The 72089-nt window shown below is 37.7% G+C and overlaps 3 protein-coding genes across 5 annotated transcripts; 2 read left to right on the top strand and 1 right to left on the bottom strand.

Moving 5' to 3' along the window:
- Nucleotides 1-12785: 12785 nt before the first annotated feature.
- On the top strand, nt 12786-27463 carry gpcpd1 (glycerophosphocholine phosphodiesterase 1). 2 transcript variants are annotated; one of them, XM_022686715.2, is made up of 21 exons: nt 12786-12895; nt 14583-14631; nt 15040-15107; nt 15908-15998; nt 16107-16191; nt 17650-17725; nt 18556-18597; nt 18695-18818; nt 18928-19156; nt 19446-19608; nt 21029-21158; nt 21863-21917; nt 22011-22103; nt 22336-22413; nt 22543-22582; nt 22689-22747; nt 22855-22920; nt 23003-23139; nt 23346-23481; nt 23812-23972; nt 26833-27463. In XM_022686715.2, the coding sequence occupies exons 2-21, from the start codon at nt 14597-14599 to the stop codon at nt 27026-27028; spliced, it is 2064 nt and encodes a 687-aa protein (XP_022542436.2). In that variant the 5' UTR covers nt 12786-12895; nt 14583-14596; the 3' UTR covers nt 27029-27463. The 2 variants fall into 2 exon arrangements, with proteins under 2 accessions (XP_022542436.2, XP_049338681.1); XM_049482724.1 differs by lacking the exons at nt 12786-12895; nt 14583-14631 and adding an exon at nt 17498-17531 and having other exon boundaries at nt 15012-15107.
- Nucleotides 27464-30266: 2803 nt separating this feature from the next.
- napbb (N-ethylmaleimide-sensitive factor attachment protein, beta b) lies at nt 30267-36975 on the top strand. Its single transcript, XM_007229702.3, has 11 exons — nt 30267-30474; nt 33278-33357; nt 33792-33908; nt 34395-34441; nt 34667-34744; nt 34827-34882; nt 35006-35090; nt 35177-35281; nt 35381-35449; nt 35536-35586; nt 35767-36975. Exons 1-11 carry the CDS (start codon nt 30377-30379, stop codon nt 35866-35868), a joined length of 888 nt encoding a protein of 295 aa, XP_007229764.1. The 5' UTR covers nt 30267-30376; the 3' UTR covers nt 35869-36975.
- Nucleotides 36976-38399: 1424 nt separating this feature from the next.
- On the bottom strand, nt 38400-44549 carry gzf1 (GDNF-inducible zinc finger protein 1). Of its 2 annotated transcripts, XM_015605208.3 has the most exons (7): nt 44289-44549; nt 43009-43032; nt 41034-42338; nt 40425-40519; nt 40184-40351; nt 39430-39587; nt 38400-39105 (listed from the first exon to the last, which is right to left on the bottom strand). In XM_015605208.3, the coding sequence occupies exons 3-7, from the start codon at nt 42317-42319 to the stop codon at nt 38431-38433; spliced, it is 2382 nt and encodes a 793-aa protein (XP_015460694.3). In that variant the 5' UTR covers nt 42320-42338; nt 43009-43032; nt 44289-44549; the 3' UTR covers nt 38400-38430. The 2 variants fall into 2 exon arrangements, with proteins under 2 accessions (XP_015460694.3, XP_007229765.3); XM_007229703.4 differs by lacking the exon at nt 43009-43032 and having other exon boundaries at nt 44289-44540.
- Nucleotides 44550-72089: the final 27540 nt, after the last annotated feature.

Raw genomic sequence — 72089 nt, 5'->3', positions numbered from 1 at the left:
TTGTCACAGAGCTTTAACAATGGAACTACTTGTACTCTACCCAACCAGTATTACTTACCTTAGCTGTTTGAATGTCATACTTGTCAATAAATCATTAAAGATATAAAACCCAAAGTGAGTGTTAATTTTAAAAGAAATAGTAGTAATAATAGTGTAAAAAAATGCCAGATTAGATTTTACTTTTAAAACACTAACTTATAATAGGACACATTAAAGTACAATACTAAATAAATTTCTGATCTATTTTACACACTCCTTAAATACAAATTCTGTTTTTCATTTATTTTTCTAGCAATAAAATTGTCCGGTTCATTCTTTAGACACCTTTATAATTAAAGAGGTGTTAGAAGTAAGCCTACAACCGATCACACTGTCAGGGCAATTTATCACTACAATGAAGTTATGCCACTCGGAGGCTATAAAAGAATGAGATGTCATTAGAGCACTGCAGTGGAGGATAAACATTATATCACTGGGTGGCACACCTCCAATTCCTTAAAGGGTGACTGCACTTTAATTTAAAGCTCACTGACATGACAAATATGCTAACAGAACTCTTCTGGACTCTACACTGACCTAGAAGTGGAGTGAAATATGCTGTATTTTATCTATGATGCATTTAAGCTTACGACCTGATAAGATCATTAAGACACCTAGCTTTTTTCATCTTAAATTAAGAGATTGTTTAAAACGTTCATTCATTTTTACCTTGGTAGCTTTTCTATGTATTTTATATCAGAAATAGATCATGCATCTACTAGAAAGGATTCAGTAACTACTGTAAATACTTTAATTTCTACTAAACAATTTATCAACTACTATACATTATTCAGTACATAATAAATACTTCTGTATCTCCCATACTATGTATTATTTATTAACTTCTGTGAATAATTCATTGTTTACTTAAAATAATTTAGTGACTACTATATTTCATTATGTATGCACTATAATTAATTCTGTAGCAACTATAAATGATTTAGTAACTGCGATAAATAATTCAGTGTCTATTATAAATCATTCAGTAACTGCTATAAATGATTATGCAACTGCTGTAAATGACTCAGTATCTATTATAAATTATTCAGTAAATGCTATAAATAATGCAGTGTCTACTATACATGATCCTTTATCTAGTAAAGGTCTACTATTAATTACTTAGTAAGTGCTATAAATAATTTACTATCTATTATAGATCATTCTATATCTATCATAGATGATTCTGTAACTGCTATAAAAGATTCAGTATCTAAATGGTTGTGTATCTTCTAATAAATGGAACAATAGTGAATTTAATTGATTTAGTAAAAGCTATAAAATGATTCTGTGTCTACTTTAGGTGATTTACCAACTGCTATAAATAATTCACTATCTCTTATACATGATTTTATATCTACTATGAATTATTTAATAACTGCTATAAATGATTTAGTATCTAAATAATTGTGTATCCTCTATAAATGGAACAATAATGGCTTTAAATAAATGAATAACTACTACAAATGATTTAGTAACTGCTACTGTAATAATTAATTCAGCATTTACTACAATCAGCTTAATATCTGCTTTACTAAACGATTTAGTAATTGCTATTAAACTAATTTGTGACTAATGTTATTCGAGTGCGAGGAAGGGTTAAGAGATTAATAAACTCAGACAGGCCTAAAGAATGTGAAGGACTAATTTAAAGAGCACCAGAAAGAAGACATTTTCAATTAGAGTTATGTAAGTTTGAACCACTAGCCTGATTCTACATGTCTCTTATTGCATGTCTGGTTTTCTAGTCTGATCAGCTTTTAAAAGGCTGCAGACAGACAGCAGAGAGGCAATCAGGGGACTGAGATGTTCCTCAGCCTACAGCCTTTTCCAGCCTAATCTAATCCACTCGCAGCATTGCTGAGAGAAAGGACAGGCTGATGAATTGGAGGTTGTTGATGTCTGTTTTATCCCTACTGATAAAGAATTCACGTTCTCTCTGTGGGGCAAACAGGGCTCAGGTTTGTGTGTTCTGTCAGTTTGCTTACAGATGATTCTGCTGAGGCCAATAATTCAACAATATCTGTGACCTTAACTGACCTTATAAGCTTTGTCACGTTAGACTTTAATTCGGTCTATATAGTTAATTAGGCAAGCCGACGTCTATGTTGGACACATTGTCCACAGGGCTAATATAAAGATTGATGCTAACAGCATTTTAATTAAGGAATTAGCTTCAGTGGGTCTGTCTGAGCTTGCTGCCCTGAAATCGATCAATATCTGTGGTTTGAGAGGAAAACTCACAGTGACAAAAGAACTTAACAGAGGAATGTAACCTTTAAGTGCTGTGAGCTCAATTGAAATAGATGGAGGAGCTGTTAATGTTGGGGGTGCTGCTGAAGCTTTAACCATGCGAAGAGTGGATATTGGACAGAGTGTGCTGAGCACCAAGTAGCTATATCTGCATGACCTCAGGGCAGCCACTGCTACAGAAGCTGAAATGAAAAAATAAGCTTTTAGAAATTAGATTGTAACTCTCAGAAGGTTAGCCCTTGTTCAACTTCAGCGTCGCATTACAGATCAAACAACGAATATGCAGCTGTCCTAAGAATTTATTTATGTAGTATATTCATTTCCCAGTTTAAACACAACAATCTACTTTAATTATAGATATTTAAGGTTTCTTTAATGTGTATACAAATATTCCTACATTTCTACATTACGAAAATGCAGTTTATTATTTCTAACATGTGCTTGTAATATATATATATAGAAATTCTTCACCAGCTTTCTGCGGTGGGTTTTAACTGCACTCACTAAGTTGCCTCTTGCCTTCAGCATTCGTTGTTCAAGTCTGCACTGACAGATTGGGACGGACATTTGCTTCTCCCAATCAGGCATAGTGCCTGTCCTGGAGGGCTATCATGTTCAGCCATACATTACTGTCTCCGCTGACTGCTTTAGAGAAGCATTCTGGGTATTTCTGATCCAGTGGTCATCCATGATGTCCTAAAGCTCACCTGTCAGTCATTCCCTGTTAGTTAAACACACCTGGACTTTATGTCATGCATGAACCAGCCAGGCCATCTTCTCACACATGACTCGTAACTTAAGTAATAAGTGTTTTTATATAGTACTGTCAAGTCAAGAGACTTTTATTGTCATTACATCTTAGTACAGGTACACACTGTAACAAAATTATTATATTTTGTTTAACAAAATTATAGCATATTATAAGAAATAAACTGTATTAAATGTTAAAAAATCCATTGAGGCTGATGCACCACGACACAGACGATTAGCTAAATCTGTTTAAAAGTCACAGAATTACTTGTCCTGATTTTACCACACTGTGTTATCTCATACTTTGGATTTGGTGTATATTGATGTGATGCAAATACAACTAAAACATGGGCTTCCTCACACACTACCTCACAAACTGAACACTTCTTTATATACACAACCACCCAATTATATCACTGACTACAATATTTAATACACTCAGTAATAACTGCACCTTACTCACATGTGTAAATGCTTGCATTTGTTAACTGTTGTCTGCTGTACTATTGTCTATGCACCAGATATCTTGTAATACTGTACAACCCAATATCAGTATAATGACAATAAAGTTTAATTGAATATTTTAAACACTGCTAAAAATATACTAAAAGTATCCATTGTTTTTTTTTTCCTTGTCGAGGACATTTTAGTGTTTTTTAAGTTCTGTAAAATCTTTTACTGAAATTGATCCCTGTTTGTTTTAGGGCATTATTGAGTACTGTTGATCCATATCCTCTGTGATATGTCACACTTTACAGACTGCATGGGTGACATAAGTGACCATTCTGGTGTGTGTGTGTTTGTGACACTTAAAAATCTCTTTCCTGTGTTATGCTCAACTTCATTGAAAATAGATGGTCACAGATAAAGCCTGGTCATCACAAAGCAGCTCTTCATGTGCAAATTAGCTGTGCACTCTGTAAGCAAGCCATTTTCAAATGCAAATTAGATAAGAGTGCTATCAATAAGGCTAGGCCACCTTCAATGGACTTCTGTATTGCGCAACATGAATTCTATTGTAAGTATCTGGGTTCTAGCTAATTCTACCTTATAATTATTCCTGAAACACGGGAGTGTTTTGTGTCTTTTATGATAAAAGTTGGATAAAGTTACGAAACTTTCAAAACTTTCAAAACTTTCAATAAACTTGGTGGTTCCTGTTTTTGACATTTATATATTATCATCATATTATAGTTTTGCTTCACTGTAAACTGGGCATCTTTAAAAAACTATCGAATATTTTGCCACCTATACAATTGAGTGAGAAGTAATATGGGCCCTATCGTACACACTGCACAAGGTGTGTCACGATGCTCTTTGCTACCTTACACCCCATCAACAGTCTATAAAATATAATTGCTGTTACCTTAAATAAGCTGCTAGTGTACCTTCACAGCATAAACGTGCAAGTCAGTTTTCTCTGCTGAGACACACAAAGCACAGTGCTCATAAAATACGAACATGTCAAAGTCAGAGCACACCAGGCTCTTAAAAGGGAATGACAACTGGCACAATGATTGGTTTATTTCACGTGTTTTGAGTTGCACAGGGTGTATTTTTTGCACCCTTACGATACCAAAGACACACCAACACGCCCTAAATCCAGCAGTGCAATGCGCAATTGACCAGTGTGTTGTAGATCACTAAAATAGGGCCTTAAATGTCCAAAAGTATCAAGACAGCAGATAAATGCCGTGGATTTGATCACTTTGGCCATCCTATTATGTTCATCCTATCATATTATGGTTGGTTATATTTTATTAAAATCCACAAACAAATGATTACGTACTGTTGTGATAATTTTTTACTAATTTTTTTTTTTTGTAAAGATTTTTCTATGAATGGCTGATAGATCTCATTTCCATGAGCTTATTCAAATTGTTTTTGAGTAAAAAGAGCATAATTTAAAAAAAAACTATTTAGACAATAACCATAAATATACAGATAAAATATATTGTGCTATTCATCACATATTACTTTGTCTCCTGCCTTGTGTCAAATATTAGAAAGAGTATTTGTTCTGAAATAATTTTACTTTTTTTGTAGTTGAACAAAATAACATATTTACAGAACTGTGAAAAAGATATTCCTCTGGATTCACCTCCGCCCACACCACCTCCACCCACCCTGTACACACATGCATGCGAGGGTGTGAGAGACGAACAGTGTCCATCTGATGTACGATCATGTGCCTGATCCCAATTTTATACACGTATTATAGTGTAATTTCTAATGATTGTTATTTCTGTGTGGGGACAGCAAGGGTGTACAAAACTTTAATAAAACAACCAAATTTAGTGATAAGGGTCAATATGCCGTGTGTATACAAAGTCAAGAAAGCTCATGATAATAAGATACTTAAAATACTTATGTTTAGATTTAAATACTTGTTTAAATCTACAATTACTGAGTTATTTCATTTTTCTTTGTAGAATTATGCTGTATACACAGCTTGTATAATCTCAAAAACAAAATAAGCACTGCAAATAAATTAGAAAGTTCCAGAGCAGATTCACAAGTCTAAGATTACTATTCTCAGGAGTATAAAATGTCCTAGCACTGGACTGTGGAGGAGTGAGATTGCTTCAGAGCCCAGTGCTGTGAGGAGCTCATACTGGATTGATAGAACACCATTCAGTACCTGTTGGAGGAATGTTCATGATCCAGAACTAACAACAGGAGTCTTCTGACAACACTTCCTGATATATCTTACTGATTTTCTCATGACTGAATGCAATCGGATGCTTCAAACAAAGTACCAAACCCTAAAAAAATTGTTTGCCTCTCTCATAAAAGTTATATTTCTTGTAGCAAATACCCTTAATTAGGAAACAAAATATGTAGTGTGCAGCAGTTGTATATAATCATATTTTAGTCTATGGCACCACAGAGAACTGGCCTAATCTCCACAGCTGCTTTAATGGTGTAGTGTCTCAGAGCCTGTTGACATTAGGAGCAAGGGAATAAATCCAAGCCAACATAAACATATGATACGCACATTCAAAATGCAAATCAGACACAGAAATACTGTTAAAAGTGTGTTAATCCACAGAAACTGTGCATAAAAGAGCACTGCATCAACAAGAGGCAACAAGGCAATATTAGACTTGTTAGCCACACTCAGGCAGACTCTTATATCCTGTTCGAGCCTGCAGGGATTCGTTGGCTTACAATGAGAACAATGAATTTGCTCATTAGAGCTGCTGGAAGAGCAGAGCGGCCGACGCCAGTGTGAAGACCGGCACAATTCGCCTCATTCGCCTCAGACCTTATTGCCTCATCACTCTAGAAATGAGATTACACGGCTCAAACAGGGGGTCACTCTGACCAAGTGACTTTTATAGCTTTTATGAGCTTTACTAGAAGACACTTTACTGTAGTTTTCTTCATTCACAGAAAAGAAGCAGACACTGGATGTACTGTAATTGCAGTTCAAAAGCAAAAAACACAATGTAAACTCTGAGGAGCATTAAAATCATTAGTATGCAATCTGAGTATACATAAATGTACATGCAAGCAAATGTCTGCATCAGATGACAAATATCTATATTTTATTGAGAGCATTGAGAAGCTTCTATACATGGTAAAATACAAGGTGGCAAAACAGTGTTAAGTTAAAGTTCAAGTTAAAACACAGGATATGTTTAAACATGGCATTAAAATGCCGTTTCTGAGTAGTTTCTGAAAAAATTTTGACCAGATCATTGAAATATGTCGCCAGTTTGACAAAATAAGATCCTATTTTACTTTCTGTGAACAATGATTTCCCTTCAAAAATGTCCTGCTCCTGAAACCTGTGAATAGTATAAAGCAACAGCAGGTGTTCTACAATATCGTGGAACAATAAATAGTTCTCACATTCTCGTAACAGATCTGTATTAGAAAATGTGATGGACTAGCAAGAAAACAGACTCTACCAAACATTTACCAGTAAGCACGTGTAGCAACAAGCATACAGACACAAACATACAATTATTCAGTGATGTATAGTATGGAAGTAGAACTATTTTGTTTTTGTACTTAAATACTAAAATGATGTATTTGTATCTACTGAAGTATTTTTTCTCCTACTTCCTCTTTTAATTCATTACATATTTTCAGTGCTAACATTTTTGTGTGCTGCATCTTTACTCATTACCTTCAACATTTTTGAGTGATGGTGGCGGTGAGAGAGATCTGTTTTTTTTTTTTACAAAGAGTAAAGCTCATTGTGATCTTTTATGCCAAATTGGACAAGATATCCTAAAGAATTCCTGTCAATCCTCTTTAGCCTCTCTTTCGGGCCAGTTTGTTTAGAGAGTTAATTGCTGATACAGCCAAAGGAATTGTGAGTGTCTTTTAGCCTCAACATTTGAAATAGTATATATAATATGATCTCCTACCTTTCCACTGCTTTCTGTAATATCTACATAATACAGTACTGTACTTTTACCTTTAATACTTGAGTAGAACATTTAAGAATAAACTACCTGTAGTACTTAGTGTGGAGCTTTAAGATCACTCCAAATTATACTCAAGTCACTTTTTTGATAGAGCACTTGTACTTTTGTACTTTTGTAGCTGTACACACCCACAAAACAAGAGAGAGTGATAGAGATAAGGAGAGCAGGATCGAGAAACTGAAATCTGCAGTAATAGTTACTCATATTAACATTTTTGGCATATGTATTTGTACACATTTTGTATTTTATTTGCTAAATGTGTTTAAAATGTGTTTAAATGATAATGTAATCCATCTCTGGCCACCTCTGAATGTGATCTGTGTGATCCAATCATTATCAGTTCATTTTTTATAGCAGATATAACAGGTTCACAAGTCTAGTCGAGATATTCTCTTTTTTGTTCTTTATTAAGATTCCAAAAATGAAACTTAAATATATTTCGGTAGGTGTCTCTTTTTAAACAAACAGGATCTGAAATTGCAAAGTTGCTAGTCCAGTGAAAAGATACCACCAAGTGAAAGTGAGGGATTTGAAATGAAATTTTAATGAAGTACTTTGATAGGCTTGTAAACGTGCAGGAGTGATTGCCTGGTAGTTAGCTGGGTGATAAAGTGCTATGCGACAGAGCATGTGTTGAATAAGAAAGGTCAGGTTAGGCAAGGCAACCAGCATACTTGTGCTGGAGCCACAGAGTTTAACTCATCCATGCAGTGAGCACACACATTTAGTGACAAACAGTGAGCACACTTCAGGGCAGTGGTGGGCAACCATTACTGTATAGACTGTTTGGGGAGCAATGAGGGTTAAGGGCCTTGCTTAGTGACGCAAAGGTGAAGGTGCTTATTGGCCAAATATTAAACCCACAATGTTATGGATGGCCCGGTGCTCTAAGCACTGAGCCACCACTGCCTTCCTGCATGGCTCTGTGTTTTTCCTGCTTAAGCACATCTGATTTAACTAACCTGTAAACTGCCTGGTTTAAAATATGTGTTTGCTTATGGACATCTAGAAAACTACACTCTGTGCTAGAGTTCCTTACCCCTGCTTTAAAGAATTAATATTTGTTCCTTACAAAATGTTTCCTTTTTCCCAAGTCCAAACTATTCATATAGTCTAGGTGGCAAAACAGCCCATTTAGAACCCACAGAAATCCAAGGACATTTACATGTGTATACCCACCTATTGAGCTTTTAGTAGGTGTGTCCTGCCTATTCATATTGAAGTAGGAGTATTTCAGCCCAGACTGCTTTCTGAATGTGGCACAACACAATATACAGCAGCTAATTAGAGGTCATTTGCATATATTAGTCTTAAAGACACAGTAAAATGCCCGTATTTTAATGTAGGGGAGATAAAATAATGAGTTTATCAGACAGTATTTTAATCTCTTACAAACTCCTTCTGTGTGAGATAAATCATCTCTTATAAAAGGTTCAGCAGCACTGCGGCAGAGGCAGACATCATCTCTGATAGTAGACTCTCGTTTTTTTTTTTTTTTTTTTGCTTCAAAAGAACCTAAGCAGGTCTCTGCATTAAATTAATAATGAACTTGTCACACTTTCCAAAAGTTATACAGAAAAAGCCCCACAGAAGTGGATTTCAATCGAATATTTCAAACTGAGAATGCACCGTGCCAGTTCTCATCATTAGAGCACTGCTGATGCTGAGCTTGTTCCGGCCTACTGAGTCCTCAAGTGCTTCTTGGCTCTCTGCAGCTGTAAGTTGCCACAGGATGGAGCTGTTGGATATGATGCAAAAAAGAACTGTATGGGAACACACTAGAACTGTATCTCTGATCAATGTGTTTACTGTAGATCTATACACAGAATGCCACAGATTCACCCCCTAACCACTAAAACAACAGAGATGAGCAGAGATCATAGGCATTCACTGTTAATGCCAGTCTTCACGACTAAGGTTATGCTCAGTAGGAGGCTTATATAACAGTTGATGCATTTATTGATTTCTTTCTTCACATTGAACCACACTTGCCAACTCGAAGCCCTGTCAGAATATAATAACCCAGCTGGTAAGGTCAACCTGTTCTTACGTAATACAAACTTTCATTAACCAGGTGTTTTAGAGCATATGCTCACTGTGACATCATTTCATTAGGTTGGCTATAAGTTAAATCATGTAAACGTGGAGTATTGAGAGGAATATTAATTATTAACACCAGTCTGAACTGCAGACAGCACTAGTAATAACTAAATCATAATTTATCCAGCATCATTTTAAATGGATTGTGGCTTTTATCTCTTCTTGTGGTATGGAGAGGCATGAGTCTGGGAGGCAGAGACAGAACCAAAAAAAGAGAGAGAGTGAGTATTAAATATTTATAGTACTGCAGTATAAGCAGCTCTACTGTAGCTTATCTACTGACAGATCAGCTCTCAACATTTAAACATGATATTTTTCTTGCTTTCCTAAGCGCTGTAGTATAATTTGATATTTGGGATATGTGCATGTTTATCATGATACATTCTGACAGAAAAGACTGATTTCATTTCCAGAATAATACATTTACTCAGACCAGTCCAATGTCTATTATGGCCACAAGAGAGAGCTATAAAGCTATGTGAGAGTCAACCTGTGGCTTCATTTTACTTTCAAATAGCTCTGAAGGATGAACACAGGGCTGTTTAGTTCTCTTTAAAAAATCATATTAATAAATCTGTTTTAACCCCAAATAAAAAAATATATATAAAAAACATCTATACTGTAGGCTCTGACATTATTTGTAAATATTAATTAAGTTATAAATAGTTTCTTACAGTTAGTTGTTACCTAGTCAAGAATAGAAATGGCACGTGTATTTATTTTTTAGCAGTGAAATGGGTGGGATTTTTTAAAATATTTAATATTGCACTTTATATGTTTTAAATATTTGTGATGTGTTAAACTAGTAATAAACTAGTTAATCATCGCATGAATATATCACTAAAATCACATAAATTATTGTACAGCATAAGGCCTATGTTACACATTCTCTCTTGCATATTTTACACTTTACACAACTACTCATTCCTTATTTGCATCCTGTTTTACTCTTTCAATATTGTACAAATGTAGTGTTTATCACACAAGTATACATATATGCAGCTTTGGAAAAATTAAGCGACCACTCAATCAGTTTCTCTGACTTTGCTATTTATAGGTATATGTTTGAGTAAAATGAACATTGTTGTCTTATTTAATAACCTACTCTCCCAAAACTCTCCCAAATTCCAAATAAAAATATCGATGTCATTTAGAGAAAACAAGTTCATATGCATAAGTTTTAAGAGTTCAGATTTTTTTTTATTTATAGCTCTGTGTTTACACTGTATTACTTTTTCATGTTTTGTTTTTTACATTTTTGTATCCTATGTATTAAATCTTTAAATTTGATCTTATTGTTTAATGTGTTCAGGCAGTCATCTAAGCAATTGGTAGTTGGACGATCTATGGATATATATATGTCACAAATAAAACCTTGACTTAGTTTACATTATCAGTGGTCTATGCTGTAACTCATTACTTCTTAAACTTTTTTATTGAAATATATGTTTTTGTTTTGACTTGGAATAAATACAATTTTAAAGCATCATTGTATATAATATATATATTAAAGTGTCTTAATGTTAAAGGTTCTGTAACAGTACAGTTTCAGTAAAGAGTTAATAGCTGCTACACAGAGAACCTGAGAACCTGTGCTGAACTGACTGACCCCTGGTGACGCAGCTGCAGGGCGGGAACAGGCGCTTGTTTACTAGTGAAACATGGGCATATGTAGGTCAGCCTGTGGCATGTATTAATGCTTAGGATTAAGTATTTTTAAAATAAACATATTTCAGAGTGTTTATGAATGTATGACCTGACACAAGTCTGTGCTAATTAATAGTTTTGTGGGTTTATAAAAGTGTTATACTAGAATAAGGTAAACTTTATTAGAATAGAATACAATCAACTTTCTCAAGTGTCCAGAGAATTATCACACTATCCCATATATCTACTGTAATACATAATTAGCTGTGAAAGGTTAAAAGATTATTTGTCTCCTTATTTAGTAACTTTTGTGTTGTTTACCCTGTTATTTTTTACTGCGTTTATTTAATTTGTTTAATTTGTGTTTAACCATATTGTGTTTAACCATATTGTCACTGCTACTGATGATATGATGATAAGGTAGGTACAGATAGGTACAATCCACATAGCAAAAGGATATTGATTCAACATTCATTTTTCCATTGCTAATGTATTGAAACAGTGTTGCTCCAGCATCAGAATTTACTTATTTGTGAACATGGATTTTACGTTGATTCAACACTAAGGTTTTACATGTACTAGTGCATCTCAAAATTCAAAATTAGAAAATGAAATCCACATCTCCATAAAAGTTGTCAGCAGAGGAAAGCATGAAGTGCTGTGAGATTTTCTGGGAAAACACTACACACTGTGTTATATCAAGTCAGTGCATTGTTTTTCTGGAAAATCTTACAGCACTTCATGCTTCTTTCTGCTGACAACTTTTATGGAGATGCAGATTTCATTTTCCAGCAGGACTTAGCACACTGCCCACATTGCCAAAAGTATCAATTGGTCTTATATAATATTCTAATTTTCTGAGACACTGAGTTTTGGGTTTTCATTGGCTGTAAGCCATAATCATCAACAATAAAGAAATAAACGCTTAAAATAGACCACTCTGAGTGTAATACATCTATATAATATATGAGTTTCACATTTTGAACTGAATTACTAAAATAAACTTTTCAATGGTATCTATTTTTTAAGATGCACAAGTATGGTTTATATTAAAGTTTACTAACATTAAATATTTATATCTTGCTTGTATTATATTATTGTATCATGTACTGTGGTCTTGCAGTGTAGAAAGGGACGTTTAATTAATAATTATTAATAGTATAATAAAAACATTAATCTGAGTGTAGAAGAGTTCAGAAATGAACTTTGATTCAATGTCAGCGTTTAGCTCATCCCTATTATGCAATGCTGAATAAATAAAAACAGATCATAAGATCAGAAGGTTGTTTTAAGGTTGTTTTTCCATCATCGACTATAAAGATATAGGTAATGCAACCAAAACTCTAAAGTTTATTTGACGGTCTTTGCGATGAGGGGATACATTTGTGTAGTTCAGGCTTCCACAGCTGCTGTTGGTAGTGTTTATATGAATGGTGTGATGTTATCTAGTAAACTAAATGAACATGTAGCTTCAGTTTTCAGTACACGCTGTGTTGTTGTGAGTGTTTGGGGCGGGGTGAGCGGGGAGTTAGTCTACTGCGCAGGCGCAGCTGCAGCGCTCGTTATTATTTCAGATGAAAACATGGATATGTCAGCAGCACTCAGCTAGCGCTCGACACCAGCCGACCCTTTGCAGTCCGGCGATGAGGCCTTCAGTCTGACCCGAGGTACCGAACCGAACCCGTCTCTCTGCTCTGGCGCTGTTTTAACGGGACTGTAGGTAGTTACGGGGGTAAATAGCCGGGTACTGGTATGTGGCGCTGGCGGCTGCACTGCCTCAGTAACAGATACCGAGCGGAACCGCCGCCTGTAGGTCTTTGGGGCTGCGGTGAACCGGCTGAGACCGGTTTCTGAGGCTAGTTGTGAGAGTGGAGCGTAGTTTAATGTGATTGTTGTCACTGTTGAAGTGTAGAAGTTCAGGGAGAGCTGGCTGGTGTCTCTGGGTGTGTTTTGAGCTGGATACTCATAGATAGCGTGGTCTCAGTGCAGCTGTGTTGTCTCTCTTTCCTTAGGGCAGCTCTGCTCTGCTCTCTCTCTGGGCTGGACGGTGTTGTAGGACAGTCAGCTCGCTGCGAGCCGGGTTAAAACCGGTATAGATAGCTAGCGTTAGCTAACAACTAACTCAGGACACGCCAGTGGTTGCTATAGCTACATAGCTAACGCTAGCTAGCGTTGTGTGTTTAGTTATGTGCTAGCACGTGTTATTCATGGGGTATCCTAGTTAACACAATAGTTAAACACTCTGAATATGAGTGAGGTCAGTGCAAACACTGTAAGTACAGTGTAACGTTATATGCCAGTGTCACAATTCCAGTTAAACTAGCTAAGCTAACTAGCTAGCTAAGTACGTTAAGGGGAAGGAGTCACAGATACTAAATTTTGTTAATCCTTGCCATGTAACGTTAGCTAGATTAGTTAAGTCTTCAATACTACTTAATTATCTCATTCCCACACTTTAATAAATCGTGACCACTTGTTGTTGTTATTATTATTATTATTATTATTATTATATACAGCTCTGGAAAAAAATAGAGACCACTTCAGTTTCTGAATCAGTTTCTCTGATTTTACTATTTATCGGTTTATGTTTGAGTAAAATGAACATTGTTGTTTTATTCTATAAACTACAGACAACATTTCTCCAATATTCCAATTGATAGTATTGTCATGTAGAGCATTTATTAGCAGAAAATGAGAAATGGCTGAAATAATAATAAAAAAAAAAGATGCAGAGCTTTTAAACCTCAGATAATGCAAAGAAAACTAGTTCATATTCATAAAGCTTTAAGAGTTCAGAAATCAATATTTGGTAGAATAATCCAGTTTTTTGTTCACAGTTTTCATGTAGCCTGGCATGTACTCCTCCACCAGTCTCACACACTGCTTTTGAATAACATTATGCCACTCCTGGTGCAAAACTCCAAGCAGTTTAGCTTGGTTTGATGGCTTGTGATCATCCATCTTCCTCTTGATTATACCCCAGAGTTTTTCAATGTGGTAAAATCAAAGAAACTCGTCATTTTTAAGTGGTCTCTTTGTTTTTTTTTTTCCAGAGCTTTATTTTAAGTTCTCTCAGGCCTCTAAAGTGATATCAAGAAAAAAAAGGGAACAAGATAAGTTATGGAAATGTTTTATTAACGCTTGTGAAAGAGGTAATTAATCTTGGCTATGTAGGTTAGTTAAGTCTTCAATACTACTTAATTGCCTCATTCCTGGCCTCTTAAAAATACAAATAATATTATATTATTATTATATTATAGTATTATTATTATTATTATTATTATTATTATTTTACATAATATCACCTTACAGGCTCCTTAGTTATTGCTCATAGTTTCCATTTTATCTCACCAGGGGTAACACTATACATGGAAGAATCAGAAGCAGGACAAAAAACAAGCTGGTTAGTATGTTTTTCTGTAATTTTTTGGGTTTTGCATAAGCTATACATACCTTTTAACCAATGAATTTTCTTGAGCAGAACAATGCACAGCTTTGCTATGGTCTTTAACAGTCATGAACTATGTGACCTTGAGTCTGAATTCCAGGTTCCTTTAGGTCTAAAATGATGTGACAAATAGCTGTGTGTTTGTAAACCTGATTAGAGTTGTATGTGTTTAGTTTTTTCTAGCAAGTGTATTCCATTAGAGGTATCCTACATGCAGTGGTAAAACATGAGTGTACTCCGTGTCACATATCTAGGAAGTCATAAAAGGCTGGGTGATAAAGGGTATAGGTAAGGTTATTTAAGAAAGTCACGCCCATGTCTCCCTGCCCTTTCAGGTCCAGTGTGTTCTCTTTGCTTCCTCAGTTGTGCCTCACTAACAGCCATGGAATGCACTCAGGTCACATTTATTGTAAGAGGAGCTACATCACCTGGTAAGTGACTTACTCTAATCTAAAATAAAGACCATCTAGCGTTAAATCACACACAGGGCTAATAGAAATGTGCAGTGCTGTGATTATATACAGTACTAAGAAGGTTTCTTTAAGGGTACATTAAGTAAATGTTGTAGTTTTAAATAAAGCCATGACAATTTTAATGACTATTGGAATTATTAAATTGTTCATGTGGAGTGGCAGAAAAGTGTGAACCCTTTGTAGGTTGTCTAGTAGTGTAGGACTAATGCTTTTTTAGAAAACCATTACTTGAGTTTCTTAAATAAAGCCTCTGAGTTTTGTGAAAGGAAATTAATACAAAACAATTTGTTCAGATTAAGTGAATTTTATTCTTAGCCAAACGGATTATCTTGAGAAAAACAATGTACAACAATTCTATTGTGGTCTTTAATGCTGCAAAGAGTATGTGAACCTGAGTCTAAATTCCTGGTTCATGTGAATCCTACATGTTGTACACTTTGCTGTAGATAAGAGTCAGTCTGGTTGGCAAATTTTTCCATGAATGCTGGGAATAACTAATCTTGTCTGCCTTTTCGCCTCACATAAGCTGTTATAACTTAAGACCACTTCTAACAAAGTATTTATTTAAATGTAATGTAATTTGACATTCCTCCTTCAGTAGATCAAAGAAATAACATTTTCTATTATTATATATTTCCAGCCTGTACTGCTGCCAGCATTCATTAAGTCAGCAGGTTGCTGGATGCTCAGATTTTGCACGTAAATATTAAAGAAAATGTGGCTTTTCCAGTTTAAACAGGCTGATATTTTTTTATCAGGTGAGGTGATTGCAGTAGTTGGCAGCTGTGAGACGCTGGGCAGCTGGTGTTATCAGAATGCAGTGCCCTTGCAGGCAACAGCAGAAGATGGGTAAGTGTACATTCATACACTTCACATGTTATACAGTTGGCATAATGTTACTCTAATTAAGTAAAAACTAATTTTTTTATTTTTCTTTTTACCATGGTCTCATTCAAGCACTCTATGGAAAAAGACAGTCGCACTTCCAAAGGGTGTCGAACACAAATATCGCTATTTTACGGGGTTCTTTCTGGAATCTAAGGTGAGACAAATGATACTTAATTGTTGTTGGCAACTATATCTTGTTACTTTGTATTTTGTATTCTTTCTTATTTTTAATATTATAATTGTGATCATATCACATTTCTAGTCACTGATATTTATAAGTTTCTACCTTTTAAAGACAAACTAATTGATTTAGCAGGGAGGTTACTTGAATCCCAGAGGAAGAATCTTGAGTTTAAAGCAAGAGCTGCTGATTTAAAGGTTTGTGGGTCATACAGCTGACTGTTCTCCCCAAGGAGAATATTGTTGCTCCTCTGTTTGGCGCATGCATTTTTGTTGGATTAGCTGGATTATGTGTTATGAGTCATGTTCTCTTTAATTCTTATTTTAAAGGTTACTTTTATGGCTTCTGGTCATTGCTCGGGTATAGATGTGTAAGTACACTTAGAGATATAGATATTCCTCTAAAGGAAGCACTTATAATTACATGATTGGAAATAACTAGTATAACCAATAAAATTGTGCTAAACTGTTTTTTGTATGAACTATTGATTTTTTTCCCCTTCTACCATTAATGTTGGTGCTGAGTTCTTTCCTAAGTGTCTGACTCTGTTTCCTTCGAAAAATAATTTAGAAAATGACGACTCATTTTTTTCAGTTCATCTCTTAGAGGAACTTACACTATGTTTCGTTTTTTAATATATGTGCTCATTTATTCTCGCTTCTTGTATGCTGAAACATAAATTATGCCTTCAAACAATGTTGCCATGATTTTCCACTTACTTCATGCATCCTTTACATTGAAAGCAAGGATGTTAACCAATACATCAGTTAGAAGGCAGTTTCTGACAACAAACGCTGCAATTTCCAATGTTTATTATCTGTCCCATCCATATATGTTAAGCTTTCAGAGAACATGCACAAATGAACACAGAGTCATATCCATATTTAACGTGAGCATAAATGAGCCTGTATACTGTGTTTATTTCTGTGGAGATGAACTTTGTAAATGTTTGCAGTGTAATTGTATATTTATGATAATAATGAATGTAGATTCTGAGTTATTGCCAGCTACTGGCATTACTAGTCTCTTAAGCATTTTTTTCCAAAGTTAGGGTGCCCCAATCTGTATGTATATTTAATTAAAAAGTATAGTTTTGTATATTTCTTTCCCATTCTTTTAGTCACCAAAATCTAATTTCATAAATTGTAGTCAAAGGTCACTGGTAAGTATTGAACTTCTTAGATGTTTTGATTTGGAGAGCTAATTTAAACCTGTCAGATTAGTTATGTAGCTTTGTGATGCCAAATTGTTTCTTTTGACTTGTGAATCCACTTTTCAGATGTCAACCAACTGACTGGCTGGCTGAGAGAGTGGTGAATATACCAGCTCACATTACATGTTTTGTAGTGCTGCTATGGCTGGCACCAAAGTGGGCTTTAAATGAATTTTCCTCCCATAATCTTAACACCATTTTAAACATTGGAATTACAGAATGCAGGTGGCCCAGGTCAAGTGATAGTCAATAAATGGGAGACTCATCAGCTGCCTCGATCAGTGAGCCCAACAGGTATATAAACTCAGAAAAGTGCATAATTTGGTTCAATGTTTTAATACCCTGTTGTGTCCTAACAACCTATTTGTATATTAGTCAAATGTCCATGTACATACGTGCCTTGGTTTGGCCAATGCCATTTTCCTCTTACTAGGAAGAATGCAAGTTTAGTTGAATGACTTTTTTAGTGGCACTAATCGATCAGTACATAGAAACTATAGCATCCACTTAGTGTTAATTTCTTGCCCAGTTAAACACCAAATCAGTTAAGGTTGTGGAATTCCAGAATTGTTTGACAGAGCTTGCTTTTTTGCCATCTGCCTTTATTTTACCTTAAGGTACTTACTGTAACTAAAATATTTGTCTAAGCAATATATGTACTTTTTAGAATGAAGTTTAAATATTGAAAATAGTTGATAAGATTATTCCATCAATTGTTCCTGCTCTGTTGTGTGTCTTTTGTTTGTTTAAAAGTTTTGCACTTTTTAAATCCTCACTAGCATTGGTTTGTATGATGTTTTCAGTTCTGCACCTGCACAACGTAATTCCTTTAGTCCTCTTACACACTTCATGCATGGAATTTTAAAAAATGTAGATTGTAGATAACTCTGTGCAGCTAAGACGATATGCGTTTGTAACTGCCATATCATTTGCATATAATTTAATTGTGTGGAAATGATCATCTACAAATACAGACACAACCAGTACAGAGAATTCAGCTAAAAAGAAGGGAAAAGCTAAATGTTTAACAAGTTAACGATAAAAAGTGTTCAGCATGAGCTATTGCTCTGTCCTGGTGACTTTAGGCAAGTGAACAAAATAATAATGCTATTTTTGTCTTGCAGAGTCAGACCAAACTATTGACGATGGGCAGTTTGGAGTCAGTGGTAAGTTGTAAGTGGTAATAATTAATGTTAATTGTGTGTTTAAACGTCAGTCTGTATTATTAAGGTGCAGTGCTTAAATGTATCTGTTGTCTTGCAGGTGGTGTTGAATGTACAGATTCCGGCTGGTTGACATCTCAGACTGAAATTCGCCTCCGGCTCCATTACTCTATTAAGCCTCCAGTGTCCATTACTAAAATGAAATTTAAGAAATCTCGATTCAGGTACTGCTGTTTTCCAGATTTGTGTGCAAGATACTTTTACCTGTTGTGTTTGATAGCAGGACATTGTTTCTAAATCATGCGTTTGTATACGTATTATTGGATATCCTAGGCTGAAGTTGACATTGGAGGGTGTTGAGGAGGAAGAAGATGAGGAGAGCCCTTCATCCTGGCACAAGATGACCACCACACTTGAGATCAGTATGATCAGTGATAGTGGCTATAAGTCCCGACATTCCCAGCCAGAGTGTGGCTATTCCCTGGAACCAACAAAGTGGACTGAGTACAGCATTCACACCATGGACCCTGATAACCTGGAGCTCATCTTTGACCTCTTTGAGGTATGTATCTCTTTTGATTCCGCTGACCTTGTATTGTCCTTATCAGATATCGGAAACTTGGTTATATAGAACAATTAAAAGAAAACTGAAAAGGCCAGTTCTGAGACACTCATATGGTGGGACACAACGCTTTTTCTACCAGTTGAGATGGTCTTAACAGAAAGATGCTTTTGGACCAGAGCTTTAGGATGTCCTATGTTGTGTTCAGTGAGGCTAATGAACAGATCTAGGAAAAGGAGTTGCTGTAACTAAGGTTTTGTAACTGATGTGACTAATGTTTGTCTTGTAGGAGGACTTGAGTGAGAAGGTTGTTCAGAGTGATGTTCACCCTGGCCTTGTTGGCACTGCCTGCCTCTTATCTTCGTCTTTCGTGGAAAGTGGCAAGGACAATGGAGTTGTTACCCTCCCCATCATGAGCAGAAATTCCAGGCAGACCATTGGCAAAGTTAGAGGTTAGATATCTCCCTTAAATCCATTTCCACTATACTGTACCATGTACCTGTACCTTTTTGTTTGTCTGTTAAAACACACCAAATGCAATATATTCATTTGCAGCTATCTAATAAACAAGGTGTAATTAGCTATTTATTTTATTGTAAGTCAAGTAATTAATGAGTACATTATTATGTAGTAACTGTGAGTAATTTTCTAGTTCCTTTTGTTATTATTTATTTTTTTATTTTTTGGTCTTCCAAGTATGCAGTAATTAATATGAAAAACATACGGATGTTAATAAAATGAGGTTTGTTTAGGCCTATGATCATTACCTTGTAAAACTTAATTTTTGCTAACTATTACTATGTACTTTTTTAATTTACTTGTAACATATGCATATTATTTATTACTTTTATTTATTTAATTTTTCACATTGCAGTACTGCTGTGAATACGGTTATTTGTATGTAGCAGAATGTTTCCTATAATTATTATCTTTACCCCCAGAAAAAAAAAAAAAAAAAATGTTACCCAATAGTTTGTGTCTCTCAGAACTGAGTGCTACTGTGACAGTTAGAGAACGATTTAGAAAAGGTAATCTTATATACTAAGCCCACAGTCTGTTTACCCTGTATACTGCTGTGGTATGTGTCGACACTCTTTTGACCTTAACTTAATGTTCTTGTCCTTCATTGCTTCATATGTCAAGGTCTTGTTGTGTAAATACAAAAATAATTCAAAGAGACAAGTAGACCACATACACAAAGTTTGTGTTTACAAAAAAACATGACACTGTCCAAACCTTATGGACCTAACTGTATATGTAAAGATGTGAATTGAAGTGTTTGCTTTTAGATTTAATTTAAAACAGTCCCTGCATTCAGTCATGTGACAAAAAATGACACAAGCATCTTACACCTTACATGATATCTTAAAGATAAATACACATCTTACAGTGAAAGCAACCTAAAACCTTCTAAAGTAAACTGTATATAATTAATACAAAAAAAGCAGCAATCTAAGGCTAATGCATTTAAAGAACAGACACAGCATCACATAGCATTTGGTGATTCCATTTGGGTTCCAGTAGTCAATGCATTATTGATTGTAAAGTGTACTTGTAATTGTTATGTCTAATTTATTTTGAGCTTGAATGTGAAATTTGAGAAAGTATGTAAAAAAAACTGTAATTCCTAAATGGTTAATGCAGCATTTTTGTTAAACATCTTGCAATCAGTTTTAAATCCTGCATTTTAATCACATCTTGATTGCTTCATTTCATGTGTATTAAGGTAGTATACAGAGACAATAACGCAAACATTGTTTCAATGTCCAATGTTTTAATGTTAAATGGCTCTATTTTTTCATGGTCATTGTTGTATACACAACCAGTATAATATAGTACTCTATTTAATGGACTTAATGTTCTTATTTTCAGTGGATTATCTAGTTATCCGGCCCATTCAGGGCTTTCAATGTGACATGCACCAGTCCTTCAGCAAGTACTGGCGGAAAAGGAGTGCACTGGATGTGGGACACAGAGGAGCAGGGAGCTCACATGCTGCCAAGTAAGTCTGAATATGGTACACATAGATTAAACTTTATCTGTTTAACCTTATCTGTCCCCTTTCCTTAATTACATGCGTTAGCTGTACCTTATAAATATATTAACTATATAAATATTAACTTAATACGCCCTCCTTTCATTAACCTTATATATTCCCTCACTTCCTCTCTATCTGCGTGTAAAACAAATTCGCTGTATCTGTTCTCAGCCTCATGCTTCCCAGCGAAGCTTTCCCGAACTCCAGCCCAAAACCTCTGCGTTCTCCCCTCACCCACCCCCCAAATTTTTCCTTTCGTCTAAGGGCGTGGGAAATAATAGCAAACTAGTTTTGGCACACACTGTTTCTTGGTCTAAATATGTATCCTATATAGTAGTTTACCACTAAAAATATGATCTAAGAAGATAAATATGTAACATTTTCTTTTTCCTTTTACATTGATATTTACAGAATGTGTGTGTTTATTATAGTTATTATTTTAATTTAATGCACATAGCCAAGTTTACAGGTTGTTTATGATATTGAATATTTTAAATACAAAGTTTAGCTCATTATTTAATTTGCCGATTAAATGCCTGTGTAATCCCTCGTGAATCTTAAAGGAAAGTTCAAGAGGGTCAAATGTTATATGATTGCCACTTTGCTGAGGGTTTTCCTCCCTTTTCTAAAACAATGCAGAAGTGCTGAATACTTTTCCTGTGTTTCAGACATCACAAAATCAGGGAAAACACAATTGCCTCATTTCTAAGTGCCGCAAACCACGTAAGCACAAACGTCTGAAGTTACTAATTCATATATTCATGTCATTTTTGTGTATTTCTCTTAACATCTCCAATGTTTTGTTTTTGGTCACAGGGAGCCGCATATGTGGAGTTTGATGTTCATCTGTCCAAGGACTTTGTTCCAGTCGTTTATCATGATCTCACATGCTGTATTTCCACCAAGAAGGTGACTAACTTGGCCTTGTTGTAATCTTTAGCATTGCTAATCTAATCACCTTGTTGCATGCCCACTTATTGAATGGCTTCTGGCTTGTCTTTCAGCCTTGTGTTTGTCATATTTGCTTTGCCTCCAGTGGCAAAAGCCAGTATTTGTGTCATTTCAGGCTTGTGTGGTAAACAATAGACACAAACAACTGTGCTCTCAGCACCTCTTAATTAGTGGTACGTGTCTTCCACAGAAAAATGACAAGAATTCCATGGTGCTGTTTGAAGTTCCTGTCAAAGATTTGACCTTTGACCAGCTTCAGCTTCTTAAGGTAAGCATTTCATGATAGGTTTTGGATTTCTGTCCTTTTCATTATGTCTTTATGGTAATGAAAAGATATTGGTTTTGTCAAAAGGCAGTCTGTAGCATTCCATTTGAAACTTTTTTGTTTTTATCACAGCTAGCCCACACAACAGCTATGAAGGTGCATGATCACAAAGGTATGTCTTAAGACTATAGTAGTTCATATAATAGCCTTGGACTTGCCTTTTTTGTTAAACATTTCCAGACATTATGCATTTCTTTTTTTTTTTTTTTTTTTTTTAGACTTAGTAGAAGAGGAGGAGGATATAGATGAACATCAGCCCTTTCCATCACTTACTCAGGTATTTACCCCCCACCCTTTAATATCTTTGATATCATGCTTGTATGTTTGAATGTGGCATTTAAAGGATATCAAACTTTAACAGTTGTATATAATGTTTTAATCCAGATATTTCAGGCTGTTCCAGAATCTGTGGGCTTTAATATTGAGCTGAAGTGGATATCCCAGTTAAAGGTTAGCATTGACTTACATACACTCTGTATAGAGGTTTTAAAAGTGAAACGGCTTCTTAACCGTTGTTTTGTCCTGGTAATAGGATGGTTCCTGGGATGCGAACTTATCCACTTACTTCAACATGAACCAGTTTCTTGACATCATTCTCACCTGCGTGCTTCAGAATGCTGGAAAGAGAAGGATCGTCTTCTCTTGTTTCGACCCCGATGTGTGTGCAATGTAAGAACACTGTTAAGTTGACAAAGAACACATTGTTAGGTTCCTCTAGGTTCTGTTTACATAGTGCACAATATGAAAGACTGTACACATTTCTGTCATCAGACTTTAATGTTACACAAAGACACAATAATAATCTAATAGTCATCCTGATTTAAATTTCTGTGTATTTAAACAGTGTGTAAATATTTTTTGTTATTCTTCCTCAGGGTGCGAAGGAAACAGAACAAGTACCCCATCTTGTTCCTGACTCAGGGCGTATCAGATGTCTACCCAGAGCTGATGGACATCCGTTGTCAGACAACCCAGATAGCCATGAGCTTTGCTCAAAGCGAGGACATTCTGGTGAGTGGGAGTTGAATATAGTCCTCTACACATGGCTTTATCAGCCACGTGAAGCTCTGTTGTGCAGGGTAAAAGTTAATGACATGCCATGTGTGCATTGTCAGCTCTGGATATTACAACATAGTAATAAACTTAATGTCTTTTAGATCTGTTTTCATACTGGCTAGTAATAGTTCTCTTATTTTTATTCAGTGGCTTTGTACATATTTGTATTTGTACTGCAGTATTAACATTTAAGGGTTGCTGTTTATATCTGTAAACATACAGAAGTAACTGAGACAGTATGTTCTTTCATGCATGAAATGAACTTGGCCTTGTTCCCATTTGCAGGGTATCAGTGCTCACACTGAGGACCTGCTGCGTAATATGGACTGCATTAAGGAGGCTCAGTCCAAAGGCCTGGTAGTCTTCTGCTGGGGGGATGACAACAATGACCATGAGAACAGGAGAAAACTCAGGGAACACGGCATTAATGGCCTCATTTATGACAGGTAATCTTAACATTTATAATTGTATAATTATATTTATAGTTTTTTAAACTAATTAACAGTGAAACTGTGTCATTTTATTGCTCTTGCTTCAATGTACACTGACTTTCTTTTAATGAGATCTCAGAAAAGAGCCGGTCAGAACAGGTTATTAATCAATAAAATTCAGTACTACATAATGACTTCTTGGCATACTTGTTTTCTGGTAGCCAGTCAGTGTTTTTGAACTGTAGCATGCTGCAGCAACTGAGTGCACCTCTGTGTAATTCACAGCAGCTGTCGTCCAGGGTAAAGGTTAATGTAATCAGTGCTCTTCTGCCCTTGTGCAATCCAGAACATTGGGTTATGTGCATATTCTGCTCTCTCTTGTTTTACATGCTGATTTGCACTGTGCATTACATAATGTTCTGTAAAGATGTCCAATTAGTTAATGTGTGACTATAAATAGGAAGCTGTTGTAATTCTGTTTGCAGTAGCTTTTTAAACTCACTAGTCACTAGTGTGTGTTGTAATCACCGTGGCTGTCTGTGGCAATGGTCTAATGGGAATAGGGCTGGGTTTCGTTTAAAAAATTTCAATACAGACACCAGTGCGGTACCTTGGATTCAGTACCGATACCCAAACAGTACTTTTTTTGATACCCTTTTCTAAATTGCAAACAAAAATTATTCTCATGCAACATATGTATTTAACAGCTGACATGAGTAATCTTATTCATCATGCCTTTTATCAAATTTCGATACCCAGCCCTAACTATATTAAAAAAAGCTTACTTCGAGTCCTTATCCCTTAAACATAAAACCAGACAGTGTTTTATAATATTCAGTAGGCTTAGATGAATAAGTCATTGGGTGATGTGCATTCTTGTTTGTATGCATTGTGTCCATCCTGACATCTTTCTCAACTTCTTTAGCTTCTGTGGTCATAACTCTGCCTCTTTTTTCCAGAATTTGTGAAGGCTTGGTGCAAAATTTCAATGCCTCAACTACCTCCAGTGCCAGTAACGTCTGCCAAGTTTCTGGTTGTGTTTGGTTCCATTTCTGGCCTTCGTGGTTACTGCCTGAAATCATTTGCTCACTGACCAGCACTGTTACAGCATTGTAGTATTCCAAGGCAATGATGTTGAAGGCAGTTGAAAGGATCATGTCATTAATTATCAGGGATTATTGTTGACTGTCTCTATAATCACATTTAACCAATTTGCTACAGATATCTTTTAGATGTTCCACTGCCTGTTTCATCATTCTAAGAGCTGCCCCAACCCATGTGATTTGTCACTTTATGCTTGTTTCCCTTTCCCTAACATTACACAGCTTTCAGCACATAATCAGTTGCTTTTCACACAGTCACAAAGCTTTCTTTCAGCATTGGCTTAGTGACAGGTGCATGATTTAATTAATGATTTAATTATCCTCAGTTTTTATCCCCACTGTTTGATCAGTTTGAGGATAAATGCCTGCTTTGGCTTGTAACCCAGCATGGTGTAGAAACATGTTTAATATGGCCATAGACTCTCTGCTGAATGAACCTATGGCTGAATTGTCCGTTTTCCCCACAGTTGCTTTTAAAATGCTATATGAATCACTCTATTGTAATTCTTTGTCCCTTAACTTAATGAAAATCTTTAATTTGCAGACCACATTAAAACACCCTTGGGGTGTAATGGTACACAATGTCATAGTTTGTTCACACTACAGTTCAGTATAAGCATGGTACAACAGGAAAAACCTCATCATAGGAGTGACCCATTTAATTTGAACAAATATTTGTGCAATTCACAGTGTTTCCCTCAGGTGGCCACCCTGATGTACTTAATGCAGCCTGTAATGTGTTCATGAAGTGTGTTCACATTGTCCTTGTCCACTCCACCATGATGTCAGTAAAATAGAGGGTCAAAATATTGCTAAAATTCTTGTTTATTTTTTCTCTTTAATACTGAACAGTATTTAGAGGTAGCAGCGACAGGGAAAGACATGATTATAGATCAGAAGGATCAGGGGACAAACAAGGCTATAGTTACTATAATAACACTCCCACAGTACTATTCAAATCCAGCATTTTACAGCATAAGGTTTCTCAGGCATGCATGCTTGTAAACTTACCGTATTTACACTAATGGTGTAAACCAATGACTTGAGAAAGCATGAACAGTGCAGTGTCTTTCAAAAATGAAGCCACCACAGGTCTAGCATCTGATTGAAAATCTGACATGCTAGACAATTTTTACTTCATTACTATAGAAAGGAAGGGAATAGAAACACACAGTGTACATGTTTTATACAGTCATTGGTGTGTACAGTATATTTTTCATGCGACTGCTTTTATTTACAGCCCTAGTACACATATGTTTATTACATTTACACAATTTATGTGACTGGGTATCCATAATGCTATGGATGAAACTTTTTTTGTTTTTTTTTGTTTAAGAAGTCCTTGGTCTTGTTATGAATAGTGCTATCACAGGAGCGAAGAAAAATGCATGAAAAGAAATGCAGCTCATTGAGTATACTTGTGTATGTCTGTGGTGTGTATGATTTATGAATATTATTGTTGTTGTGATTTGTCCTGTAGTACAGTTTTTTTATGCTTTTTCACGTAATCAATTTCTACGTTGCTGTATCTGCTAAATTTTATATTTTGTGTAAAATGAGAAGAACATGGTGTGTAATGCTTATATTACTGCAACACATGCAGAAACATTTCCTACTTGCTTCTTAGCAAAAAATAAGCTTGATTGTAAATCTGGACTACCTGATAATAGCTTATTCCCTAGTAAATTAAAGCAATTTTGTTCCGTTTTACTGTCCCACAATAACTAATGGCCTATTTTATTTTATATGTGTTATTTCTTTTCTTTTTCTAGAATCTGTGATGACCAGCTCGAGCAGCCCAACATCTTCAAAGTAGAAGAGCAAGTATCTTTGAAGGAGGTAATTCCTGAGGAGACTCTGAAAAGCTGTGCCTGCTCCACGTACAGTATTCCCTGCACATCAGTACCCTGTTCGAGTAAAACTCAAGTTGGCAGCGGCGAGTCAGACTCGGGCCTCAGTTCATCCTGAGCTTGCAGCGTTCAGTCAACCTTTATACAAAATTCCATGTTTTCTACAAAGCAGTACAAATCACTCAACACACTCCTCAACTCTGTGTGGTTTTTAATATAAGCAGTATTTTTGCCAAAACAAGCATGATTTAATGGTTTATGGGTATGAGTAGCTGGTTTAATTACACTGATCAGCCAACATTAAAATTACCTCCCTGTTTCTACATTCTCTTTTCCCCTCTCAACTCCACTGATCATATAGGAGCACTTTGTAATAGCACACTGTTGGCTGGATATTTCTGGTTTGTGAACCGGTAGTGGCACTAAGGTGTTTAAAAACACCAGCAGCACTGCTGTGTCTGATCCACTCATACCAGCACAACACACACTAACATAATCACCATGTCAGTGTTACTGCAGTGCTGAGACCATCACAAGACCCAACCCCCCCCCCCCCCCCCCCCCAAAAAAAAAGCTGCTTTGTAGTGGTTCTGTGGGGTCCGGACCATTGGAAGATTAGGGTGAAAGGAGGATATAAAGTATACAGAGAAACACAAGGACTATAGTCTGTTATTTTAACACCACAGCTTTTATATGGTCAGTGTAGCTGATATAATCGACAAAGAGAGTATATGAAACAAAGGTGTTTTAATGAAGTGTCTTGTCAGAGTATATTTAAAGAGACAGATTATACCTAAGCTTTCTTGTGGTCATTTATTGTTATAATTACCCAAGATGCTGTACATTTGAAGTGCTTTAAATTAACTTTGCTTTATTATAATTCCAGCTTCACCATTTAGGCTGCCATCACTAATTACATTTTATTTTGTGCAACTTTTTAATTTTTTTATTTCTCTGTTTTGTAAGTATTTACCATATTTACTTGATATAAAAAAAATTCTTGAATCACTAATGGGTATTGAGTACCCAATCTGAAAGCAGATGGCCACTGTATTTATTGTAAATATGGACATCCAGATTTTCACATTGTTTCACTTGTCCTCATCAGTTTCTTTTTTTTATTGTGTAAAATCTCAAATATTAAATGCAGCAGAGGACAATGTACTTCATGTATTACAGGCATATCTGTAAGCTGTCTCAAGTCAACCTTATTCCCCACCTTGCTCTGTACCAAACTTGACTCTATGACTACACAGGGTAAGAAAATGTAGAGTAAAAAGGAGCAGAATAAAAGCTGGGCAAACTGCAATGCTATTCTGTTTTATTACAGAATGTACTGTAGCCTCTGAACATTCTCAGTAAATCTCTGTACGTTCTCCGGGTGTTAGTATGGCCATGTCTCTGTGTTAAAGCGTTCTGTTTAAGAGTGGGGTTCTTAATTTTCTGATCCCACTCTGTAGAACAGTGGGGCCATGCATGCATGCATGCATGTGTTACATGCTGCATAGAGCTTAGTGACTTAAAGTGATGTACCTCCGAAAACACAAGAAGACTTAAATCTAAAATAAAAACGTTATTTAAGAAAACTGTGTTTTGCCTTTCATTACAAGTTTCTACACGTCGTGTAATCAAAGAATGAATTTTGCTCACATTTCTGCACAGGTGGGGTGTTTTGTAAGACATAATGATGTTCACCTCTGCATAGTGCCAATGTTCACAATTAATGTTTAATCAGCACTCTCCCTCAGCTTATCCAGCAGAGATTTAAACTGTGCTGTGGGCGTCGGCTGAAGACAAAGGAGTGTCCACCCAGCAACTGTTGTTTTTATGCATTCATGCACATACTTGATACAGCCGTGATTGTGTTGCAGGGTTTCTAGGTGCAAGTCCAAATCCCAGCAACAAAACGGCTTCTCCTTTTTGCTTACATTAGTGTGATGTCAGCAGTACTTTGAGGAAATGCTCACATGACAAACTGCTTTCATGTGTTTGTTCTACAGAAGTGACCCTATTGTTCTCTCCTTTAGTCTCCCACGCTTAAAGACTGAATTTACTAATGCTGTTTTTGAGAAGCATTATTTTTAAATGTTTTTTTTGTTGCTTGTGCGCTTTTTAATTGCACAAAATCCCTTGATGTATGTACACTAATTGCCAGAGGGTTAAATGTAGACAGGCAAACATGGTATTACAGAAAACACCAAAATAAAAAAGGGTTCACTGGGGTTTTGAAAGCACAGTATTTAAAACATTTAGTATCTTAAATGCTATTAATAAATATCAAATACTTACCTTTGTCTATCAATATTAGGTAATAACAAAATTAAGTAATAAATTAATATGCATTTGCTTGGTGAAGAAATTGCAATGGCTTGTGAACTGCTGTAACACTTGAATGACTACTGACAGGCACCCCCGGCTGTGACTAGGCATATATTGCCATCTGCTGTGCAATAGCGCTAGTGCATTTTATTTATATATTTATTATGGTCTTGCTGCAGTGCCTTTCTGTTGCAGTCCGCTGTAGTTATCAGTGCACTGAAATAATAAGGACACTTTCAGCCAAGTATCAAATAATAAATCTGAAGAAATACATTTCCAGCAAAAAAATACAGATGGTCATCCAGAGAAAACATGGTCAAGAGCTAGTTAATGAGCTAGACTATCAATATAGGGTATTTTTTATTTAATTATTTATTTATTATTATTATTATTAATATTATTATTATTATGTATTTGCTTGACCAGCTGGTCTTGAGCCAATTATTATTTTGCACATAAAGGGTTACACACAATTTCTGCCATTTCTTTGCTAAGACATAATTACATGCACAAAACAGTGTTGTAGAACTGCCTGATGTTCATGTGAAGCTTTAGAAAAAAGTGGAAAATGTACAGAAATAAAAGTACACTGAAAAATTGCAATGTGAGTGTACATGAATTTCAAGTGAGAAGTAGTTGCAAATTAAAATAGTTCTGTAACTGTAAAAAGCAGAAGTATTTATGTAACATATATGAATGAATTGCAATAACTTACCCTGTTTACATCAAGCCAATTGAAAATGCTCTTTTTATTTATGTGTTAATAAAGAACACAATTAAACAAACAGAAAAATCTCAAATAAACAATACTTCCCATGCTATTTTTCCTGTACGTGATTTATATCATGGTAGTCCATTTAAGCACATATATATGTTCTTATCTACGGCTGTATTACGCAATGGGGTTTCGGTCGTGTGTGGGAGTTGTAGTGCGCGTCGTTTCGTGGAATACTGGCGGACAGACGGAGAGAGACGTTCCAGAGAACTACAACTCCCAGGATGCCGTTAGTCGCGGGTTCTACGCCCACGTCAAGTAAACCCGTCGGCAGTAATCCCCAGCTACAGTAGCGACACAGAGCGGGTTATACGGAGCGCTGCGGAACATTAAGTTTATACGCCTGTTCTTCTGATCGCTTACTGAAACAGAATGGACAATTCGGGCAAGGAGAAAGAGGCCATTCAGCTGATGGCTGATGCGGATAAGAAAGTGAAGTCGTCCGGCTCTTTCCTAGGAGGGATGTTTGGGTAAGATTAGCTGGAGTGGATAACGGTTGGTTCGTTAGTTAGCTTAGCTAGGTTAACCTGTCTACCCGGTCAGACGCCGTGTTCTGAGTTTAATAACGCGTTTCTGTCTGTAAACACCAGCGGTTTCAGTATATTAAAATCTGATCTGGTAGTAGTGTATGTCAGTCAGTCGGTCAATGAGCACTGCCGCTGCTGTCTGTGTGTTCTCTAGTGTCAGTGTTTACACAGCGCTCCAGCTGAAAGTGCTGCAGGCTAGTGAAGCTCTAGCCAGCTGGAGGAGTCGTGAGCAGACCGCTACCTAAAGCTGTGTGTGCGTGCGTGCGTGCGTGTGTGTGTGTGTGTTGTGGGGGAGGATTTACCACCCAGACACTGCATACAGTATAGATGTTGCTAAAGTAAACCTGACAACCTGTACAAATCGTTAACGTGCCTCTCATTAAACTTACTGAACAATAAACACGACGCTAGTTAACAATAGCTAAGCTAACTCATTTAATTTAGTTCTTTTTTTTACGCCGGGTGTTCCGTCGAGTTCTGTTAAACATCGATACCTGCTTCCTAAAGGCACTGCGCATGCGCTGTCTTGCACGTTTTAATTATTTCTCGCGTTTTTCTGTGTATTAAACAAATTTTACTCACTGTTATTGTACAAAAGTATAAATGGAAAAAAAATAATAACAATTATTATTAAAAACAAAAACAAAAGCAGTTTGTAATGACCTCTCACTGCAATACTATACTATGATACAGTGATTTATGCTAGCCAAATATACCAACCTAAATCTACTGAGACTTTTACTGGGAACATGCCTTAATATAGTGCTTCTTTTGTATTTTTACAATTAGATATACACTAGGGTAGCACAGTTTGACAGGGTAGCACAACTCGACAGAACACCGGCTTCTTGGCTACTGAAATGATCCGTTCCACCTTAAATGATGCAGGCTGTAGTTAGTTAACCTAGGTTAGCTTAGCCGATGCAATATTTAAGGTGGAATTGAACACTGGGCATAATAAACCTCAGTAAGTTGGTGTAAAACCGCGTTTCCAGCATGTAAAAAGTTAAATTAACATGAAGTTAAAACTTTATTAGCTCAAAATGTAGCTACATACACTGAGCTGGTTTGATGACCGCCTGTTTAGTTAACTAGCTAGTTAGCTAAGCTAGGCTACTGCTGTATCTAAGCTGTTTTGCGCAGTACTGAGTTTAACGTGCCTCTCAGCTGACCCACAACATTAAACACTACACTATATCTATAATCCATTTTATTCAGTCAGTATTATACACCGGCTTCTTAGGTACTGGAATTATCTGTTCCACCTTAAATGATGCAGGCTGTAACGTTCGTGTACCTAGGTTAGCTAGCCGATCCACTATTTAAGGTGGAATTAAATTAACAATAAACACTGCACTATCTATAACCCATTTTATTTAGTTAACATATTTTAACTACTTGAATTGTTTATACCACCTTTAATGAAGCAGCCTGTAGTTGTGTAGGCAGTGCACTACTTAAGGTGGAATTGAACACTGGACATGAACGCCTACCTTTAATGGGTAAACTCGTCAGTAAGTTGGTGTTAACCCGTGTCTCTAGCGTGTAAAGTTATACTAACATATAATTAACTACTTTATTAGCTAGTTAGCTACACTGAGCTGGTTTGGCGACCGTCTGGTTGAGCTGTATGTAGTTGTAGCTGTTGGCTGTGGGTCTCTGCTGCTGTATCTGTTTTACGCAGTACTGGCGCAGTTTCACAGCGAGGCACTGTAGCCAGGATGTGTAGCTAACGTTGTGTTTTAGAAATGGCCTGCTTGATTTATTAGCTGGGTTATAAGGCGAAGCAAATATATACAAGGACGTAAGTTAACTAACCACAGCTAATGTCCTGAAAGAATAAATAGTGTTAAAGTAGTGATAGTTTCCTCTGAATTTGCTGTGCTGTAGATACTGCTGTTCATTTCATGTTTAACGTCTAACAATCAGATTATATGGCCACACAGATACTGTTTGTTAGCTGTATATAAGAATTAGATTCAATATATAACAATACACGTTCTATCAGAGCTTTAGATGTATGTGTAACCTGCAGTGTGGGGGAGTCTCATTGATTATGAAGCTCTGATGATGGCCTATTTGTGTTTCCCAGGAGCCTGTGAGCCTCAATCTGGGTCTCACATCAGTCAGCTGACACTCACCAACAAGCATAGATTCTTAAAATGTTCAAGAAATGAGATCATTACACTGGTCTATGTAGAAATACTGTTTAGTTAGAGCAGATACACAAATTACCCCCAAAGAGCCCATGGTGACGTATGTGTCACAGACCTTTTAAAAGAGGTGGACATTTCCATACAGCACTTTGTCTATGACTTTAACTCAGGTTTAAGTTAAATTCTTAACTGACACATACTGAACATCACTACAGGACAGTGTGTTAATGTGTGAGGTCATCTGATCTTATTTACAGAATATAGGAGTCCTAGGTTAGTGCTGAAGATAAACTAGCTCCTAGTTTTAAACGTTTATTTTTGCTTCTGCATGTGTGTTCCAACCTTTTTAACAAATTAAATGTTTTATGTTCCACATAACTGGTTGACATTATTTATAGAACAAAATGTTAAAAAACAGGTTATGAAATTGCTGTTGTGTCATTTATGTTGCATTAGGATTTAATCTTACAAAAATGTACAGTCCTGTGCCCACAATAAGAAGAAACTTGAACTGCTCACTGAATTCATCTGTTCAATTTGAAATAAATAGATTTGTCTTTAAACTGTATGCCATTTCTTCCAAATTTTAGTGGGAATCACAAAGTTGAGGAGGCCTGTGAAATGTATGCCAGAGCAGCCAACATGTTCAAGATGGCCAAGAACTGGAGTGGTATGTGATGCTGCCTTCTTTAAAACATTTAATATTTGCATAACTTAAAAAAAAAAGAAAGTAACTGGGGCCTGTGTTGGCAACTGCACATACACTGACATGCTAAATTGTGGAACTTGGGACTAGTTTCACGCCTAAGACTCTAAGGTCTCAGGGAGCATGCAACCTGAAGAACATTAAAGCAGTGATCTGAAGAGTGATGTGTGTGTGATGGCTTTTGTCTGTTCACACAGACAATCCTAGCTAGTTGCTGCTGGTCACAGTCATTACCACATTACCATTGTGCTGTCCACTTTAACATACTGCCAGTATGGAACAAGGACTATTAAATGTCTGCAATTTGTGGAATGTTTCATTGAAAATCTGAGATTATATTTTTTCTTGTGTCACCACAATGTTATAATTTACAATCTTGTCTTTTTGTTGCTCTTCAGCTGCAGGAAATGCTTTCTGCCAGGCAGCCAGACTTCACATGCAGCTTCAGAACAAACATGATGCAGCCACCAGTTTTGTTGACGCTGGAAATGCCTTCAAGAAGGCTGATCCACAGGGTGAGGGCAAATGAGGAGTCTCATTGATTTCATGCACTTGTTGTGATTAACAAATCAATACATGACAAAAGAAACATGTCACAGGCTGTAATGTGGAGATTTTGCATTACAATCTTTATCAGTCTAACCCACACATTCCCAGGTTCAGTCCTGTCCAGTATATTTTAATGTTTTTTCTGATTCAATCACGCATCATTTAACTCTTTAATTATTAACACTTGAGGAAATTGGTTTGTTACAGCAGAGAAACAATAAAATTTGCAGGACAGAGAAAACAGCAGAACCAGGGTTTGGAAACACTGAAATCACTAATGTCTTGTATTTTACTGACATTTCTATTATACTTCAGGAGGTTTATGTCTAAAGGTCTTATTGCATGTCTGTGTCTGTTGGGTAAAATACGTTTTGTGTCATTTTTTCTGAGCTTTTAACATCACTGCATGTGGCTAACTTTTCCTTCCTTGTTTTCTTTAATGCGTACCATAGAGGCCATCAACTGCTTAAATGCAGCCATCGATATTTATACAGACATGGTAAGATGAAGGTAGACTCTATATTCTCAGTGCAGACTAGGCAATGGACATGTATGTGAGAATAACTCTTTCAAATGCTACCTTTCTTTGCTCCAACACCCTGTAAAGGTGGTTCTTGATGGGGTTATCAAAGCTCGAAGCTTTTTTTTTTTTTTTGTATTAAACCAGTAATACAAAGCACATGAATTGTTCTGACTACATGTTCACCTATTGTTTTTCCCTCAGGGACGATTTACCATTGCAGCCAAACACCATATCACAATTTCAGAGGTGTACGAGTCAGAACTGGTTGATATCGAGAAGGTATTTGCATATTAAGAACATGCATTTTTAGAAAGCCTAAATAAATATAAATGCACACAACCAATGCTTTTGTTTCTTTTAGGCAATTGCACATTATGAACAGGCTGCAGACTATTACAAAGGGGAGGAGTCAAATAGGTTAGTCATTGCAGCTTATTGTCATTGCCCTGTTTAATTAGTATTTTTTAAAGAATACAGAATTGCCCCCATTAAATCAAAAATATTCTGATCCCTTTTTTTGTTGCCTATTTTATTTGGTAGCTCTGCAAACAAGTGTCTCCTGAAGGTTGCTTCATACAGTGCCCAGCTGGAACAGTATCCAAAGGCCATTGAAATCTACGAACAGGTATCTGTACAGTATGACACCTGAAAAGATTTAGTACAATATTTCACCACACTCACTTTAACAAGGTCTTGTTTTAATGTTTTTAGGTTGGAACAAACACTATGGACAACCCTCTGCTGAAATACAGTGCCAAAGAATACTTCTTCAAAGCCTCCTTATGTCACTTCATTGTGGATGAGCTCAATGCAAAGGTTGGTGTTGGTATCAAAGAGATTTTAGAACCTCAGTAGTGAGGATCGTGTGGGTTTAACTTATGTTTTTGTCTTTGCCTGCTTTCTTTAAACCTACAGCTCGCTGTTGAGAAGTATGAGGAAATGTTCCCAGCATTTTCTGATTCAAGAGAGTGCAAACTTTTAAAGGTTTGTAAAACCAGTTCCTAAAGATTTTTTTTTTATTTTAACATGAGAATAATTCCATTAAATGAATTGCATGTTTCTTTTTCCAGAAACTTCTGGAGGCCCACGAGGAACAGAATGCAGAGGCTTTCACAGAAGCAGTAAGACCTATATTTGAACTCCTTCACCTGAATTGTTCTTATATATATATATATATATAAAATATGCTTTAATTTATAGCACAAATGATTCACATCATTACTTAGGATTCTTTGAAGAACCTAAATAAAGAAGGTGTTGCCGAATTTAATTTAATTATGTGTTTCTTCCTTCTACACCAGGTGAAGGAGTTTGATTCTATTTCACGTCTGGACCAGTGGCTAACCACCATGCTCCTGCGCATTAAGAAAACCATCCAGGGTGATGAGGGGGACTTGAAGTGAAATGTAGAGCTGGGGGAAACCATCCAAGGCATGACACCCCCTCCCCGAAACATTTCATATCATTTTTGTGCAATGGCCAAGTTCAGGTTTCCCAGTACGATATGTTAAGATTTATTGCTGCAGCGTTTATAGCGCACATATAAACATATTACATTGATTTCGTACATTATTTTTAACATTAATATTAGGCTTTCCAACATTAGACCTGGTTTGGGCTGCTAAATCTCAGGCTCCCTGTTTTTATAATGAATGTTTTTTCTGAATACACAAAGTGGTGTAGTTCAGTGTCGGGATCAGCCAAGGATAAACTAGGGACCTGAGAAGTTGGCTGGTTAAGTAATCACTGGATTGTGGATTGCTAGTGCTGCATGACATGTACAAATGTAATTATGGTGTCAGAAGACCAGAAATATTTTAAAGTAGATTGAAATTTGTTTGATTATTTATTTATTTTATTTGTGCAATCTGTACTCATCCTATTTCTGTCAGTACCTCTACAGCTGTGTAGGCCTCATGTCTCCTACGGAAATCTATGGGTTTGTCAGTCTTAATTTAATACTCAGTTATGTTAATGTTCTACAAAAGTGTAACACATGTCAGAGTAATGAAGTATAAACAACGTTTATTTCTTAATCCTGTCACAATGTTCAAATTAGTAATGTTTCTTTATGTTTTATTTATGTTTCTACTTTCTCTCATTTATATCTGACCTCACTCATTGGTTTGCAGGTTGCACACCACTTACATATACAACTGAAGGCAAACACTTGTTGCTCCATGTTTGTTAGCATATTCAAACTATGAACGATTTGTGAAATCCCTGTATAACCTGTGTCGATGTGCTATGTGTTGTGTTGTGAATTCATCTGTCATGCAGCACTTATGCTAGTGCACTCTCCATTTTGGTGGTCCTTAGCAGCGCATGTCACAGTGTGTCTGTGTATTAGTGATGATATTTAGTATCTCACTGTATCTATAGTTTTTAAAAAGCCATCACTAGAGGCAACCTACTTATTTATCTAGGTTCTTTCTGACTGAGTAATTGATCTACTGCTGAATGTCTGTATGAAAGCACAGAAATAAAGGTCTGATATTAAAAGAAACAAATCTAGAAGTGATTTAGGTTTAATTCATGATTGATTACTTCCAAATGTGTAAAGAACACAGGTTACACTCACCACACGCTTTTTAGAAAGACCTAAACACCTCAATTATGCTCCATAGTGTCTGTCTGAGTTTAAGATTAGCTGGTTTGAGTGTTTCTTGTAAATACTGAGCAGGGAATTTAAGCACAACAGGGTTTAATCATAATGGTGTAGTAATGAAACTTTGACGACCACTTTGTACAACTGTGGTGAGCAGAAAAGCATGCATAATGAGTCAATACTTATGCCTCATGGACTATAATAGAACAAGAACAGAAAGCTAAGGCAGCAGTTTATGCACACTTACCAATACTATACAATAAAATGAAAAAACAGCCTTTTCTGATGAAACTCATTTTCTATTGATGAACACAACAGCATGAAAACATGGATCCAAACTGTCTTGTCTTAACAGTCCAGGGACCTCATGTACTACAGTGTATGAACAAAAAACATTGCATAGGCCATGTTTTTTATGTTCACTGTCAGTACTAAATACAACTTGAATGGGAGAATGTCTGTTTCCCCATGCCAGTTTCATTTTGTATGTTCGTTTCTAATGTGTTTTAGTGTCACTTAAAGGCAAAGCTTTTAATTTGCAAATGAGAATGGCTTTTTTCTGCATCCAGAAGCTTTCAGCTCTGAGAGTACATAACATTTTTAAAAGAAGGAATTCCACAAAAAAGGTCCCATGATATTGGAGGTGGTCTAATGGTGTAAACTGCCCACTTTGGGCTTCTTAATATCAATTAAGACACTTAAATTGCTACAGTAGTGTTGCTGACCATGCACATTCCTTTCTGACCACATTTTACTTCTTAAAAACATATTTCTGCTAGAAAAATTACAAACAAGACAACTGTTTAATAATTGTCCCAGTAACAGCTCTGAATTCAATAAAACACATTTGGGACATGATAGAATAAATGATTTAGAGGTTGAAAGTGGTCACGAAAAACCTGGATGCAGGATTGAAATGTGATTATGAACAAGCACTAGAATCTCTTTGGAAAATATAAAACAAAATTGTGGAATAAATGCTACAATTAATTTAGGGCTGTTTTTAGAGGCCCCTTTCAGTATTAGTATAGTGTTCCTAATAAAGTATTAAATGAGTGTATACACGCACACATATTATACACACACTCTTTACAGCAGAGAGGAATGATAGTAAAAATACTGTTACTTTCCTATGAACTCAATGATCTATATTTCTACATGTATTACATTTACATTCCATCTACATCATTTCAGTACAACATCTACCTTCTACACTGTGAAAAACGAATAACAGAAATAGAAATAGTCTAAAATTACTATTTCAGATGAGGTTTGTACGTAATATATTTTCTTAGAAAAGCAATGATATGATTGTATTACACAGTGTAGGGAAAAAGCCAATGATGTAGGTTTAAATTTAATCTTCTGTAGAGGCCTCTATGGCTTCTGCTTTTGCTGTAGGCTGCACATTATCAGACATTTCCTCTTGGGTGTCTAAGTTTTGTCCCTGTTTAGCTCCCTCCACCACTGACTGTGGCTTTGTGCATTCAGTAGGCAAACTGACTTCAGTTGGTACCAGAAGGGCTTCTGTGTCTGTGTCTCCTGACACCAACACAGCCTCTGAAACCGTGGCTTGGTCAGACTGGGGGACTGCGACAGTAAGTGCTGTTGACTCGGAGATGGAATGTGCAACAGAGATGGGAATGGAAAAAGGAACGGTAACAGGAATTCCAACAGTAGAACTATCCAGAGAAATTACACTGGCTCCATCAGCGGCGACAATGGGCTGCAGCTGTGTACCAGCAGGCACCTCAGTTTGGATCACTGCGAGGCTTCCCAGTGCTCCATGGCTGACCAGCGCAATGGTGCCTGGGCCAGCCCAGTCCCCAGAGATGGTCACTGGCTCTTCAGACACTGTCACTATCTCCTGGGTCTGATCTTCACTCTGTTTCTCCTCTTGATTGTGTTCTTCTTCATTAATTTCTTCTGCCTTGTTCTTGTCAGAGGAACCTTTTTGTGTCTTGATGCGATCTTCTACATTACCCTCCAGCACAACCAGATAATTCTTCCAAGGAGTGTCCTTGTCGTGAGTCTGTGAATTACAGAACAGCATGTCTGAACAACATTCAAGCAGAAAAGGGGAAAGAAATCATATACTTGATATATTTCAAGATTAAGTTCTGGAAAATGTAAGTGTAGCCAAAAACATATTTTCTTATACCATCTTATACAATATCATAACAAACAGACAAAATAAGAACTGGTACAAAACTACTGAAAATAAATCTTGAACTCTAATTATTTGTAAACCTCTTTTACTAGTTACCACAGTGGAGATGCAAGGTTGTGTTACAGCATCAACTATTTTAACGAGTGAACTTTAAACATTGTTAAACAAAGCTTTCCGACTGCTCACCATGGCATGCCTGCGGACAGTAGACTTGTCTGTAAAGGTCCGGCCACACACGCTGCACATGTATGGCTTTTCTCCTGTGTGTATTCTTTGGTGTCTCTGAAGAGCGTTCAGCTGGGTGAACTGCTTGTCACACTCCTTACAATGGTAAGGCCTTTCACCTAAAAAAAGAACAGTAGAACAAATAGTTTGAATCATCGTGTATATATCAATATATCATCATGTATGTCATCAATATTCTGCTGAACCTACAGTTGATGTGCTACACTGTAAACTGACATGCCAAAGTCATGGGATAGCAGTATTTGATATCCTGCAGTTCTGCAGCATGAGACATCAAAAGACAGCTTGGGAATGTCCACATCTGTCTAAGTTGTGAGGTAATATCTTGTGAATAACTGCAAACACTGGCCAGCAGAGTTTAAGCAAGGCTTGATAGTAGGATAGACAGATTGGGATATTTCATTTCCAAAACTTGAGCAGAAAAACAGACTTATTTGGTGGTACAGAGGTTTTCTTTCATTAACGCATAACCTTTGGTTTGCTCACTGGGAATTTTATGTTTAAGTTCCACAAATTGCTGATTTCTTGTCGTATTACTGGACACCTGCAAAGCTGCCACAGTGTCGCATGTAGCGGGAGTATGTCATAGAAGACAGTGTAAAGTAATAAGTAAAATTCCTGACCAGCAGCATCTGGCTAGTTTCTGTCCCAGGACATCTGGCATATCATGTAAATGTGTGTTGTGAACCAGTACCTGTATGTATTTTCATATGCTGATGAAGGGAGTTTCGTTGAGCAAATGCTCTTCCACAGTTGTCACACTTGTAAGGCTTGAAGCCAGAGTGGATTCTGGCATGGTGTTTCAGGTATTCTTTAGATGCAAAACTTTTCCCACAGTTTTCACACATGAAGGGCTTTTCTCCTATAGAAAGAAACATCATTTATTAAGAATTGTCTTAATACACACTGAGTGTACAGATCATAACTAAACGTACCTGTGTGGCATCTCTTATGGTAGGCCAACATGTGGTTCTGGGTGAACTTGGCATCACACATATCACAAGCAAAAGGCTTCTCACCGGTGTGGATCCTGTGAACCATGCAGTAACATTTTTAAGGTCAACAGAAATGGAAGTACTTACAGTTCCTTCTTTACATTCCTAGCCATACACAAATGTACAAGTTAGTTAGCCTTTAATGATACTTACTGGTATGTCTATAATGAGTTTGCCGATGATATGTTTTAGAGAAATGGCGATATAGTATTTTGCATAAAGTAAAATGTTAAAATATCAATATTTATTTTTAACACCTAAATACAACATAATATATTTAAATAATTAATAGCTAACTGTCTTTGTAAGTAAGCATGTTAATGATTTGGTCAACTGAACTGCACTGTGTTGTCTGAGATAAAGTTATCATGCTGCTCATTTAATTATGATGTTTCCAACAACGTGCAGACAGAGAGATAGATAGATAGATAGATAGATAGATAGATAGATAGATAGATAGATAGATAGATAGATAGATAGATGCTGGTGTGTGTGTGTGTGTTGGCCTCCAGTCAGTATACTGTACAGTGTATTAGATGTAACTGTTACCTCTGATGTGTTCTTAGTGCAGAGCTTTGGGAGAACCTGGCTTCACACTCGTTGCAGCTGTAGGGCTTGTCACCGGTGTGTGTTCTCTCATGCAGAGTGAGGGCTGTTCTGGAGCTTAATGATTTACCACAAATTGTACAGTAGTAGCGCTCAGTTCCACCCTCATGGACCTGCCGCCTGTGTCTCGTCACATCCTTCTTGCGTTTAAAGGCCTTCTTACAGACGTCACATGGAAAGAGCCTGTCGTCATTGTGCACATGCCGTTTATGGATTTTAAGGTTGCAGCGGTTGGCAAAAGTCTGCTGGCAGATATCACAGCGGTAGGTAGTGTCAGTCTCAATGCCATGACTAACTTTGACATGCTTCAGGTAGCTCTTCTCATAGCGAAATGAACGACAGCACTTTTGACAGTCATATTTGGAACTACCCGACTTTTGTTCCTTTTCAGCCTCATCTGTTTCTTCTTTGGCTTCAGCTGGCAGGAACTCAGGGTCATGAAAATCTTCATCTGCTAAATCAATGTTGAAACTACCAGCCTCAGACCCACTGTCCATAAGGGCCTCATTCTCAGGAAAAACCTTATCACTAGCTTCTTTGGACTCACAAATGTTTAATGGCTCTTCTTGTGTTGTTCTTGTCTCTGATTCATTGGGACTTTCTGTGATGTCCAATGCCTCAGACTGGGCTTGTGACCTGCGGCCAGTCTTTTTTTTGTCGATACTGACAAAGACTTTGCTGCCTGCTAACCTGCTGCTACTCCTCCTACCCTGTGCCCTTTCATTTTCCGCCTCTTTAGTGTGGATGACTTTCATCTTTTTTCTCATACCTAATGATTCAGTTGTTTGCTTTTCTGGCCTCCCTCTTTTTGCTTTTTCTTTCCCTTTCTGTGTGTTTTCCAAAATATAATTCAGAAGCATTGAATCACAAGCCTCCACTAAGTTTTGGCAGTCCAGCTGCTTCGCCATCAGCAATATGTGGCTAAGGTAGCTCTTTTCCACTTCCATTTTCCCCGAATATGCGTATTCTAGAAATTTGGCAAAGGCTTTGGGTGCAAAATCATTTAAGAATATTTTATTCACTTGTTCATTCGCCAAGATGCAGGTCTTGAAATAGCCACTGGATGCGGCAAGTATTATCTGGTGGGCCTCAAATTCTTCCAGCTGACCTTGGAAATCAACCTGCACTGTGATATCACACAGATCACCATTGGCCCTTAGGTTCCACATTGCCTCAAGCAAATTTTCCTGATAACAGCTGGATACCAGCTGAACCACTGGATCACTCATCGTTATTCCCTTTGTGAAACTGTACAAATAAAACAAAAGAAAGACAGAAAGCTCATGTCAAAATTCATCATTCACTGCATATTTTACACAACTAAAAGTAATAAAGAAAGTAACAAAGTAACAATCTTTTTTGTTATCTGTAGATCTCACTGAAGTAAATTCCTGGGTGACAGACTACTTTAACTCCACTACATTTCCAAGTCATCTTATTTTTACTCCAATACATGATGCAACCTGCAAAAAAATGGTGTTCTGTTATGAATAGGGAACCAGGAATGAAACTCAAATCTTGTTACAAATATAACAGGACATTAGAGCCATAATATGGTATTTTTACTTTTTGTAAAGGGTACATTAATTTTTTGTTCATTTGAGGACAAATACTTTTGTGTGTTTACTCAAGTGGAGGACTAAGGGAGGCACTAATTTAACTGGTGTGAAATTTTACTTTGGTATCAATAATTAGTCAGTTTATGGACAGAGGGGGTAGCTAACTGGTCACAATAATATAAAAAATGCGTGAGTTGAACCTTTTAGAACAGTAGTTCTCAAACTTTCTAGACCAAGTATCACTAATGACTAAACCAAAACTTTAAAGTACCTACACAGCATTTCACAGAAACACAAAGTAAGATAAGATGTGTAATCCACACATATGCATGTCTTATCTTTAACCTATTGTTCTTCACCTGTTGCATGTCTTCTTTTGCAGTCTGTAAGTTAACACAAAATGTAGTTTGGTTATTGTTTCTTGTAAATACAGGATTCCTACTGAGACATCTGAGAAAGATTTAGACAACAAGAGCACCAACCAGTGAAGTAGCTATAGTGTTTACTACATTATTTAACTATTAACTGTAAAGCAGAAACTGTTTTGAACTATTCATGATTGTGTTACACAGGGATTTACTCTAGGGTCAATGAACCGGAGGTTAATGATTATAAAGCTTTAGTTCTGAAAGGACTGAAGGTAAAGCACTGAACACATGTAGATAACGTTACAAAAATTACAAGTGGAAACGTTATAGATTTCAGTCCTTAATATGTTAATGCAAGCAAAATATACAGCTCTAGACAAAAAATAAGAGACCACTTAAAATTATGAGTTTATTTGATTTTTACCAAATTAAAAAAACTCTGGAGTATAATCAAGAGGAAGATGGGTGATCACTATCCATCAAACCAAGCTGAACTGCTTGAATTTTTACACCAGGAGTGACAAAGTTATCCACAAGCAGTGTGGAGGACTGGTGGAGGAGAACATGCCAAATGCATGAATAAAAACCAGGGTTATTCCACCAAATATTGATTTCTGAACTCTTTCTAATTTAAGACATGGCATTTAATCAGATAACGACATGTCAGGGGGTAACGTTAAGTTAATTTAAGTGAACGTCTCCGAGCGATATCTCGGTTGTTTGAGTAATACTCATCCTACAAAAGCTAATGCGTAGGAATAGAAAGCGATAGCTTAGCTAGTTACTAGCTTACTAGTTAACGGACTCGCTTGTAACATGTTTGTTTTTGAATCAGCTCAAATGCTAGCCAGTTAGCTCATCTTGCTAACCTAGCTAGCTAGCTGAAGGCCATATTTACAGCTATCGTGAAGCATTTTATTATATATTTTATTAAGCGTCCGTGTGAGAGGTGACTCGGGTTACTAGAAAGGTTTAGCTACATTTCTGCACTGTCTTGTAGTTAGCTAGCTAAGCTAGGTTAGCGAACTGTTTAGTTAGCTAGGCTAGCTGGCCATGGCTTTATACAAACTAGCCAGCTTGCTAATCAGTTAGCAGTAATAGCTTAGCTTCAGCGAGCGAGGAGTTTATAACAGAGCGAGAATAAGAGCCTGGAAACGGCGTCAAACTCCAGAAAATAACAGGGGTAATTAAGCAGGACTGAGCGCCCTGTTTGCCTGCAGGACGGCGGTCCTGTGTGTGGATGGTTTACATGGTTGTTAGAAATGTCTTACCGTAAGCTCGGTAGAATGGCAGCCCTGCACAAATCCACAGCCCAGCAGAAAGTATTTCCTGTAGAAATCGCACCCAGCTACCAAACAGCCATGTTGGAGACCAAAATCCCGGCAGCCCACAGGACTCATCCCCCAGGAAAACACGGCACTAAACAGCGTTTAGCTGCCTGAAGCATAACACACACAGACACTGCTCACATTTAGTTAAAACACAGTGTTCACAGTTCAGAGCTGAACCTATTGTGAGTCTTTCTTTAACTCACAAACTTCTCATTTACACAGGTTTCAAATTTCACAGGTAAGATATGGAGGGACTACATTAGTTACTGCATTAGCTGTGAAATGTATATGAAAAAAATAGCATTCTTTTTTTATTTTTCCTATTTAGAATTTCTTACCAAAAAAATACAAACAAACAAACTTCTTAAAATCAGTAAACTTACAAAGTACCTAAGGTGATTTAATGTAAAAAAAGAAGTAATAATGTCTGACCATTACTTATTAACCCATTCAGACCTGAATTATCCACTGATGGACACAACTGTGAGAATGCTGTATTTTGTCTGTAATGCACAAAAGGACTCTATATAGCTACATAACAGATAAATCCAATTAACTAAATTTTTTATTATTATTATTATTATTTCCATTGCATTGGAAGCCTGTGTGTAATATATTAAATTTCACATTGACCTTTTTAAATTAAAAAAACAACCCATAAACAGTTAAAACATGACTAAAAGTGTTCTAAACCCCCACGGTGACATTATATGTTTATGCCAGGGAAACGAAAACTTGCTATATGTCAGTGTTCCCTAAACTTTTTGGACATTTAGAAACTAGTATTTTTAGAAACACAGCACAGTGGCTTATCCTTAGTACAACAGTACCCACTGCTGTACTGGTCAATATAAGGGCAAGATTTGTCTTGTCAAATTTGCTTTTCTTTGATAAAGTAGTTTGTAGTACTTTGGGTTGGTAAAAACTCATTTACTGCTGTATGTTTAGATGGGTGCCCTCTCACCATACAATCTGGATACCCAAACGTGCACATATTACATTTTATATTATGCCCCATTTAAAAGTGGATGCTATTCAGGAAATACATCATGATGTATTGGCTGCTCAGGACATATTCCTCATAGATCAGAACTATGAGTGAACAGAGTTGCCTACAGCTACGGGAACTTAATGATCTGGCCATTGTCCAGTGGTAAGCTGACACAAATGACAAATGTTAGCATCAGTGGAGAGAACACAGAGTTCGTGATTTTCTGTAATGTTTATCTATGGCTGTGGCCTTTTAATGCTCTTAAAGCTTTAAACATCCTCACTATAAGCTGATCACTACCCCTCCCTGGAAAACTGCTCAGCTGGACTGATTATATCTGATTGCGTAATAACTGTGGTCAGTATAGACAGTGGCTGACATTTATAAGATAATGCTGATTGAAGTTCAAGTTTATTAACAGATCAAACTAAGAGCAGTTTGACGTGTTGAACAATGAGAAAGAAAACATGATCTGAATACAGTGCTGTATGCTCCACATGCTGTAGAGTAGATGAAGTATAGCACATTATATATTCATCTGCCTCTTGCTAGAGGGAAATCGCTTGGGGGGCTGACTGACAGAGATTAGAAGTTTATAAGCCTTCTAAAACCATGCATTATAATGAATATAGTCACTAAGGGAAGATCAAATCCAATCACTGTAGAGGAATGCAGATGACTTTCTCTGGCTGTTTAATTTCATACACTGCACGTTCAAGGAATATCTACAATATATGGTTTTATTGTAACTACATCAAACTGCTCTCAGCCTCACCTTCTTAATGATTCAAAAACTCTGTTACTGAAACTCACTCCTGTTACTTTTTATGTTTAGAGTAACAGGAATGAGTTCAAATATACAGAAAAAACAAGTGAGGGAACTTAATTTTGGTCTTCCCATTGTCTTCAGTAGAATGAATAGATGTAATGTCCTGTTGTAGATTTGACCAACTAGAATGTTCCAGATGTTTCAGGTGGGGTAATGTGTTACAGTAACAGGACTGAGTGATAACATAAATTTGTATTTTAACTTAAATATTGTGGCTTTATTATGAAAAAATATATATTTAAAGCATAGATGGGATTTGGAGTCACACAACAATGTAAAAAATCTCTAAAGGATTTTAATAATTATATTTCATGGTAAAGTTTATATGTAGACAGTGGGGGCAGATAACAAATGCTATTTTTTCAGTGTTCTAACTGTTTCTTAATTTTTTTTTTTCTTAAAAGTCCTTCAAGAGAGAATGTATGCTTATTAACATTTTTAAAGTTATTTTGTGTGCACATTCATACATGTCATTTCCTGGGGACAAAAATGGCACAGTTTCAGCTAAATATGCCAAAGACATTTTATGATACACAATATCTATTGTGATATTTTTTTATATGCAGAAACAATGCATCAGATAACATGACTAATTACACATTTTGTATTAAACAGTGCAGTTGGTCAGTTATTTTAAACATCAGTGATATTCACAATTACTCAAAAAAGCATATTGTGTATAATAATAGTACAAAATATTAAGATACAATACAATATTGTCCTGTTGCCCATCTTTTCTTTATAGCCTCACCTAAACCTTTATGTGAATCTGTTTTGTAATCTTTGTTCCCATAAAAGCATGGCCACCACATCAGTGTCAAAATGAGACATGTACAAATCAAATAAGACTGACTGTTTAATAGGACAGCAGCATTTAAGCATAGGACTGGATTTATTTGCTGGTAATCCACTTTATCTAATCTGTTTAGTAATAAATTACATTTACGTTTTTTACATTTCTGACTTCTAGAAGGTTTAAAAGTAATCAGATATATTCTGGATCAGAGCCTACAATTATCAAACTTCTTAAAGTAAAAAGGCTGACTTTGGATTAGTGTACACATTTTGTTAGATATCATTGGGTTTGACTGATAAGATGTAATCTTAGAACTGTATTTTAAGGGTTCTTCAAATCCAGGCCTTAAATCTCAGTGTCTAGTGGAGTTTCTGCATAGACATTGTAATATGTATCATGAGTATTGTCATAATTGCTTTAAAATAATGATTTCCATTTGATTTTTAGTCATTGTGCCTAACAGTACTGTTTACGTGTACATATTAGGGGTGTGCCATATCGTATTGTACGTGATAATATCGCCAACAATTTTGAATATCGTGAGCGATATTATACCCAGAAATATCGTGCCATATCACCCAACCCTAATTATCGCATAAGAGTACTACTTTTTTGCTGTTTTTAGCAAAAGAAAAATTCACACTGTTCTCATTTCACATTATATATCTACTAGAGACAGATTATATCTGTCCAGTATCATTTATTTTACTTTAATCCTGGATATATGGAGATATTTGGAGTGCATTACTAATATCATGGCATACTGGATCATTGACTTCTGTTACAAATCGGATAAAATTCTTTTTTTATATCGTATTGGATGCAATAATACAATTCTAAATATTTTTTTCTAATTCAGTGTTGTCATATCGCCAAAAGTATCGTTATCATGAAAATACCATAAAATGTCGTGATATTATTTTAGAGCCATATTGCCCACCCCTAGTACATATATAGAAATGTGTTTTCATTCAGTAGTTGTAAATGAAAAGGAAGAAATAAATAAAGGTTCCAAAAACCACATCTGTCTCCCTCAGAAGTAGTTTGTGGGCCACTAGTAAATGCTAGCTGTTACCCAGTTTCAGGCCACATTATTGTTGCTATCAGAGAATCTTTTAATTACCAAGTTTAGTCATTGTGTTTGAGCAGGGCCTGTGTTTGAAAAACCCTGGTGTACTTACTCTAAAATGTGTGATAAATATTGCACCCTTGAGATGTTGTGCCTGGAACTGAAATTAGTGCTTAGTTTGCACAATTGATGAAGTCCTTTATCTTCTTCCTTCAATACTGTTTAGAGTGCCAGGGCCTGTGTTTAGCCTTATAGGCCTATTAAATTATTGCAGTACAATTTGCACATTTAGGTGCATGATATATGATACTGCCAATACTGAATATTCCTAGTCCTAAATAAAGGAGCCAGAGTGGGTCAAGTCTGTTTGTGCCCACATGGGGTCACTGTTGCACACAAATGCATGACTGATTCGGAGCGGAGAGCGATTTTGAACACAGTGTGCTTGTAGAAGAGTGCAGGTACAGTCTAAAAATGTCATGAACATGCCCGGTGAAAAGAATTAATTATAGTGCAAGCCATATTGACCTGGCAATATTTATATAAATTGGACAAAAAATAGTAAGTGAGAGTAGATACCTACATAGAGAGTAAGATGGTTCAACAATCACATTTGTTAAACTACAAATATTAAAAATATAAAAACTTACCTAAATATAAAGATTATTAAATGTATCCAGTCAACAGAAGAGCCATGCCAAAATGGCAGAAATCATTAGGCTTTCCAAATTGTTTTTAAAAAAGACTCTAAAAGCAGCTTTATTGTATTTCAGTTCCACTCGTCTTCTATGTTTGTTATTTATTTTCTGTGAAAATAAGAAGAAAACTGGACTTTTCCTAAATAATTAATTCAGGCCATGTTTGATCTCACAAATAAGATGCAAGTTTAGAGCTTCCCATTGCAGTCCCAGTAGTGTTCTGCTGCTGTGTGTTACTCCAGGATTCACCAGGGGGGCAGCTGGGGCTGCCAAGCCATTTTTATTGACATAGGAAATCCATACGCCTTACATTTCGCTTAATGAGTTCTGCAAGTGCACGGCTCCTTCCTGTGACTCATTCTGCACTTGTGTGGACCGGAGGCTGTGGTTTTCCATTTACCACTGGACCCCAGCCACGGTGTCTGCAAGTCTGCGCTGCTGTAACCCTGCACGCTTTCAAGTCGGCCAGCCAACAACGAAACTGTCCTCCTGCTCAAAACAATGCACCCCGTCTGCTATGCTTCATTGTGTTACTGTTTGGCCTGTTGAGGCATCGTGTCGTGTCACAGACAAGAACTGACAAGAACTGAGCTAAGGTCACAGTGTTTGTCTGAGCGTGGCTGAATTCAGGGCTATTAATCCCAGGTTGTGCATGAAAACATTCCAACCATCAGGGAGAGTTCCTTTGCCTGAAGGCTGTTGCTGTGGTGGCTGGCTGATTGAGTGTGTGCAGTTATAGCACCGTGGAGACGTTTCCCCTAGAGAACTATTACAAACCTGAATGTTGAAAGTGATATAGATGAGGTGACAGCCAAAAGGCCGGTGCATTGTGACCCTAAGGTACAAGCATTCAAAGAAATTGTAGTAATATAATAGTCAAGCATGTGAAATTTATTGCAGCGTTGTAGCAGAAATTGCCAGTGCTCAGACTGGGCCTCTAAACACTAAATCAAGGATCCATTGTGTTTACTGACTGAGTAGAGGTCACAAGTATAAATATTCCAGGTGATGCAATGGTGAAATGCAAACGAAGCAGCAAACTTTCATTGATGGAAATATGTATATAAAAAGCCCCAGGCACTGAAAATACGCAGACTATTTGCATGTGGTTTTGACAAAAAATTGGCTAAACAAGCAGTTGTGGGAAATTTGCGATGGTTATGAGCCTGAGTCACTGCGGATGGTTAGATTTCGGTCATTTGGGAACCTTTGTCCTTACATGACCGTGCATGGCTTTGAATTCAGTTCAACTGCTGCTGGATTGTGGTGGCTAGCAATTCAAAACAACAGAGTTTCCTGCCTGGTTTCAAATTCAACCACACTGTTAATAACCGTCCAATCACACCCTCGTCCAAGCCAGTGATCGGTTCTGGTGGTTATTTATTTTTTCACATTTTCTTTCAAACTGTGATCCCATATAAAATGCTTCAAGAAACTCAATGCTCTGCTCTCCACCCACGATGATTCACTGCTAGGGTTAGGGTTCTTGAATGGTTTGCGAGTGAGTGTACTCTAATGAAAAAAAAGCTAACTCGTAATGGATTTGTGCATTTTGACTAGCCTCTACACACGGTATATACTAGGGCAATAGTATACCTTTTGCTTTGAACCGTGCTCTTGTGAGGAACTGTATGTAAGATGAGCCTTGAATGTATTTCCAGCGTTGACTGAAGGCCCTTTATAGGTCATGATAGCTCATCACTGCTAGTATAGACAATGCATTCGTCAGCCCTATCACTGAAAGCAAACACAGCACAGCACATTGGCATAGTCGCCACCTCAACACAGGGCCCCTTCCAGAGTACACTTCCCATAAATTCAGAGAAACTAAATAAATTATCCATGCTTACGTACACTGACATACCAAATGTAATATTTCTACATGGGCCTTGTATCATGTCTCGTGACTTTTGCCATGTCTAAAGGACACTGCAATGATCTGTGGGATATATGTGTAGGACTTTCTACATTGAATTTGATGTGATTTATGCTTGTCTGTTTACACTGCAGGTCACAATTATTACCACTCAATGCAATGCTGACCACTGTGGATGGAAATGCTGCATACTGCTATTCCATGACTTCCATGGCACACCAGTATATATTGCATAATACACAGATACAGTCAGTCATGTGCATATAGTGATGCATGTCTCTTTTACAGTCTAATTTGGACAGGACTGGAAATTAGCTTGAATTGCTACAGATTAATTGTAGCAATTATTAATTGCTACAGTTTATATATAAATATATATATATATATATATATATATATATATATATATATATATATATATATAATCTGTAGCAATTTGTATTGAATAACATTTATCTGTGTTAACTCTGTCACATAAATACATTTTGAATTTTGGGACAAAGCTTTGAATCTCCATTCATGTGTTTTTTTTTTTTGTTTATTTGTTATTAGGCACATTGGCTGGACTCAAATTTAGTTTTAGTTACATTTATTAAGCAAAAATCTGTCCTTTTTGGACATTCAACATTGGTGTTCTACCAGTAGCAAATTTATTCAATAGCATTATGAAAAAGATAGACCTCTGCCTTGTGTAAGTGGCGGTGTAAACAGAATTGGCTGTATATTAAAAGTGAACGATTTTAGACATTCCATTCACAGCCGCAGGGTCAAATCAATAAATGCAACACTACAACAGTCCCTCCACCTCCAGCTAAATATAGTCAGGGGCTTGCTGAAATGAGCTACCGTATTTCAACCTGAAGTGTATTGCTGGAATCTTATTCCATTGATGAAAGGATACCTGACATTGAGGGATAACAGAATGATTCTTGCTTTTTTTCCCCTCAGCCGGGCCTCTGACTCACCGAGCCTTCTCCCTGCACCGCCGTGTCTCCTTGAGCTGTCCTTGTGATACATCTATTGTAACAGTATACAGCTCGTAAAGCTCTCAGAAACTCACTTACACACTCAAGGGCTAATGCTGACTCTAAAATTAGCCTGGAGGTGTATAAATATCAGATGTGGCATCGGTTGACTATTTTGAGCTATGGGAATTAAGTGTTACAGGATCCTGCTGGGCTATTGATCCGAGGTTTATGTGCTATTGTGACACAGTCCTTGTTGTAAACTGTACATGCATACTTTACTATATGTTTCTGTTATGGTAGTTTATTGATTGTCTTTAGTAATTACCCATATGCTATGTGAGCTGCAGGGGATGATGGAAGGTTGCACTCTGAATGAGAAGCAGTATGAATAGTCTCCAGAAGTGAATAGATTGCCTTGACATGAGTCATGCTCTTTTTCTGAATGGAATGCAAGTATAGCATCTGTGAACCTGCTGAAAGCAGCCTGAAATAGATATGCGCATTGGCTGCAGTCTTGTGTTTCCTGTTCAGTATGAGATAATTGCCCAGGGAGCATCCGTTTACCCATTTCTACCCGGGAATCAGCTAAATCTCCTTTTGGCAGGATATTGATCAGTACGATACTGATGCAGAGGAGTAGTTTCCACTGGGGATTTTCTACAAGTTTTTTTGTCCCACTTCTTTCAAGGTTAAGTAGAGGCTGTGGGAGGAAGTGACTGAATAAGACAGATCTTCTCAGCTGTCATAACTTGGCTGACAGAAACAGAATTATAGCATGAGGTGTTTTGTAATGCTGCAAAGGTGCAATACTGTGTGGCAGAGGTGTCATATTAGGATTAGCAATATGGGGTATCGCTGTCAAGCCAGTCTCAGCAGAAAAGGCTGAATCAGATATTCAGGTCTGTTTCTAGGCATGGTAATAGCAGTGTAAATGGCCATTTTGGAACCATCTAGCCACTAAGGGGCTCCAAATGTGCTTTGTTTAGCTGGTTTATGTCCTGCATTGCTTATTTAGCTTTATTTGTGGATTCAATGAATGAATTGTTAATTATTTTTCATTCTTGCAACTCTTTGCGCTCAGAGTCCAGGGGCCCCAGGGGTCAGAAGGTCACCTAAAGCCTTCAGAAGTTCAGGATAGACTCTGCTGGCAAATCATGTAATAAATCTTGTTTGAAACAGCATCACTTACATGGTTATAATCTTAGATGGTCATCTTTAAAATAGCTAAAATACCATGTTTTAGGCTAATTCAAAGAATTCCTGCTTTAATTCGAGAGCTATTTTAAATAACAGAAGCACAATAGGTGGAAATATGGCATCTGTACATGGAATTCCCTAAACACATGCAGTAAGGCCTTGTTTTTCCTTTGCTACATTCCAGTGTTTACTTGATATACTAATGAATCTGCTGCTTATACCAAAAATAAACATCCTACAAATGATTCTTTAAGAATTGCCATTGAATAATTAAGTCATTAAATAAACATTTTTGTAATTAAATCCATATGGCCTTAACATTTAAAAAAGTGAAAAAAGTTTTTTGTTTTTTTTGTTTTTAAAGATGCTGATGTAAATGTTGCCTTGTGATGGACTTGTGACCTATGCTTGGGGGTATTCTTGCCTTTGCCCCTGTGAGAAGATTGGATAGATAAATGGATTTATGTTACATTTCTTAATCAATTTAAAGGTTCTTCACATTCACCTTTTAAAACATGGTTCTTCTGTGGCATTGCTCATATATTCCCTTCTTGTGGCTGTTTTTTTTTAGACTGTATTTCCAAGTTTATGCAGGTAAATATCTATACCTTCATCACGCCACCCCCACTCCTCTGCCAGTTCTGAAACTGCTACTGGCACACCAGTGCACCCGAGAGACGCGAAACACAGCTTGTAAGCTTTACTTGTTAGCTCCCATCTGTCAGAAGCTTTAGAACAAGACGAGGAAGGCCAGCACAGCTCGGAGCGGACCATTTGTTTTTAGATTAAATAGAGATGAATAGGCAAATGAGGAACGCTTACTGTGTTCCACTCTATCACCATTTTATCACAGCTCCAGCTCGGACTCTCACCGAGATCATTAGAATAGGGCACCATCAGCACATTTCGGATGCGTGCAAAAGCCATTACGAAGTCCCAGCAGTCTCTGCTCTTCCTTCTTTTTCTGCTCCCTCTCTCCTGTCCTCCTTTGACTCTCCGAGAGTTGCATCATTCTTGTCCTGTTGTTTTCTTGCTCTTGGTCTTTTTGGTTACATGCACTCTCTATTGTCATTGTGCACAGAAACTTCCTACTCTCTCTTTTCTTTATCTCCCTCTCTCTTTCTATTTCACACACACACACACACACACACACACACACACACACACACTCACTGGCATACTTCTACAATGACACACACATATATGCCCATGGTACACACATATACAAACACACACACTGTTTCTTTGCTGGCTGCCGCAGGAATTTCATGCCTGGTTAACAGAGGGAGGTGCTGGAGGCTGTCCAGCTGCTTTCCCACAGCAGCTCCCAGACACACACATACACGTACACACACACGTACACACACACACACACACACACTTCTCTTCCCTCTCCCTGTCCCCTCCTTCTTCTGCCCCCAAGGTCAGAAATATCCTGTGGTTTGGGTCTGATCTCTTCGGCTCTGCCTTCCACATAAAAACACACACAGGGCTCAGCAGACCCTGTGTTTACGAAGTTTACTCCTTCCACACACTCACGGACATCCACTCAATAAACTTTTACAAATATGAAGAAGATGGAGGAATCCATAGTATTGAGTAAAAGCAAAAAATAAAGTGTCTAACACAACACGCAACCCTAAAAAAAGGTGGCACGGACAGGTTGGGCCTGCTCTCGGCGGGTTGCGTAATGTTCTCAAATTCCAAGCGCTTGTGTAACTGGCCCGAGCTGAATTAACAGGGGCCTCTGCAGTCATCTGTTCATCCTCTCTGTTGTTTTTGAAAAGAGCTCACGAAATTAAAGCAAAACGACCGAGGATGATGGAAATACCGCTACAGCTTTGTGCTGTTTGTTGACACAATAGCTCAGGATGTGAAGGAGCTGTTCCAAGCACAGATCTGCACACACACGCATGAGAGCTCTTATTGACTTCTGTTTTTGTGAGCTCACGCCACCAGTATTTACGGTTTTAATGACCTTTCACGTGAAATCCAGAAATGCCGTCGTATAACTCTTGTAGAAGCTAAGCGAGCGCCTGATGATAAGACCTTATCTGTCTCTATCAGCCCCTGCCCCCTCCCCCCTGTTTCTTTTGACTGTCAAGTAACAGCCAGTGGATGCCTAAAGGGAAAGATATCCGAGATTTAGATATCAGAGATTATCTCGATCTTTGAAGAGATCCTATGAAGATATTCCATTAACTTTTGACATCCTACTAAACATCAAAGTCAAGATTCTCCAGCTTCTCCAGGAATTAAGCATCAATTTCTTTTTAAAATGACCTTTGTAACGCTGTCACTTACAGTTTGGAGGTGCTAGAAATGAAATGTCTCAAAGTGTCTCCTTGCTGTTTGCTACTATCAGTCATTTTTATTGATGAATAGTGACAGTAAAGGTCATTCATCGTGTGATTATTTCCAATGCAGTCCTGCTGCGAAATGTACTGTAAAAGCGCCTCCAGTGTGTGTTGCTTGTGGAGTTGAAAGGGACACTGTTTTGATCTTTCCTGTGCTAGTCTATGAGCTCCTGGCAGCAGCAGAACTAAATGCCACAGTAATACCTGTAATGAGGCTTCTCTCCGGGCCATGCTGTGCGCACCGGCAGAACAAATAGCCTAAATGGCCAGAGATAGCAATCTCCCTCTAGCTGGGATCACTAATGCCCAGCCACACGGGCATTTCAAATCTTCAAAGCTGAAAGGTATGTAGCCAAAATCCCAGGCAAACACGTGAACTGGGAGGAGGGGGAGGGAAGGTCTCACTTCTAATGTCTGTGAATCCCACATGCTTAAAAATCAAGGTGCCAGAAAAGGTTCTTATGAGCACAGAAGATGCCATGGAAGAAACATGTTTTGGAGAGTTTTTAGTTGTTAGATGGTTCTTTTATGCCCTAGAGGCATGGTGGTCACTTTAAGAAACCAAGTTTATTGTGTTTTCTTATTTACTTTGCGATTGTGTTTAAAGTGAAAGTCTCTACATTTTCTGCAATTGTGTTTTGTACACTGCAGTGTACGTTTTAGGTGCTAATTTGATGAGGATATTTTTGTGCACACAAACCAACTTGTAGGGACCCCAAGCAAAGAAAACCTTTTATTCTGCTACTGTTATTAAATAAAAAGTGCAAATCTTATAGTGACAGTTACTCAGAGAAACCACTTAAGAAATGACTCTGCACCTAAAAAAAACACTGCTCAATTGGGTTTAGTTTAATGGTTTGTAATTTGTCCAGAAAGCCATTTTTATAAATGGAGATACATATTTGTAAAGATCCTCCACATAATGTAGAGGTTCTGTGCTGGTTAAACATATTTTTCTAGGCCTACATTATTCATCCAATTGCTAAGGCACAAACAACAGTATGCACGGCAAGTTTCTTGCCTATAATGGATATTGCTTGTCTGTAATAGAGAAGACCTTTGGTGTCCCTGTGGAAATGGAACAAATGTGAACTCTTATTCTTATCCTAAGTGAGGTGGGCAGGCATGTCACAGTATCGGCTCTGTCTGGCTGCGGCGTCTTAATCACCAGCTCCAGGGCTGGATATAGAATGCTTGCTCGCAGGTCTCTCGCTCCCCTGCGCTCTCTCTCTCTCTCACTCTTTTTCTCTCTCTCTTAGTGTGGAGGGAACACTGTGTATTCCTCGTTAAGGAGGAGCCTCGTGCTCCCCCTTCGCTCAGTCGAGTCGAGTTGCCATGGCGACACGCCGGTGTTGTCATGGTTGTTTTCAGTTGCAGTCTATCTCCTCATCAGTGTGAAAGCACAGGTCACTCTGTCACACAACACAGCCGTGTGACTCACTGCAAACAGGACACATTTTGGCTGCCAGACAACATTAGGCACTACGGCATCCTGGCAAGTAGGGCAAATGTACCCGAGGTACATCTTCATATACAACTCGTATGAGTGCAAGCAAGCATCTGTGGTTAATGAGGGTGGAATGGGATTGCTATTGTGATACAAGTCACCCAGATGATGTAAGGTTTCTTGGCCTTGTTAAATATGCTAAACATCATACATATGCAGAATTATGTCAGACCATATAAACTTATCTGCAAAAAAAAAAAAAATGCTGCCCAGAAAGAATTAACCGATAAGAATGAAACTTGGTGGGTAGTCATGGAGTGACTCAGAGTGACAGCAGGTCATGTTCAGTTGGCATAAGACCAACAGTTTTAGTTGTTCGTACAGTGACATTTATTTCATTTCAGGCACTTCGACAGCCTAACTTTTTCTTAGTGAGGTCCTTTAACCAGTGGCACCTTTTATAAACACACACTTGCAACAAGACAATGTTTGTCTACATGCTGCTGCTGCCTCAAGAGCTTGCCAGCTGGCCAGACCTATCACAAATTGAAATTGTGTCCTTCCAAATAGCATTGTGATCTGACATTTCTTCTGGGTGCAAGTATTTTGCAACAATTTCATTCAGGATGAGAACTCTTTGTGAGATAATGATATAAAGTATTGTGCAAAAGTGATTACAAATGAGATCACGTGAAAATGCTTCAGTTTTATATTATTTTGCGTGTAAAATGATATTGTTTTACATAATTGTCATACCATTTACAGTTTTCTTGACAGGAAAAACTTCAGTCTGCTAAGCTGTGGCTGTCACACCCTGGCAAATAAGTTATCCGGCACATTTAGCCTACTGTCCCTGTGTTGTCCTGCATATTCTTAGCTGTAGGCAAAGGGTTATCAATTCTGGTCCATGAGGACTGGCGTACTAAACCTGAGACCCCTGCTAAACCTGTCAATTAACTGATGAATTGAATCAGGTGGGTTTTTAGAACAGGGTAATCACTGAACTGTCCTAGACACTGTCCCTCCAGGACCAGAATTGATGACCCCTGCTGTTGGCTATTGACTCACTGTGACTGTTTAGTAAGATGGAAATGAGAGTCATTGTCAAAATGACAAAACATGACCAGTGTCTACAACAGCAACAGGGTGGGTCAGGGTACCCTTGGTAGCTGCTGTTGGGACTGGCCTAGGATTCCATTTTATGCTTGGGAAGCATTATTGCAGATGATGTCAATGTCAGTGATGTCAAGTAATTGCAGCAGAACGGCAGCTCTTTGTAAGTCTGAGCTGGGAGTCATTCGTCCATTTCTGCTAGCTTTCAAGCCTCTAAGGCTGTCTTCGACTGTGCGCATGATGTATGCACTGCTAACGCGCAAGAAGTGACAGCTACCATTGCAGATGAAATTGCTTTCATTGACCGTCTGGTGAGAAGCAGTGCTGACACCTTGACGGGGAATAAAATATGGAGTCTACTGTGATGGTGAGAGGTATTATATTTTTGGGGAGAACTGCTCCCTGTGATTTGAACAGAGGGGTTTGGGAGAGCCTGTGTGCCCCCCTTTCTCAGTGGATGACTCATAAAGCTCAGGCAGGAAAGCTGAATCTCAGTGCTCTCCTGCTCCAGGCGTCTTCTTTGCCTCTGTATGATAAGCACGGCTCTGGGAGGCAAGCAGTGAGAGGGGATTCCCGCCTGATATGAACCGTGTGTGTGTGTGTGCGTGTGCACCCATGCGCAAGCGACTGTGTGTATCTTTGGCCAACTGTTAATGGGGATGACTCATCCCAAGGAGACCCTGAGGATGGGTGTGGCGATGATTCATCCTCTGATGTGTATATGGATATATGTTCTTCTGTGGTTCTTTGTGTCAGCCTATGCATTGTTTATTCACATTGTAAAGATACATACACAACTTGCAAGCAAACCCGATTCTGTGCTGCAGGTCTGCTTCATGGTGTTTGCATGCCCTTGATTAACTAAAAATGGTTGGTAAAAATACTTCAAAACACGTACAAGACTTGCAAACATCAGTTCCACATCACAGTGTTTCTGTAATCTCTGTACACCATTTTGTCTGCAACATAAGTGTGCAAGCCTGCACATACACACATCTGTAGTATTGTAGAAATGCATATTGATGTTCTGACATTAAATTATTGTAGATGAAAAGGAAAAAAATGTACATGTAAAAAATGTGATCAGATTTTAAAGGAGAACTCTGCAGCTTTCTGAGATCCAATATTTTGTGCACTGTGCCCAAACAGGCTTTTAGAATGAGTGAGATGGGGCATATTTTGCCCCTGCAGATAAATCACTTTTTCCACCGTTATTCAGGCTCGAAGTAGCTCCACACTTCACTGGTAGAATCCGGAGAGCCCTGACATTTACAATGGTGTTTTTAGAACTTTAAACCTGCACCTGAAGTTTATTAAAAGCCACTGTTTAGAAGCTCTTAAGGTGTTTTTGTTACTTAATGTTAATTGTCTGTCAAAAATCTCTGGTAAAGGTAAATCTCTGGGTGCCACCGGCTTAAATTTACTGTAAGGTACAATAAGTCAACCATCGAGCATGAATAGTAAAACTTTTTGAGCAATGTTTATGTATTTTGTTGTTGGTTTTTTGCATTCAAATATCAATATTTTCAACAACAGCTGGAATTCATTTATTTTCAAGGAATTAATTTACTTTTCATTGCATTAAAGAGTTATGTCTACTGTGTTGTCCCATGAAAAGATATAATACAATATTTACAAAAATGTGAGGGGTGTACTTACTTTTGTGACTGTATATGTAACTTGCAGCAAGACACTCTCAAGTTGAAGCTAAGGGACAGTGTCTAAACTAATTTACAGGTATGTTTGCTGCGTACATTCAGTATACTGTTTTTTATATTATGGTAACAACCCATTTAGGACTATTTTTTAAATGACTGTACAGTTTTTTTCATTGATATCCTGAAAGTGTCTTTTCTTACTGGCTCACTCGCTTACTTATCTCTGACCCAGAGATAAATGTGCATTGTCTTAAACTCCTACATACTCCAGTACGTTCTTCATTGCTGAACTTTGCGGTTCTGTGGAACCTTTCAAAGAAATGCTAAAAGAACCAAAGCCAAAAACCAAAGGCCTGACCCAGAAAATTACAGATCCTAGACATGTCCACATCCAAATTCCACTTGTCCTTTGCTTTACCCCCAGGATACACTTCAGCAGCAACACCTCAAGCAAGTTCTGCTTAGTAAGACTGTAGCCACAGCATAATGATCTGCTGCGGTGTGGCATAAACCCTCAGCAAATGCAGCCATCCTTCCATCAGGAAGTAATCAGTGCTCTGATCTTGCACAAACATGATGCCTCAGCATGGACTTCAGCCGCATTAGAGCTGATCTCTATTCCATGGGGACCAAACTCTTGGCCAGAGAATTATCCAAACCAATGGAGAATATGGTGTCAGCAACCCAGCATCTGACCTGAGATCAGCCCATACAGCTGACACATTGAGACATTTAGACCACTTAACCAATCAAAATGCAGCATTGATATGAAATGAGTTCATTGCCCTGAAGAAAATCAAGTTATGCTTTAGGATACTGGGTTGTTACTGGGCTTCAGCAGAGTTTGTACAGCATAAAGCATTATAGCAGTTATGACTAGAGCATACCTGTCAAGTTTTGGATTTAAAAATAAGGGACATTTTCTGCCGTCTGCTTCGACCTGTCCCAACCGAGGTTCAGTATCATAGTATCATGATATAGTATAATTAGTGTAATATTAACATAATTTGTGGGAAATTTACGGGAAAATACTAATATGGGAGGATGGCGGGAAAGAGGAGTAAAATAAGGTAGTTTCCTGGCCAAAACGGGAGACTTGACAGGTATGCTAGAGGCCTCATGTCATGGAATGTCCCCAGAAAATAGTGTAGTATGTAGGCATTGTTTCAAAGCATTTAGCTCACTCCCCAGTGCATTAGGTACACATAGAAAGAGTTCCTAGAATTAGCAGTAGCAGTAGCATTTCTAAATTGGGTGGGGGCAAATAAATAGTTTGTAATTGTTCTCTATATGTTGATTAATAAATTAAACACAAATATATACTCAAAAACACAGAAGTTCATACAGAAATGTGTTTACATTAACCTGCATTAAAAGCGCCCTTCCACATGCTTTGTGCAATTACACATTCTCACCAGAGAGGTCTCTGTATCCCCAAAACGTTGTTTAAATCATTAAAAGGTATTCATGATCTTTTAATTTGCACACTCTTTTCAGGGTAACACTGTTGTCACAGCACTCACTGCTGACAAATCCTTCCTTATCCCTGAAGAAGTACAAACAACCTCCAAGGCCTTGTGTCATTGTGGCACAGTTAAATAGAGAGTTAATATTAAATCTCTCTAAATAAATCCCTATAAATTATTAGTTACCATATTTTTTGCTCTATAAAGGGCACTTAAAATCCTTTTATTTTCCCAAAAATCGTCAGTGCACCTTTATTATATACCTGAATTTTACCAGTCAGGTATTAAGGAGCAGTAAAGCCACTCTGCTGAAGTACAGCGTTGTACAGGAGTTTCAGTTTAGTTCTCCAGCACCAAGACTCAAGACTGGAGCAGGATTAGCATTAGCTGCTAAGTGCTAGCTCTTTTGCAGTTCAGAGTTGAGTATTATTGACCTGTAGCCTGCTGCTAACCCCGGCTAGCACTGCTGGAGCAGCATTAGCATTACCCGCTAACTGTGCTAAACGCTAGCTTAGATATACTCAGATGAGTATATTGGACTGTAGCCTGCACATTTACCATGTTAAAATAAGCTACATGGGATAATCTGATAGCTAATATCTCTAATATTTTAGTAGCATTAAAAAAATATATATTTGAATTTGTAATACAATTATTAAGAGAGTATGATTGTGTTTTTTTTCCATCTGCACCCTTGAGCATATAACAATTTCATTCCTGGTTTATTCTGTTAAATTTGTAAGGGTCCGTGAAGTTAAAACGGTCACACATCCTGATATCATACCCTCACGTGAAAGCTCTATGCATCTGTTCCATTGCTGCATCTTGCGGAACTACGTTCCAAAGTCTAGGCTGCAGCAATGAATTGTGGGTAACCGTTGGTCGTTAAGGTTACATCAGCTGTATCCTTAAAGTCACTCTGCATTTCTGTATACGAATTTAGGCATATGTTTTATAGTTATTTTTTATTTTATGTAAAGCTATGCAGTGATAATTACAATATAGAATGTTATAATCATGCAGCACTGACCTGCACTGCGGGGACACATGCGCTCCTCCACTTTATTTGCATTGGATTATACTTGATGCATCGCTAAAGCCGAAGTCTAAAATTTAAATCGCCATGCACCTTTGAATTTGTCTAACAATGCGGGGGTGCAGGTGCAGCCCCCAGGCAACACAATGGAAACTTTTGGGGGCAGAAATCAGGCAGTACAGGCACCTTAAAAACATGCCAAAAGTGAGAATAAACACACCTTCAGCGTCGGGTATGCACCCACTTCATGCAGTACTTGATGCAGACAGTAGAAACCAGCCTTTACACTTGACCTGTAGCTCTGTGTGCAACAGTTTTCTTATATAATAATTTTATTTAAAAAGAGCTCATAGAGAGTGTAGTAAAAAAAGATCTTGGGCTCATAATGACAGTTTATGAGGCTCGAAAAGAACATGCACAGGCTCGGGTAAGGTCAGTCTGGATTTTTTTGAGCACAATCTAAGCTCTATTTATATTCCAGCGTTTGTCTAACACTATTCACATTGGTATTTTTCTTACAGTGTCACACAGCACAGAAGACAATATTGTCACACTCTCATATGTGCCAAAACTGCGAATATCACATGACCCTTCTGTCATCATTAGCACAACATTTGATGTGGAAAGCAAAACCCAACATCCAGCATTAAGTCATCTTATTTATGTGGAAAAGTTATAAGAAGTGTTTCAGCCTGGACTACTTTTAAATGAAGCACAATACAGGATACCCAATCAGAGCTTATTTCATAGATCATTTGCATATTTAGTCTTATTCTTAAAGGTACAGTAACAAAAAAAACTTGAAGTTGAACTGAAGTATCTAAAACTGATCATATAATAACATAGAATTTATATATATATATATATATATATATATATATATATATATATATATATATATTTTTTTTTTTTTTTTTTTTTTTTTTTTTTTTTTTTAAACATAAGCCTGCTCAATTGTAGAGTTGAACCCTGGGACAGAAATAACTCTATATGTGAGGAGGAGCCTGCTGGATCTGACTGGAAAAAAATATTTCTTTCACCTTTTTTTTTTTTTTTTAAAGCTGCTTTGCAAACAGGTCAAACAGGACTTCATGTGTCTCTTCCATTCTCGCTGGTGTCTTCAGTCCCCCACTGTTCTCCTGCCATGAAACAGATGAGTGAAACAGGCGTACACATTCATATGCACAGCTGCAGCTCTCTGAAATGAATTTGCTTGCTTTCCATTAGGCTCTTCTTTCATTTTACATTTTTTGGCAGTTTTTAGGGCTTTACCTTTTTTCCTCCTACAATGCATCTTCTCCTTTAAGAGTCTTGGGGACATGGATATTTCTTATTCACTATACACTAAAGTATTGCACGCTGTAGTGAAACATTTGACTCTGAGGTGAATGCTGAAATGTCGTGCAGTCGTTTGTTCTGGTTTGTACTCTTAATCATTTTCTGCATGGCACTCATTTGCACTCCAGATGCATCTGTGCATCTTTTAGCCCTAAATGAAGAATCGTGATTCAGAAAGTGTCGCCTGAATGGGGTTCCCCCCCTCCTCTCTCTCTCTCTCTCTCTTTCATTCCCTCCCTCCGTCTCTCGTCTCTCATCTCTGCCTGGCAGCATAAATGATGTCCACAGCTTGCGTCTCTCCACTCATCGTTGCCATAGCAACTGTGGGGACAGGGGAACACTGTGTTCTTTCGATCTGCAAATGGGTCATGGTCGGAGCGACACATAGCCAACCATATTGAGCTGTTGGTGCTCCACACTGCTCTGCTGGTGACCCTGTATCACCCATTTAAACAGGAGTCCCCAGCACATGTACATGGGAAAGACACCCACCACCACCACATCACTGGAGGGAACTGGTTAGTGTGGGTATTCTAGAGCTGCACGCTGCATAACATCTGCCCCCACGCTGCACAATAACGAGAGTCAACTCCTACAGAGTTCAATTTAGCTGAATCTAACTCTGTGGGAGTGCGTTTAACACTGCAGGAGCCGAGCTTTCCCTTCTCGGTGTATGCAGCGAGTTCACAAACCAGTAAATATACTTTATGAACAAAGTGAAGACTTTTAGTTCTGGGGTATGTATAGGTTGCTGTATACATAACTATATCACCAGTCATGCACGCTACTTATAGACCCGGGTGTAGCAAAGATGTGTAAGAGAGAAAAAGACAAAAGAGGGAAAGACAAACAAACTAGAAAAATATCTGGTGTAAAAATACGTTTGACTTTCTGTTCAGTTGTTTTGCAGTAAGGCTGTTGCCTTGTGATTCCAAATAAAAATATGCAGAAAATGAGAAATGGCTGCAATAACAAAAAAGATGCAGAGTTTTCAGACATCAAATAATGCAAAGAAAATGCTAAGTTCATTTTCTTAAAATTTTAAGAGTTCAGAAATCAGTATTTGGTGGAATAACCCTTGTTTTTACTCACAGTTTAATGCATCTTGCCATGTTCTCCTCCACCAGTCTTACACACTGCTTTTAGATAACTTTATGCCACTCCTATTGCAAAAAATCAAGCAGTTCAGCTTGGTAAGATGGCTGTGATCATCCACCTTTCTTTTGATTATATTTCGGAAGTTTTTAATTTGGTAAAATCAAAGAAACACATCATTGTTTAGAAGTCAATGATCCAACATGTATAATGCAGTCTGTAAAAATGATTAAACTACAATACATTGTATTCTGCACAGTCAAGATCAGACTGCATGGAGCACTGACCCAAACATCAACACCTTTGGGATGAATCCGAATGCTGCAAGCCAGGCATTATCACAGGACATGAGTACCATGACCTCAGTAATGTTCTTGTAGCTGAATTGAAGTGAATCCACTCCGTGATGTTTTAAGATCTAGTATAAAGGCCTTCCAGAACAGTACAAACTCTTACTGCAGTAAATGGGGACCAACTCTGTTTTAATGCCTTTGATATTGAAATAAGATATTGAGTAAGCGTATATGGGTGTCTGCATATTTTAGAGGCTGCATAGACTAATCTACTGTACTTATTGACAACTAGGACTTACTCTAGTCACCACAGCAGGTAAAGAAAAACAGCAGGAAATTTGTGCTGGAGGCGATTAAAATAGAGTTGTTGGAATATTATAACATTATTGTCACGTTTTAATTTGTCACTTATTTAAATATCCACTGTGAGAGACAGGGTGTAAAATAAGAAGAATTATGTTGCAAAGATATTTATTTTCCTCTTAAAACAGCATAGCCTTAAAATCAGTGAAGCAGTGTGGAACTTTAACTTGTTGTGACGCCAGGTAGTGAGGAGTGATACGAGCCGAGTTAAAAATACAGACAGGTTTATTAGCAGGATGGCTAACAGACACTGCTAACAGAATAGCCAGGCAAACAGTGATCTCACAGATGACAGAAAACGTAGTCAAAAATATAGTCCGAGTCCGTAACCGAGAAGCAGTCCAACCATACATCAAATCCAGAAAGGGCAAAACAAAAGACAGAAACCGATAATCCGAAAACAGGGTCGTAACGAGAAGGCAAAAACAATGTACAGGAAAACGCTTAGTATGTAACATAAGTTAGCAATACCTCGCGGTGTTTGTTTACAAACTGCTGCCTTAAATACCGGAGCCAGATAGAGATGAACCGGAACTAACTCAGAACATGGGAGAATCAGAGCGTCGGAGTGTAATGCGATTGGGTGAAGACGAACGGGTGCTGTTGACGTCATTATCAGAGATATTCTGGGAAATGGAGTCCGACAGTGTAGAAGGAGACTGAGGCGGCGTGACACTTGTTTAGCTTTTATTTTAAATAAGATTAGATGCATGTGTTGCTTTTGTCAGCATTGAATGGCACTGACAAAAAACAGCTACGAATAACAACATCTATTACGTACTATTAATGAATGTCTATTTTCTGGTCTATTTTCATTCATAAGGCACAGTGGAGTATGAGGCGCTTTATGCAACACTAGTAAGAAACAGAAGTTTTGCCATATTTTCTTATAATTTAGCAGGTCTCGCCACTGGGTAGTGGTGGTGGGGTAACTGAAAGCTAATCTATGTAACCAACACTGTAATTCTTAAAAATACCATTTTCTTTTAAAGTCAAATAAGCTCTGGATGTTAATCTACCATAGCATTTTGTCTCCTGAAAACTGTTTATTTGGGTGAGTAAAGTGCTTCCGTTTATTTACAGTAAGCTTAGGTTTCCAGGTTTTCACTAAGGCTGGGTGCAGCAGCATTAGCCCCTAGTAAATGGCACCTGTCAGAGCTATACTGAGGAACCCTGTGTTCTGGTAAGTCATGGTGATATTAGCTATTGGTTTATCCTATGTAGCTTGTTTGAACATGATAAACACGCAGGATACAGTCTAATATACTTACCTATGAATGGCGAAAGAGCTAGCGCTTAGCAGCTAATACTCATACTGCTCCAGCAGTGCTAGCCGGGGTTAGCAGCAGGCTACAAGTCGATAATACTCAACTATGAACGTTGAAAGAGACAACAAAGCGAATCTGGACAAACTGAGCAACTTGTGTGAGCTTGTCCCAAAGAGAAATGCTGTTTCTGTCAATAATTAATCAGTATTCCATTAATCAAATTAAGGTAAATGTTCATGATATTATATGTTTATATGTTTGTGGTATTCATGGTGAAAAAGATCTGTTTTAAAAATACACTTTGACTTTTAGTTCAGTTTTTTCACAGTGAAAGTAAAAAACACATGAACTGGCTCTGACTGAAGAATTCCAGCATGGTGCTGCACAAATCTTCTTCACTGGTATTTGGAGGCTTTTCTTCACAGAAACAGTGGCCGCTGATATCAAATGCCTGACACCTGGAAAACACCCTATTCTTTGAGTGCAATTTTTTGCCTCAGCTGAAAGTAATCACTGCTGCATCCATACATGACAGTCACTTTACATCTTCCATCTTGTCTAATTGGCATGCATGACATGACAATAAGTATGCAGAAACCCCTATAATACGCTGGCTTGGCTATCTTGGCAGTGGCATGAAAGCATCCTAAGATCAACATGTGCAAGGGAAAGAGAGGAAAGCACATCACTGTTGGACTCTGGAGCAGTGGAAATGAATTCTCAGGATTGATGAATTATGCCTCACCGGCTGATGGATGGATCTGGGTTTTGCAGATGTCAGGAGAATGCTGCATGCCTACATAGCACAGTACAAAGCACTAACTCTAAGGTTTCTCAGGGTTTTGTTTATGAAGAGTTCTCAGGTTTTTAGTATACTTAAAGACAACAAACCAATAATAATAATTCAAAAAAGGAAAAGGGGCAGGAGCAGTTATCATTGTATCATTATAACTTGTTCATTAAATAATTTTTGTTGCATTAATTACAAGAACGCTCAAACTAATGTACCTTACTGAAGGTAAATGTACCCTACCTTACCTTACAAATTAATATAGAAACAAGTATCCAAGATCCCCAGTCTATAATCATAATCCAATAGTAGATCATTGCTCAGTCTAGACGCTCCAGCTGAATTGAGTCAAGATAAGAACGAGAAAGTTGCTAAGTCTTGCAATACAAACGAAATGTCCGCCATAGTTTTTTTTCTTTCCAACCTCAGTAAGGTCTTCTGGCTAACAGTGTTACAAACGCTACAAAATATGACTCCATATTGGATAGATAAATGGCTTCAGCTGGTATCCCAAACAGAGCAATATGAAGACATGGGCCCAGAACTCCCAAAATTGTTGACAAAACTAAGGCCCAAAAGGAGTATAAAGATGAGCAGGATAATGTGATACAAATGACAGATTTCACATAAAGAGCTTATATAACCTGCTCTAAGGTCATGAGCATCACAAGTAAAGAACATTTGTAGAACTGGTTTAGAATAATACATTTTGGGACAGTTCCCCAAAACGGATTAAGTATAATCTTTCAATCAAGAGTTTTCACTAATAGGAAACTGTAGTCAAAGAGTATGTTATAATATTAATTCATGTCTGGGGAAACAGACCCTTAAAGTTTGGTGGAGGAGGAATAAAGGGCTTGGCCTGTTTTTCATAGTGTGGGGTTGGTTTCTTGGATACATTGTTTTGGCTAGGCAAATATAACATTTGTGAGTCACTCAAATTTTACTAGTCAGCATTACTGTTTGCTAAGAAGTGACCTTGGACAGTGGGTCATAAATGTTTTTGTATTTACAGTAGTGACTCATGTAAAGGGTTGGATAACTGTTTGTTGTTATTGCATTTATGAGCAGGATTTGTATGTGGAGTGTTTGGTTACTTTTCTTCTTCTTCTGTCTTGGAAGATTTAGATTTGTTTGCAGTAAAAGGTTTTGTTCTATTCCATTCTAAGTTTGAAACATTCACCACTGATTCCAATGAAGGGAATTAATTCTACAAACCAGCACATTTACATAAAAAATATGTAAATATTATTATGTGACACTTCTAATTATGCAGGTCTTGCCTCTGGGTGGGGAGTCCTGTAATGCTAAGCTACATTAAAGTAAACAAATCTGTAATTTCTTTTAAAACATTTTTCTTTTAAAGTCAAACGAGTGCTGGATGTTAATCTACACAGATTTCTCTCCTGAAAACTGTTTATTTGGTTGAGTAAAGTGCTTTTGTTTATTTACAGTAAGCTTAGAATGTCAGATTTCCACTAAGGCTGGGAGCAGCAGCATTAGCATTAGTAGCTAACTCCTGGCGCTAGCCGCGGGTAGAGGCTGATGCCACCCGACAGTGCTACACTAAGGAAACCTGAGTGTTCCGGTAAACCAGGGTGCTATCAGCTAGCGGTATGTCTCAAATAGCTTGTTTTAACATGGTAAACACGCAGACTACAGTCCAATATACTCACCTCTTAATGCCGAAAGAGCTAGGGTTAGCGGCTAATGCTCATCTGCTTTGGCCTCTGTGCTGGGAAAATGTCACTGAAATTCTATTATAACACTGTATTCAGTGGAGTGGCTTTACTGCTCAGTACAACCTGACTGGTAAAATATATACATAAAGTGCACTGGATTATAAGGCACTGTTGATTTTTGGGAAAATTATGAATTTTAAGTCTGCTGTATTGTGCAAAAAATACGATAGTTTCATTTTAAGCGCACTGACATGGTTATTATTATATATAACTGTGTATACATTCTTTTTGAGCAATATATAAGAACCAAACATTAAATAAGGCAGATTACACAGTATGACAAGTATGATATCTATAGGATTTGATGTAGCAGTGGCATCAAAATAACTGACTGCCAAAACAGGCACGGTTATCAACAAAGTACATACAGTAAAATCCGCAGTGGTGGTTTATAGTTTGTAAGTTTTAACCCCGTAGCACACCATTGATTTTACTGCACTTTAGACAAGCTCTGAACAGAGAAGCAGAATATGAATCATGCTCTGACCAGAGGCCATCTGAAAGTGATTTAGGTCTGCTCAGACTGGTATTCCAAAATTGGAGTGCTTGTCAAGCCACTATACAGTATGGAGGAGACATGGGGGGAGGACACACCGTGAGCTCAGTTGTATCTGGCGCACATTCTCAATTAATGTTGGAGGGGAAAATATGGAAAACAGTTCAGGATGTTGTAAATGTACAAGCGGGGTGTCTGGAGTACCATTCATAACTTTCACATTCATTTTTTCTCTTTTTTTTACTTTTCCTGCTCCGTGATCCCAGAGGCCCATCCGCTTATGCACTTTTGCATATGTTTAGTGGACGTAAGGAAGGGAAACACACAGACAAACGCACACACACACACACACACACACACACACATACACACAGCCAATGCTCTACATGCCTCCCCAAAGAGTGTGGAAAGGGCTCCTTCAGGCGCTTCCAATAGAATAAGTCATCTTTTACTGGGCTGCCAGAAGCCCTTCATGCTGTGGTTTGGCACTGTAATACCGGCGATGTTAACTAAAGGGCAAAACGAGCAGCTCCCGAGACAGGCCCGCGAGCCACTGCCATACAGGAACCACATCATCTTGCCTTTGAGAGAATGTTCCTGGCAGAGTGAGCCCTGTCATCCATTTCACTTGATTTAATGAGATGAGATGGAGGGCTGTGTGTTACACGCGCTTTCTTTTACCCGGAGTTCACAATTTGGGATTAAAGGCTTACTTGGAGGAAAATATTGAGTTTTTGAGGAGGAGCAAAAATCCATTTCCAGTCTTCCAGATGTCTATTGTGATGAAATAACAAGTACAAGTGACATTACGGTTAGGAAAGTGTTTGAGGTTCGGGAGAAACCACCTTTAGCAGGCTTTGAATGAGATTGACGTAGTGGATAAAGTAGAAAAGAGGGACTTTCACAAGGCTTCTGTTTTCCTCGTGAGCATGTCCAGTATGTATTATTTTTTTCCAGACCATGCCTTTGCTGTTACTGTTCTCAAAGGTTGTTCGAAACTTTGTCCGGGTAAATCAAGTAGCCTACTTTTTTGGGAGGGAGTGCAGAGCCTTGGCAGCTTGCCATATCTTGATGACATTGTGCCACTGTCCTACAAACAGGATGATGCAATGAAAGACAATCCACTGCACACTGTCAGAGGTCCCTGGACTGAGCTGTTCTAAATGTCTCCCCATGCTAACCGCTTCCTTCGTTTCCAGTCATGCGCTAAGAGCTTTGCCACTGAACACACTCCATAAAAAAAAACAAAAAAACATAAAAAATAGAGTGCAGTACTAAAGCTTATGGAAAAGATGCAAACAGGATGTTCTCAATATAGAGCAGAGCACTAGTGCAGGTCCGTGCTCCACCAAGGCCTGCTCATTGAAAGCTGGCATCCAGTTACAACATCCTTTAGTGAACAGATTCTCTGATTACAGGAAATGCAAATACTGGCCTCTGGGGTCCTTCGCTTTCACTCCTATGATCTTACGTAACCAATTGGAATGGCTGACACATGCGCACTGGACGCTCCATTGTTTGTGTTTCGCGTTCATATTTCGGAAAAGTAAACAAAGGGGGTGTTTGACTATAGTTGCTCAACGGGAATCTGTCTATTGATTCGTTGGGAGGAACATGAGGCATCCTTTACTTGGAACTGGAAAAGAATACCAGAGTAAATGTGCTCGCTACATTCTTACCTTTAGAAAATACTCCTGTATTTGAGTGAAATTCTCTCTTATGATTCACACCTTTGCTAACCAAACACCAGATGACTTCGAAAAGTCTCTGAAAAACTTTTAATAGAATAAAGTCTGACACTCTCTCACATCACATAAAGAAAAGTCACAGAATTTTTAGTCACAGACTCTGTGGAACTAGGGATCATGCAGGGACACTACTTGCAAGGTTATTTTCCATCATGCTTTTGGTAGAGTTTAACAGGAAGAGAGACGGTTTTACAATGAAGCAGAAACAGAAAAACCTTTTGGCCACAGCTACCTTTGTGTGTGCAGTGATTTTTTCAGAAAAAACGGACAAAAGGAAAAAGACAAGACATCGCAGAATGTGGAACGAGTATGGTTGAGTGAACAGAAACACTTCCGCATTTGCCTTGCGGCTTTCCATAGCTTTCCTATGAGCAGAGTCTCAAAACGTACAAAAATAATGAACACGGTTGATTTTATCTAATCACCAGGACGTGAAAAAGACAGACAGACCCTCAACATTGAACAATCGAGATGAGGCGACTGCAACTCGACTTTAGGAAGACTCTTTTGATTTTATCCCAACACTGGATATTTGCCAGCAACAGTGAAATCGTTTGAAAAACGTTTGGTGTATGTTGGCATTAAACTCGCACAACATCAACTGTAGAGCTTGAACTCAACAGCACTGTCTGCAGATCCACCCCACTTTAGTTGTAATATTGAGTGAAAAGGGAAATGTAGCTGGCTCCCAGCAGCACAGCCGTGTTAGCATTCAGAGCCCTTTGATTGACAGCGGTGAAATCCTGCCTCTTGTTTATGCACAGCCACATATTTTCCTGTAATGAGAAGAGCTATTAGCCAAAGGTTTGAGTCAGAGAAGGAAACTTGGCTATATACAGGCAAAAAGGATACTAGAGAAGACGTGTTAGTCATTTCTAAGGTATGCCGTTTGCATTACTGCTCAGTGCTGCAGTGGAACCAGGATACTGTTGCTCAGAAATACAGTCTGCTACCCACCATGTAGTTATAAAGCTGTTGTACAAAAGGTGCTATAATTTAAGTCTAGACTGTTAACCAACCCCCCCCCCCCTCCCCCCCAGGGTCAGGGGTTTCCAACTTTCTGTGTAAACTGGACTGCTTAATGATTTGCCTTAAGTACCTCTTGAA

Source organism: Astyanax mexicanus, chromosome 1 (assembly GCF_023375975.1).
Source record: "Astyanax mexicanus isolate ESR-SI-001 chromosome 1, AstMex3_surface, whole genome shotgun sequence".
NCBI lineage: Eukaryota > Metazoa > Chordata > Actinopteri > Characiformes > Acestrorhamphidae > Astyanax > Astyanax mexicanus.
The sequence above is the reverse complement of the archived record's forward strand: the minus strand, read 5'-3'. Positions and strand labels throughout refer to the sequence as shown.

Excerpts from the sequence above, each read along its gene's own strand:
- gpcpd1 (XM_022686715.2), top strand. The coding sequence starts at position 14,597 with ATGGAAGAATCAGAAGCAGGACAAAAAACAAGCTG. Across the intron at positions 22,748-22,854 it reads CCTTTCCATCACTTACTCAG|ATATTTCAGGCTGTTCCAGA; the intron begins GTATTTACCCCC and ends GTTTTAATCCAG. Across the intron at positions 23,973-26,832 it reads AATGGCCTCATTTATGACAG|AATCTGTGATGACCAGCTCG; the intron begins GTAATCTTAACA and ends TTCTTTTTCTAG.
- napbb (XM_007229702.3), top strand. The coding sequence starts at position 30,377 with ATGGACAATTCGGGCAAGGAGAAAGAGGCCATTCAGCTGATGGCTGAT. Across the intron at positions 34,442-34,666 it reads TCGATATTTATACAGACATG|GGACGATTTACCATTGCAGC; the intron begins GTAAGATGAAGG and ends TTTTTCCCTCAG. Across the intron at positions 34,883-35,005 it reads AAAGGGGAGGAGTCAAATAG|CTCTGCAAACAAGTGTCTCC; the intron begins GTTAGTCATTGC and ends TTTATTTGGTAG.
- gzf1 (XM_015605208.3), bottom strand. The coding sequence starts at position 42,319 with ATGAGTGATCCAGTGGTTCAGCTGGTATCCAGCTGTTATCAGGAAAAT. Across the intron at positions 40,520-41,033 it reads GCACTAAGAACACATCAGAG|GATCCACACCGGTGAGAAGC; the intron begins GTAACAGTTACA and ends CATGGTTCACAG. Across the intron at positions 40,352-40,424 it reads CCATAAGAGATGCCACACAG|GAGAAAAGCCCTTCATGTGT; the intron begins GTACGTTTAGTT and ends TTCTTTCTATAG.